The sequence below is a fragment of the Arctopsyche grandis genome, chromosome 6, assembly GCF_051622035.1.
Source record: "Arctopsyche grandis isolate Sample6627 chromosome 6, ASM5162203v2, whole genome shotgun sequence".
NCBI lineage: Eukaryota > Metazoa > Arthropoda > Insecta > Trichoptera > Hydropsychidae > Arctopsyche > Arctopsyche grandis.
The window spans coordinates 26,182,843-26,254,931 of NC_135360.1; the positions used below are offsets into that span (position 1 = coordinate 26,182,843).

A 72,089-nucleotide genomic window follows, 5' to 3' on the forward strand; every position below is an offset into this window, starting at 1 on the left:
AATACGAAATATTTATTGTTATATATTAGATACGTCAAGTCAAACAGCTGGTAAATTGCCTCGTTTGACATCGACATTGTAAGCTACCTACACAGGTAAATTTACATTTTTCCATATCTAACCTAACCTAACCTCCTTCATTGCCTACATCCATCCTGTAGTGGTTAACCCAATTAATTTTAAGAAGTTATATTTATGGAAACTTCCTTAGCGATCGAGAGCAAAGTATGACTTTTTTATTAGCTTTAAAATCTAAATGAATATTACATTATGACTTTATATATACATATGTGTGGACTGTGGACATGTACTTTTTGTGGTATCTTCCTTTTAAAAGAAGAGGAAAAAATTACATACATGTTTTTAAAGTAAGTGGTCATTTTAAGCACATTGTCGATTCATTGTTGTATTTCATTGTTTTTATTCAACAATAAGTGTGTCAAAACATACCGTCATAATTTACATAAGTCAAAGCTACTGGGAAATTATTGTCTGCCATTGACATTTGATCATTGACTACACAATGTACATATAATTCGGTTGATGAGTAACAATAATTGTTGTTTACGACGTTAATATAAATATGTATGTGTAGAAATCAGTTTGAACTTTTGACATCATATATGTATTTCTGGAGGGGAATTTTTCAAACGAACACGTCATAAATAGAGAGTTAATAAAAAATATGATCAATCATTATTATGATTAATCATATTATACCCACATATTGCTCAGAACTAAATGTAATATATGTATATTAAAAAATGATATTTTTTGCATAGATTTTATATAAAATGAGCTAATAATATTGATGTAAATATGTACATAGTAGATTTCTTTTCTCGGCGTATCAAGGCATATGTAGTCACAAAAATGGTCACAGCTTCACATTTCAATGTGAACAGGTTAATCAAGTAAAACAAGTGGTACACTTTTGCACGGTGTCGATGACCGGTTAGCGTCGGTTTTTAGCACGACAAATTTTATATACACGTGTCAGCCGATGTAACAAAAAATATTATTGAAAGTGCTGCAAAACGGTCGTAACACTTGCGTATGGAGTGGGTGCACAGGTTAAAATTTCCCATAACAAATTTACCGCAATGCACATACTATGTACTATATGCACAAATAATAAAATTATGCAGACACCTATGTATGTTATATACCACTGTTGAGAGTATCCACATTGCTGTATCTCGTGGTGGTGACCTCGTTAGTGACTACGGGTCATATCGCGACCTGGTACGTACACCACGACTTTGTTTTCCCGCGGCTCATGAACGAGACCGTTTATAAATGCTGAAGTTTTTACTGCAATTAAAACGATAATGACGATGAGAAATCATCTGTGTTATTATTATTTGTCTGAATTGAAAACGTGTGTTCTAAGTTCCCGGATTTTTCATCGCAGGCGCTCTTACCAGCGAGCTTTTGATCGTAAACTGCTTTGCTGAACGGACTTGCATATATGATCGCATAGTTTTTTTTCTTTGTTATTTAAACAAACTTTAATCATACATGCGTGACACTTGTAATCAACGCCGATACTTAAAAAAATATGGTTCGTTTACTTTTTAGATGATAAATTATTTATTCATTCGCTCGTCACACTAATGACTGAATATTATTGACATGCCTCCTTTGTTTGATAGATTAATTTGTCAACTTCACTTAATGTTGATTACAGTTGTCTACAACTCTACACGAACCAAAAGACTGCCTGGAAGTGGATCGAACCTTGTATGTATGTACTATTAGCCAGCAGTATGGCTCAATGGTAGCGTGTATGTTAAGCACCAAGTGATCAGTGGGTTCGATCCGCTATACTGCTGGTTAAATTTGGGGGTATTTGTGACCCCAAATCGATCGTTTATTATCAGTTTCCCAATTTTATTTGATCATTGTTGAAACGGTTCCTCAAAATTGGCAAAAAATCATCTTTCCTGTTGTCACAAATCCTCTGTATTTATTGTATGTACAATTTGAAAAAAATAATATGTACAAATCTAAAATCCATAGATGTCTCAATGGATTAATTCTGTAATTAATTGTTATTTCGTGTTCTTCAGCTTCTCGAAATACAGTTATTTATGTAATTATAAAATGCATTGGGGTCTTCCTGGTATATCTATAAAAAAATAAAAAATATATTACTTATTACTAGTCACCGGAGCCTGAGGGGGCCATGTATTGTTCAAAGGTTGTAAATGCATTGTTAAAGGTTTGCCGAACAATAGATAGCACTGTGACTATCCTACCTCTACTTATTACTGTCGTTTTTTAAAAAAAACGAATAACTATAATGCCATTTTTGAATACATAACTTCAATGACACTATCATCATAAGAATCATTGTTGATGTGACTCCTCCATTTTGTACAACAGTCGTTCTAACTCTGATGACTAAACTTAAAGGCGCTACAGACGCTCTGGAATATCGGGCGGTATATCTTGCGGCGACCGATGTTGACGCAGACCGTAGCGTGTGTATGAAAATTCACCGTCGGGTCGAAGCACATTCAGTACGCCGCACGTCGAATCAAATTCTGTTCGTTCGCCGCACAGTGGGTACCCCCTCTCCCAGCCCCGCCCGTGTTTTGCTCGGTGCGTGTTTTGTTTTTTATTACATACCACTTTTTTTACCATTGTTTTCGCTAACTTCGAGAAGGTTTATTAGACATCCGGCTTTCGCTGATCTGTGTGTGTCGTTCTTGGATTTCTTCGACAATTATCATGTAGTATTGGGAGAATTTATCAATATTTATCGAGATTCTCCTTGCCTTTGGCGAATTAAGGCCAAGGACTACCACAGTCGTGATAAAAGAGATGCGGCGTATAACAAATTAGTAAATAAATTAAAAGAAATAGAGCCTTCTGCTAATAAATATGTGATTAAAAAAACTGAATAATTTACGAAGCAACGCCAGAAAGGAAGCGAAAAAAGTGAACGAATCTTAAAGTATTGGAAAGGGAGCAGAAGACGTTTATGAACCTAAATTGTGGTATTTCCATCTCTTCGATTTTTTGGTGGATCAAAACATCCAACGAGCATTACACTCCACCATGAACATGAGCAGTGACAACGAATTAGAAAATGTGGCGAGTAAAAAATAATAATAAGTATCAAATTTGTGCAATATAATAAGTTTTATTGTTATAATGCCGCAACTCACACCGCACGATCACTACTGAGAATTTACGTAAAGTCGTTCCATCGCGTCATAACGGAGAGACGTACCGGAGCGTGTGTAGCCCCCTACCATTTCAGATCTACCGAAAGAAATATCTCACGGTCTACCGCAAGACATACCGCCCGATATTCCAGAGTGTCTGTAGCCCCTTTAGGCGTTGGCTTGGTGTTTTAAAATAACAATAAACCGCTCCATTAATGTACAGAACAAGAAAGCAAAAAAGCACAATTGAGAATAGTGAAACATTTTTTGTATAAAAAGTATTGACACCGATCTTTGCTGATGAGATAGTTCAGCCATCGAATTTTGGGTATTCTAATTGATTTACTACCAGATCTTCTGACTAAGATACTTCTTGACTGAGTATCGTCTATCTGAATTTTAGTAAAGGTGGTCATGCCTGTAGAGCAGTGGTTCTTAACCTGGGTTCGATCGAACCCTAGGGGTTCGGTGAGTCAGTCTTAGGGGTTTGGCGGAAGTCAAGACACGCCCAACTCATATAATTCAGGTGCCAATTAAGAAGGATTCTAATTAAGAAGGGTTCGGTGAATGCGCCTATGAAACTGGTGGGGGTGAGTACCTCCGACAAGGTTAAGAACCACTGCTGTAGAGATTGCAGACAAACTAGCAGACATATTAGCGGTCTTCTTGAGACTGCTAACTTGTTTGGACACTGGTCTTTGCTCACAACACAATACAAACTATCGGGTGATCCTAGTTGTGTTCTTCACTGACTTTCAAAGATTTAAATGTTATAAAAATATTTACTAGAAGCCATAGTTGTACAACTACAAAGTATTAGCTTGGTGCACACATTTGTGCACTTTATAAAAAGTGAACTTTTGACGTGAAAATATTGTTACGTACGCCGCGGATTAAGCGAATAGAATCCCAGAGACTATGTGACCGTTCAAGGGCTATCTGTTAACGGATTAACTAAGTGCTTGCACTTAGGATCAACGGATATCTGTTAACGGATTAACTAAGTGCATTTAGGCTAAACAATGACCGTTATTAGTCCTTTCTCAGAATCGGTACCGGGAGACCTAATGTCGTGGGAATATATATCCGAATACGTGACTATACAATAGGTAAACAGATTAGACGTCCTGAGAGATCTACCCTTTGTAAGGCGGTACGTAGGCGATATCATGTAATTCTGGACTGAGCATTGCCAGTGTGTGTATCTCCTTAATCATCAATAAATGCTGTGAAACGACTAAGGCCTTTTACTTCGATCCTCCACCCACCCCTACGCAACAACAATCATTCGATTGTTGCTGTTGACTACAGTGACGTAAAAGCGAACTCGAACTCGAACAACAAACTTTTCAATGTGGTTTTCTATATTATATATATATATATATATATATATATATATATATATATATATATATATATATATATATATATATATATATATATATATATATATCTACTGATTCATACATCCAGTGGTGTAGTCGGGCCAGGTCACCGCCCTGGCAGTTTGATTGATATAAACATTGTTTTTCGAGTACAATTAAAAAATATTTTTACTAACACTCGATCTTGTTTCTAACACTCGATGACCACAATCGAATAGTAATCTGAGCACATTCAAAATTTAAAATACGTGTAATGAAATTTATTGGCTCTTTTATCTAGAACCACCCAAAACTTCGAAAGAAAACATTCTTTAAACTATTGACCATACATACTTGAGGATAGATAAAATGAGGGAACTCAGCTTAAATGAAGTCATCTCTAAATTCACATGTTAAAATTTGATAGTTTTTTGACAGATGTATACATATGTACATGGTTTTAGCATTGCTAAAAGCAAATGTTGCTGTTGACACACAAACACAGGTTTTGCAAAATCAAAGATGTTGAAGAGGATGCATTATGGAAGTTTTTATAAAATATAAAAAAACAACATAATTTCAACAAGTAAGAATATTTCTTATTTGATTTTTTTATAAATATTTGATCTACCAATATTAGGAGGCAACTTTTTTTTAGTAAGGAAAAAAACGGGAAGGGGTAGGGGGGTTGTAAAAATTAAACACCGACCTGGTTCTTTTTACTTTATCTATGTACGTAGTAACAATAGATGAAGTTTTGTGATCATGCGAAAATTCGAACTCGTTTTTATTTAGCACTGCATCACTGCATACATCTTTTTTTCAATTATGTCGAATATAATTTCATACATTTGACAGAATTTGTTGTCGGTAATTTAATCCAACCACCTACGTCTCAATTGCGGAATCCAAGCTGGTAGGAGTACACATAACAGTTTTGTCGCCCGTTTGACCCGCTTTCGACCAGACTGAGAATGCGGACCCCTGGCTGAGGGACCGAACGAGGTCCTCCCGATCTCCGACGGTAAATATTGATAATGCTGACAACTCGGACCAAGTTAAAGCCCCCCCCGAAGCATCCACTGGCTGACCAGATCGGGGCGCATTCCTCGAAGGCAAAAACTGGTCTCGGCCAACAGTGAACCGTTGCTCGGCCGGCTTGCAGTCGGTAAAGCGGCCATGCGGCCCGACCCGGAATATACCGGCCAACCAGTAAAAGCGAGCCGACCTCCCCCCTCATCATCATCCGACTTTCCAAAGTCAACAACCGGTTGCGACCAACAAACGAAATAATACAAAAAAAAAATCTTAAAAAATAAACAGAATGAATTCAAGATGGTCGTCGCTCGAGCAGCGGGTGCGCGCGCTTTTTACCGAGAGGAAAAAATGCGAATAAAAATATCAAAAGTTTCGTAATTGTGAAAAGGCAGCCGTTCTGAAAGTTGCTTTTCGTGAACTTTGGAATTATTCGAAACCGACAATCGAGTCAAAAAAGAATAAAAATATATTGCTTTTGACGAGTATGTGTTGTAAATTGTAGAACTTCCATAGCAAGGAATTCATATATTCGATATTATCTTGACATCGAATAGTGAGCGTTAAATCATTAAAATTGAGTTTTAAAACGGTCACAGTAATATTAAAATTTCATCATAATCTTAATTCCATAAATCGAATCAAAGTACTACGGGTTGAAAACAATATTTGAAACCCCTAATATATTAGTATGAAAATAATGCGACGACGAAGAATAGTAATATTTAAGAACAAAGTTTATATACAACTAGCTGAACCCGGCATGCGTTGCAATACCAATCATTCCCGTTTATGCAGTTCCCGTTTGTGGGCGATTTTTCATTACAGAAACCATCGCGGGCACGCACACAATAACTCATGTAAGTTTCATCGCAATCGGTTGAACGGTGTAGGAACGCATCCGTGACAGACAGGCAAAAATAGTTTTTTTTTATAAATATACTTGCTGAATCCGGCATGCGTTGCAATGCCACAATAACGCGTGCAATTCCCGTTCTCGTTCCCGTTCCACAAATATAGATATATTTGTTGACGTGGGCCATCTGCTGTGTGTTTGTGGTACAGCCCTGAATCGTCAGTACATTCGTGTGCGAGGTAGGCGTGGCGCGATTATTGTCACACTCGCGTCGTGATGCGTTGAAGGCGGGATGGGATAGCTTTACTTTCGCGTCAATAAAATCGTAATTACGAATATTATTATGAAGAGGTTTTTTCCCGTTTTTTTTCACAGTAATCTTCCCGCACATGCATAAACAAATCCTGAAAGTTCCATCGTAATCGGTTCAGTGGTTAAGGAGCCTATTCGAGACACACACACACAGACATTCAATTTTATATTTATACAGATAGATTTATAGTATGTACATATGTATGTATCAGCTTGCTAGTCAGAAAGATATCACATCCGTATCTAAATAATTATGTAGTTAAAAAGAGAAGACAAAATTTAGGTAATCCGTGTGAGGTAACATGTTTCAACATCAAAATTTCAACATATCGGATGTAGCTTCTCTTATTGAAGTATTGAACAAGTAACTTGTTTTTCCTGTATTAGCACTACTACCTTTTTTCGTATTGTTGCGTGATTTCAAAGCATGTCCAGATGTTTCGAAAGTATAAAACGGATGCAAAAAAAAACTATTTGTGTTCGATGCATATGGGGGTAAATTGACAAGCACCCATTCAACTATGGCCATCCAATTCGTTTATAAGTTTATAACATCTGTACTAACTTCTTTTGGCATATTTACAATTCTTGTAACCACTAAACACAACACAATATTTAATGATTTGGGAAGCACTTAGTATGGCTGCTTCACCATTAGTTGGGTCATATTCTGACTGTAAAACGAATCTGACATTGCTTTGTATTCTTTGATTGAACAGTGATTTCCATACAAGTTTCGTTTTACGATTCACCAAGAACCTGCATTTATTTTGCATGCAAACACAAACTACTTTCTAAAAACGTACATATGTGCCACAATCTATGAACATATGAACTACTATATTCATGACTAGCAATTCGAGGAGCACTTTTTTTTATTTCAGTATTACTATTACATATTACATATCAGTTGTATGAATATCAATATGTACTTAAATCGACCGCTGAAGCTTGCGGTTATCAATACGAATGCTGCGCATATGTATTTTTTGCATCAGCGCATGATTTATTTATGGTTTCTTTTACTGTTAGCGTATTTGAAAGTAAAATGTGTGCTGGTCATTGGCGAGCACTTAGCACGTCACGTCACGTCGGACAGCAGCCAACTCAATGAAAACCATTCGAAACCAAAACCCACATGCGCAAATAAATGTGCCGGAGAGCTCGTTTTGAGATCTTTTGAGGTCGTTTGAGCTGTCAATAGATTCACTTGAGCTAAAAATTCCAATAAAAAAATACGTATGTGTGAAAAATGACGCGACGTCATGTTTACTAAGTGTTTTTTTTAATATGCAGAGCAGCAAGCAGTTGACAAACGTGCGTTTGTCAACGTCCGGTGCGGATTCGGCTCTTCCGCTAAATATTATCAGGTGCTTTTTATAATCAATCTTTATTCTGCTCGGTTGTGAATTCGTCTGTCAACCATGACGTTGAATATTTGAATTGTATAGTTCGTTTCATCCTGTGAAGTGCTACCATTATATTCTTGAAAATAGCATCCAAACTAGGACATCCAACACAGGTTAGGCCGAAACCGTCTAACCATATTGAAAACGGCTTGTATTTTACTGGTAAGTACTTATTTTCGTCTAATTTTGTCAGTATTTAAATATGAAAGGCCAGAATTTATATTGAACTAGTGTTGTGCCCGTTGATTTCAACGGCTGACTACGGAAAGGAATTGGTGTAAAATAGTACAAGGAAGGCTACAAGGGAGATTTTATTTTTTAACCATATGTGCACATGTATCTTGTCTGTTTTTTGTATGAATAAAGTACTTAGTTTTACTTTTTACAGACTTGAGGAGTACGCTACGTGACACACCATTGTTCAAAGATTGGATTGGTAAATGGATGCGTCAATTGATTATTATTGTAATTGTATTATTCAGTAAGTAGTATTTATAAAAAAACCAATGACTGAAAGACTTTTTTGCTAAAATATGTTGAAAAATTTTTTCTTGAAAGCAAGACTAAATTTAATTCTGGTAATCCAAACATATTGAAGACGATCCAAAACATGCGAAACAGATTGCAAGTCATTATTTTCAGAATGGTTGCGTATCAAAATGCAGGACATCAATATTTCTAACTAGTGTTGTAATTAGTGTTGGACAATAATATTTCTAACTACCCCGCGTCTCTTCGACACGATCGAGCGTCACGCCACACCATAGGGATGTGCTAAACGTATCCTCCTAGTATTCTAAAATTTGTTTATTTTAAATCTCCATACTAGTCGATGCACCGCACATACCTAGAAGCATACATCGCATCCGTTTTTATATATATTATGGCCAGTATTTATATTAACCGGCCAATATCCATCTTTCAGTATACAAGTGGTCGGTATAAATAATAAAATAAGAAAAACCATGTTTTTTTTACTCTCTTGCTTTGAACACTAATAGAGCGGTCTATTGTTAGCATAAAGCATCCATCCAATGCCGATCTCTGCTTATAACTAGAGGTAGGACCGGAAGCGCGCCGTCTATTGTTCCATTATTGTAAATGCTTTGTAAAAAAGGTTCGGCAAACCTTTAACAATGCATTTACAACATGTGAACAATGGACAGCGCGCTCTGGGTCCGCTCTTTACTTATAACACATCCAATGAGAAATAATGCTATTGTTAATGTATTGCCAAGTCAATCCTGATCAAAAGTACTAAGTCAGTTATTTATTGAAAGATTTAATCATTTCCACCAAATACGGCTTGAATGTTTGTGACGATTGCTACTAAGGAAAATTTGAGACGTAAGTTATTCGTCATTTCCTGTTTATTCAACAATAATTGAATCCGTATATATGTATGTGCGATGAAACTGTGGACTATGGACGCGATGAATCGTATCTGTTAACCCTTTTGGACTTACTTTGTGAGTCAATGTGGCAAGTGCCGTGCAACACGACTGACATCCCATCGCTTGTGGTACCATATATGGCAGGGTTTTACCCAATGTACATACACATATGTGTATATTCGTTCGTTGATTTTGCGTCATTTTATTTGCATCGGCGGCGACTTGTCTTTAATTAATTGGACAGCATATAAATTGTAAGCATATGGCAACAGACGCATGTTGCGAACAATTGCCTCTTTAGTTAACTGATTATAATGGATGTTCTTCATATGGCTGAATTCTTTGAGGAAAATTTCATTATTTAACCTTAAAAATGAGATAAACTTAAGAGTTTAAGTTTATCTCATTTTACTTCTACAAATATACATACATACATGTGTTTATATGGAAATTTGTATTATGGGGAAAACGAGAAGGAATTGAATGTAGAACTTGTAAGTAAGAAATTTGACTCGACATGAAAGATACAGCCAAATGATTGAAAAAAAATAGAATTGCAATAGTTAGACAAATAAAGTGCTCAAATAATCTTAAGAAGATGTATGTAAACATATACGAGAAGATGATAGGTAAACTAATGTGGAACCTAGTAGACGAAGGTAGAATATGATGAAATAGTAATAATGATAGTGGGGAGTGCAATTTTGTTTAAATCAAAACTTGTTCTAGGATGTTTATTCCAAATTTGAGTAAGTATTCAAATTTTGGATTTTAAACTCAAGATCTATTTATTATAAGTAGTTCAGTCAATTTTTGCTCTCCATTAATCCATTATGTACATACAAAAATCAATTACAATTACTATTTGGTTCAACTAATTAGTATGAAGGATGTGTGCTGATGCTGATGACAAGTATCTAGGAGCTATATGATCTAATATATTACCTTATAAAAATAAAACGACCCTAACCTACATTAAATAGATGATTATGAAATAGTTCAGATTGCTAACAGATTTTTGTAATTTTTATATATTTACTATGTATGTATGTACATATGTATATGCAGGTCCGCCGAGAGGAATCTTGGGCCCCGGGGAAAAAATAATTCCGGGCCCTATGGCAAACTAAAAGAAAGATCTTATTGATATTTTATAGAGTGTGCTAAAAAGATTAAGCAGTACAAAATGAAAAAATACAAGTTAAATAAACAAATTATATATACAAATTAAATAAAGAAAAGATAACTAAATAAAACATGACATAGAAAAAAATAATTCTTAATAAAATCATAATTAAATAAACTAACTCAACCTTTCTAAATGGTCGCGACTTCCATAACTTAGGAAGTGGTGCAGAGAATGAAGAGAGACGTGACAAATGTCAATGCCACCATCCAGTGAATTTAAGAAACGGAGGCCACGAGGAATGGGAGAATAACTAAAAGCCACAGTTCTAGCCAAAGGAGTGTGAAAAAGGGGACGATGGCGGGTCCATATCACACTCTCTGGAACATGAAGGCCCAACTCAGCCAGGATAGACGGACAGGAGATATAGCCTCTAAATATGGAAAACAAGAACTTGATGAGGGCAACACTGTGGTCAAGAGAAGTGTAGCCGACCATACCCATGACGAATTGTGAAGGAAATAAGTATGGGTAAATCCCATATTGCTCATTATAAAGCAGTCTGAGAAATCGTTTTTGGATAAGTTCAAGTTTCATAGATATATAAAGTATACGAAAGTAGTATATAAAGTATACGAAAAATCGGCCCTCGGATTTTATCCCGGCTCCCCCCCCCGCCCTCTCGTCGGCCTGTGTATATGTATGTACATATGAACTGAAACATCTATTTAGACACCCGTTGTGATATTCTTTTTATAAAACTTCATTATATACCTTGTAAAAATATACTAATTTGAATAATGTCTATTTAAGTAATGACGAGATGAATGTTGACTTAGATCGGTAGCACACCATTGCGTGACGATTCGCGCGCGCGTCACGAAATTGGCAACCAGCATAATATTTCAGAATACTGGATATATTTTTCCAAATTCGTATAAATTTAATAAATTACCATTAAAAAAATGCGGCGTGAATAATACACGAGAATCGTTTACATAATGCCATATTTTTAACTTTATATATTTTGCGCGGTAGTACGTCATTGCCGATTCAAAAATTGAGACGTTCGCACGTACGCCAACTACTTTCGATTTAAATGCGTGCAATACATATCAATGTTTCAACATCGATCTTTGGATATTTGGATAATCAAAAAGTAAATCATATCGGATTCTGTGCTTGTGAATTTGGCCAACGGTCCTAAGCAGAATTCACCAATCTTTGGGGAAAAACCATCGCTACGGTCAATTGTGTTAATGCTTTTTTAAGTGTTGAATACTACGAGAATTGGCAATTGTTCGATTGTATAATTGTTCAGATGAACTACCCAAGATGCTGAAAGATAATCACTATGTCCATCCTATGACACGAACAATAAGAGCTCGGCTACATCGAGTGACTGTTGCGCGAGCACATCAAATGTATCCAGTTGTTTGGCGTATGTCACACCAGGAAACTCACCGGTTGCCCAAGTTGTAAAATCACCCGACGGTGAGATCGGTTACCAGAGTTGGGTCTGGTCACGGTGATTTTATTTTATTACTTAAGCAAAAATCGCGATCCTTCAATATATATAGCGTTGTGTTGAAGGGTGCCACTCTTGGTGATTAGTAGAGGTAGGATAGCCAAGGTGCCGCTCATTGTTCCATTGTTGTAAATTCTTTGTAAAAAAGGTTCTGCAAACCTTTAACAATGCATTTACAACATTTGAACAATACGCGGCACCCTCTGGGTCCGAGCTTTAGTGATTACTTGCTGGCGAAAAAACTATGTGCACGTGTGACTATATCGTCACGTATTGAAATCTCTATAGTGAATAAAACTATTACCAAGCGTGGCTGCATCCACACATATTGAGCGGATTCTTGGTCGATGCACGCGACACGTGGTTCTTTTTAGATACTCTTAAACATGCGAAAAAAATGGGCCGTGCCTAGCACATTTTCATGGAACGCCCAGCCCCAAAATGACCCTCTGGAGTGTTTTCGGTAAAATTGTATCCTTGTATTTATCCTTGCTTGACAGTGATCGATAACGGTATATCCCATATTTGAAGAAATATAGGAGACCACCCACAGCGGAGAGCTATGCACACGACGTGCCGTTCTTCCTTGTGTGATTTCGCCCTAAGTTTAGGCTTGGTTCTAAAACGCGACCAGATGCGACATGACATGAAGCTTAGAATTCTCATGCTACTTCTAACAGTACCACTCCTTCTAGTTTTATGTTGAGTAGCACTGATCTAAGTAGTAGATTTATACATATATAATGTTATATGTACATTTAAAATAAATCACGTACGAATGAAACCAAGTGCTACAATTTAAAATAAATGAAATCAAAACTTTTTTCTAGCACAATCTGGTCGCTCTGTTCACTCGTGATGTCAACGACTTCTATTTAGCAAAACGTGCCTTTGGATTCTTATTTTTTTAGTACGTTAATAACATGTGTACACTTGGTTGGTTATATTATATGTACTGGCAGTAGCAGCCTTTCGCTTGCACAGTTACCTAACAACACCTGCCCAAGCATTTTTGTAGACAAACATGGCACATTCTACTATGTGTGTTTACATCGGTATGTGTATATTTAATCGCACACTCTCGCTAGCCAAAATTACGTCATGTTTTGGCGGCGTTTATCGAGTCTGGTATTTGTTTTTCAAAAGGCCAAGTTTACTTGAACGCACTACGTATCAAAATATTTGGATAATTCTCTAAAAATATTCAAATAATAGGTCCTCTCGTTTCTATAAAATTTTACGTCAAGATTGTGTGATTGCGTTCAAGTGCCCAATGCTCTCACAAACACTTTATAATGATCGATTTGTGAAATACGTAAAGAATATGGTAGATAAATCAATCCAATCTCAGATCTGTCGGTTTGGAGGACGCGGACTATTGAACTAATTTTATGTGATAAAACAATCAAATGTGATCTGATATAATCATGAAATTTCCTGAAGAGAAAAATGTGATAAGAAAAACAGATGCTTGTGCGCAAATACGTTGAGCGCTTATTTTTATTTTTTGATATGGTACTTGTTTGACATATTTTAATGTCTGTATTTAATGATTAAAAAAAAATAGAGTTACATGATTATTTTTTCATAATAATATTTTGATAATATGCATACAACATATGTACACATGTACACTTGTTCAATTGCATATTATTCATTGTTTTTTTTATTATATTGGAACATACTCGTTCGGTGGACAAAAACAATTAAGATATTAATAAAGTTCTGTCATTATAAATTGAGAATTGTGACGCTACTGTCGCCATACATACTATATATGTATACATATGTATTCTGCATATTATGAAGCGCTAGAAATATGAACATATATGTACATACTACATACATAATTCCAAAATTTGCTATTTTGCAAGATATAATAGTAAAATGTTCATATTAAAAAAAAAAATCTCCTACGGCACATGTTAGCATCATATATATTTTTAAGTCCTATTTTCTACAGAGTATCTTTATATACATACATACTAGAATTATAAATACTTATTGAAAGAAGTTTTGCGCAAGCTTCAACGAACAAAGGATGTATAGGAAGAGCAAATTCATACTAGAATATTTAAACAAAAAACTTACAGGTAATAAAAACATTAATTTCATAAAAGTAAACTTATACTTCCGGTCGGTAAAATCTTTGAGAGTTTTCAGCATGTGTTAATACGCGATATTATGACGGCGTACACAATTTAACAGGGAAAAAATGTGCAAAAACCATACATGATTATAAAGTAAACAATAATTTCCGGTTGAATTAATGTTTTAAAAGAAAAATTATTAACGCTATAAATAAATCCACCCAATAATATGATGATAAAAACATACTTATATGTTATATGCACATATAAACTTCTTATTTGGCTGTACTAGTTAGTGATGTGAGTCGAGAACGTATTCTGCAAAAGATTATTCTCGAGAATTTTACTTATTTATTGCTTACTAGCAAAAGATCAGGTGACAAATTAAAATTGTATTAATTTCTACGAGATAGGACCACTCTAACAAGAAAATAATGTATTCAAATTGCGCAAGAATAACAAAAACATTAATATTTGTTGTGTTGCCGTCGGCATTATTGCACCGCTTGCTTCCAAACCAACCCAAGTGAACCTTCACTTGGTTCTCTCTTGTACTCACTCGTATGTATGTATGTATTTATGAGCACGTTCAGGTCGTGCTTTGCCTTTCTTGCTTGCTTGGTCGTGCAAGATGCAAAAGGAATGTTGTTTGGTCACTAGCTGTTATTCCTGTTCTCCAGCTCGCTCGGTCAAACCAGTATAGCAAGAAGTGTAGTCTTGTGGCCAGCAGACGAGACGCAAAAACAACCAATCATTTATTGCGTATAAAACGACGATCGCTTCAAGATATTGAAGACCAGTGAAGTTTGCCGCCTGTGGCGACATTCAACCAGTCTGATACTTTCAGCTCATTATTCCTTCAAAAATCAACTTTCAACAACTGCTATTGTATCAGAAGTACTTAACCTTTGAGTAGGTATTTTAGAATCTAAGATAAGTACAACGAAATTTAATAATTTGGGTTTTGCCATACCCACGTTACTACAAACGAGTTATGATTGCTTCACTACAAAGCAACATTTCTCAGGAGTACGTAGGTATGTAACAATGGAACGAGTTGGTGGCGGTCGAAGATGCTGGCGGTCCACCAGAGCACATCTTACCGCCCAACCACCCACGATCAACACGTACACATTATACATTTGTATATACTGGTCTGAAAGCTGGTTTGGCCTTTTCAACTGCGCAGCACATCGCAAACGAAGGTGGGTATGCTCGAGCAAGTATCGACGCTTACAATTATCACCAGAGTAATCTTGCAACATCTTTCGTATGAATGCTTCGTTTTCTTTTTGTCTGCTTCTGTATGACCTTATAGGTTACAGCAGTCTTCGCCAGAAATTTTCAAATTATGTTGGTTGTCCATCAGCGTCAACTTAATAAGAAAATCCAAACAGCTGATTAGAGCTGTTCTTAAAATATGTACTGAACTAATTAATACTATCGTAATAAATGCTTGGCTGAATATAAAACTTTCAGCAGTTAGGTGTGGCAGAATGTGAGTGTGGGTCAAAAAGGTAAAAATTAACGTAATGAAGATATTATTTAATTTAATCAGAAGCGTCGCTAGGGGTGGTGTCATCTAAAAATTTTAATTATTAACATTTGTTAATTGTTATGACTAGAGGTAGGATAGTCACAGTTTTATCCATTGTTGTAAATCCTTTGTAAAAAAGGTTCGGCAAACCTTTAACAATGCATTTACAACCTTTGAACAATACGCGGCCCTCATACAACGAATATGTCGAATTAGCGGTTTTCAAGTTAAAAATTTTGGTGTCACTCGGTGCAAACTGCAATCCCCACACGGGCCTAGTGACGCTACTGACATTTAATGCAAACCGAGTAAAATGAGCGCATTTTTCTTTTATTGCACAATTTGAGTTTTTATTATGTTTCTGCAGAAGATTCGCTGGAGTCCTAGCTTTTCACATATTGGGGTATTTCACTACTTTGAATTCTTTTTTCACTCCACCTATCTTTTATGCAGTTATAGGCAATCTGGTGAACGCTGGATTTAGATATTTTAGAATAGGTCCCAGCCAGTCATTTGGATATTTTAGAATTTTTAATGCGTTTCAGAATATTTCTGCTTACTCTCTTGAGTAGCTCGGACTGTCGAAGAACTAGTATTATAACTGGCCTGTCTATGGAAAACCAGTATAGACTTATAGGTATATGTATACAAAGCCGACTCTTCTAAATTTAGAGCGCAGTCATAACAGCATCACGGAAGAACTATGTAGTAGTTAGTGTCGATTGTGGCAATGTATTTTGGTGCATTTGTAGCAGCCAACGTGAACAGTTGAATATCCAGAAACTGTTATGAGTACAGCAATCGAATAATAAATGGGATCGTTTTTGTTTTCATTCGGAACAAGGATTGTTAAACCAATTAACGTCAATGAACTTGATTCGTTGATGCCACTGTGTATTTATACAAATGTTTACAATGTTATATTTATATTCTTATAAATTTTGACGTCAATGTGAATCTCGTTGTAGAAGTGTTTCGCCATAACAACATTATATCTTATCAATGTGTACTTCATTTTAAATGTTTATGTTTTACCCGTACTATCGCTGTAACACTGCTAAACAAACTGATTACCCGCATATTGCTTTTTTTCCGATAGCACATACATATGACTTGTGCACCCACAAATTCATCAACAACACCAATATGTAACACGTATTGATCGATTTTTTGCATTATCTCTTACAAAATAGCATAGTTTTGTACGTATAATTATACAACTTTGTTATTCCACAACGTAACCTTTATTGCCTTGAAGCATTTTATTTTATTTATGTGTATCTCGTTCAATATCGCTTTATCGCAAAAAATTGAAATTGTCACGTATTACCTATTTATAGGTAGTGTTTAATTTGAATTGTGTTGTTTTATATAAAAATTACACAGAGCAATGCTGTAATCATATATGTACATACACACTACATAATCTAGACAGTTCGAATGACATTGTTTTTTATTATTACCAATCGAACTTAATCATCATCAACATTTTGATGCGCAAATTCATATATTGTTTTTGTGTCATACAAAAGCAAAAACATAAAATTTAATATCATCAATAACTATACTAATACACAGGTGAAGTCTCGATGATTACAAGATGTCTGAACCCTTCAGGTATGAACACAGATTATCTAAACTCAATTTGCTTTAAATCATCAACTTTGAAGAGTCTTTTAATAAAAAAGAATATAATGTACATTTATTGAAATTATATATAGGTTTTTGAGCTTTTGTGTATTTTGTGTATTATGCTGTATCATCATCATTTACAGCCTTTCACCATCCACTACTGGATGAAGGCCTCTTCAACACGCTTCTGTTTTGCGGAAATCTCATGCATCTCACTCCACACATTTTCCTAATTTCGTCTACTCATATTCCTTTTACCCTTTTACCATTCTAGCACTTTTTTGTCCACCTTCAGTCTATACTTCCAACTACGTGACCTACCAATTGCCATTTCAATCTCTTCACTCTCTCCAGTATATCCATTGCCATTGTCATGCTTCTCACCCACGTATTCCGTTTGCTATATTTTCTCGTTATGCCGAGCATGCAGCGTTCCATACTTCTTTGAGTAGCTTAGTGTAGAACTTAGTGTAGCATATTGACGTTTCACAATTATATGTCATTACTGGCAAAGCAAATTGATATGAATAAAACACGTTGATATTATACCAAAATAAAATGATACTATATAGTACTAACAAGAAAAATAGTGTTTAAAATAGATAATGATCACGTAATTAGTAGCTATTAAAATATATCTAAGATATATTGTGAATAAAATTTTTGAACAGTAAAAAGCATTAAAAAAAACATAAAATTTTATGATAATAAACAACAGTACATACATATGTACATATGTATATCGTTATTATAAAACTAGGTCTCTGGTCTATATAGACTGTAATATTCTTTACAATATTCCCACTTACCGGTGTGGGCGGTTCCATATCCTTTCAAATACATTAATATGGTAATGTCATTGTTGACTTACATTCAAAGATATACACATATGTGCAAGGGTTATATAACCAATAAGTAGTATTAGTAATAACATAGCAATAACAGTTTTAAGGCAAATAGCTATAGTAATATAATAAAGTATTTTATTTATCATTAAACAATATTACTGAATTACAGGTCTTTTTTTCCCATGTAACGCGGTGGAACGGCGTTCCGGCTCCATTTTTTCTCGGCATTTTTTATGCTTCAAACAAATATTATAATATAATATTCGTTTGATATATATGTGTAATCAGTTTATATATAATGTAATTTTTTATAGTAAAAAACTTGACACGAAGTGAGATCCGGCGCCTTATTTAAAAAAAAAGCCCTGCTGAGTTATAAAAATTCATAAGGGCGATAATACAGGAATTTAATAGATCTTTAGTTATGGTGACCATATTTTTTTGGAGAAAATAAAAGACATAAATATATATGTACATATGTATTAAGAATCGATGACATAATAAATATATGTAGGTATGTGTATGTATAAATATTGTTACGGGGACGAGTAGGAGATGGTATAGAATAGTCACAGATTTGGTCAAATGATTATATTCTTTAAATAGCAGTAAATATAAACGAGATTAATGTACAAGTTTGTATTACAAGTTACTAGTCTCGATGTCCTACCACAAGTGAAGTTCAATATAACTAACATGAGTATTTATACAATAAGAATGATAAGTTTTAACCAATCACAGAATTTTGGTAAATAACAAAGTAATTAAGATACAGAGCAACATCCGTTTGTAAGACAGTTTTAATATTTGATTTGTGTATCCTTTGAGGGTATCGAGACATTTTTGAGTAGATATACAATTAATCATACAGATAAATAGTGATAATAATATTTGAGGGTTAAACGTATCGTGATACAAAATGCACAATTAATCATAAAGATAAATAGTGATAATAATATTTGAGGGTTAAACGTGTCGTGGGACAAAATGCAGCTATAGAAATAAAGATTATTAAAAGTAAAAATTGAAATCAAATATCAAAATTAAAAATATTATTATTATATTAAAATTAAATTCAAATATCAAAATAAAATTATAATCAATATATTAAATTTAAAATAAAATATTGAAAGTTAAAACAGAACATGCCCAATTTAAATAAATTTTCGAGATTGACCTAAAATTAGATCATCAACAATCACATACAGGTAATCCTCGACTTTTGTTTGTCGAAGATGTTTTGACTTATGTACGTAGATACGCACTAAGATCGAAAAAAAAATCAAAGAATTATTATTTTTACTTCCCCGTAATGCGCAGTTACTGAGAATATATCATGTGTTAGTATGGGTGACCTCAGTGATGGTCCCAACCCGACACGTTGTCGGTTGATCAAACGAAATTTTTTTAGTCTTTGTTTCTCTCGTCGAAATAAATTAATTAATTAAATCATTTCAGAGGTAAATTTTATCGGATAATGTCTTCAATTGTTTCTCTCGTCGAAATAAATCAAATAATTAAATCCATCTCAGAGGTAAAATTTATCGGATAATGTGTGATTATTAATTTTATTTCGACGAAAGAAAAAAAAAACCCTTTGACAAATCACCGACATTTTTTTTGTTAAATATTTCATCGACGGCGAAACACATTAGTGTATCGTGACGACTTATAAGAAACAATAACAAGGTTTTTTTCGCTCGTAATTATAATATTTCTCTGGTTGTAATGCATATCGTCGTAATTCAAAACATTGTTGTAATTCAAAACATCAACGATGATCTAATTTTAGCTCAATCTCGCTCGTTAGCTTAATTTTGATATTTAATTTAAATTTTTTTATTTCGATATTTTGTACGCTACTGGTTTTAAAAGTTGGCCCAAAATCGTCGTTGGTTTGGTGCGTACGGACCATTAGAAACTCGTATAAATTATAATAGATAAGAAGTTAAGTAGATAGAGTTGAACAGAATAGTTGATTGTACAGTGTGGAAGCAATAAAGATATTGAAAGTCTCATAAATAATTAGGGATAACTTTAAGAGATAACATCATAAGTAGTTAAAAATGAAACGGATGTTCAAACTTGAGATTAAAGAGTATACATAAATCCATACAAAGGTTATAATATCATACCACATAACAATATGATTGTTTAAAATTTAGAATTTAAACAATCATATTTATTACATATCGTTGAAATTTAAAAGCCATTTACAGCTCGAATTAGTACGTTTAGATAAAGTATATTGAGATAGAAAACCAATCCTTATAAACATGGTAATGTGAAAAATTAGTACAATAAGTATTTTAAAGCATTGAAAAATTATGAACAAGAGGAAAAACATCTGACTTGATTAAAATATTCAGTTTTGCTATAGAAATACTAAATTTTGAGTTAAATACTATAAAAGTCAAAAAACTGCAAAAATCACGCATTTTTTTAAACGCCTATATCTCACAATCAAAAAAGAAACAACAAAAATCATTGTCATATTCGAATTTAATGACTCAAACTTTGTGATTAGTCTCCGCTCCGGTAATTTTTTGTTGTTGCACAGCTTGTAATCAAAACAGGTTTGATAGAATTTATGAATTGCAACTTTAAATATTTAAGCGTTAATATATTTAGCGATAGTCGATATTACAAAATAGAAGACAAAAAGGCAATTTAAGAAAATAAATAAATCTAAACGACAGAGCAGTGTAATAAAAGACTGTCTTAAATTTAAAATTATGAAACACACTTCGAAAATTGAAATTCTCCAAAGGCTCTACCAACCTGACCGCACTATGCGTCTGCGACACGAGCGGCAGCGTGCGGCCAAATATTGTTTGTATGAAATTGTATGAGATATATGTACATAAGTCTAGAGGTAGGATAGTCACAGCGCTATCCATTGTTCGGCAAACCTTTAACAATGCATTTACAACCTTTGAACAATACACGGCCCCCTCAGGCTCCGGTGACTAGGCCATATAACGCACTACGCGTCACGCGACAGAGTTGCCTTTTGTATCAAAATTGCCGTGTTGTGTCGTGCTGCAGCAGTCGACGGCCGTATAGTGCGGTCAGACCTTAAGGGCTCGCATGCACCGCATACCCCCACGTTATAGTAGTTAAGCTACTGTCTGGCACTCAAGTTCCTTGTTAGTACAATATTACGCGTGGGTTTGGGCGATTGATGGAGTTTTGGGAGCCATATATTCCGGGGTTGAGATTTTAGTGACTTGCACGAAATCACCGAACCGATCATTTATACATGTCATAAAAAAAAGGTATAGTATTTTTAATAAGAGTATTGCATGTCTCTTTTAACAGAGACTATGTGATTATTAGTTGTTATTGATGACTAGTTGAAATCAATGGGCAGTATGAACACATTTGCGAACAGCTGAGTAACATTTTTTTACACCTCAGTTTTGCCCCGGCGACCGACATTCATCAATTGATTGTTCTCTGGCAACGCAGCATTCGTACAAACATATTTTGTCTGACAGCTCAATTGAATCATGAGAGAGGGAACAGGGGGCGAGGGCAGACTGTGACGAGGAGGTGGAGAAGGGGGTTCCGGACCAGTTTCTGGTTTCCTTTTCGCAATCGGCGAGCGTGGCCTTGCATGAGTCAATGCGCGCCCCCGTGTTCGCGAATCCACCGATTAGCGATAAAAACGCACTCGAGTGACGTCACACATAATAACCGTGCAATAATTATGCACGATTGCTAGCCGAACTGTGTACAATAGCTGGCTAACTTGAGTGCAAAAATAACAACTTGTAAAAAAATACAAAACAATTGAATGCAAATTGGCAACGCATGAGTGACGAATGCGGTTTTTTTTTGTCGCTTACAATGTATTTACATATTGTATTTATACGCACATGCTTTGTTCGTAATCTACGCTTCTAATAAAAAGTGGTTTTATTTATGACGCCCAATTTTTAATCACCATACCTCAGAGAAATGTAATAATAATAGAAGGGCCCTTACGAATAAATAATTGTTGTCAATATTACGCGGTACGTCTCTATAAATACGCTACAAGGCAACGCACGGAACACAATTGGATCAATTTACTTATACAAATGTATCCCATGTTGTTTATTGTGTGTTTTTGAATGCGTTGTGCAATTTTTACCGATGCTTGTCCATCTTGCGAGTAATATAAACAAACAGAGAAGTTTTTATCGGACATACCTCGAGCACCAAGCATAAAATACGACTGATGCTAAAATTATTTAAGATTGTCTGTGGACAATCTCACTTGACAACAATATGACGCCTAAAAGCCAACCTTTATGTATAATTCTGACCTTGAAAAAATATACATGCTTATTCGTTGATTGCCGTAAAATAAGATTTTTTTTAATGAAAATAAACTTTAAATAAAATAAATTTCATGAAAATAACTTTCAACAATAAATTTTCCTATCTTTTTACACATTTTTGGTTATAAGATCAATATTATTTTTAGGGCCACCGAGAGGGGGGGGAAGCTTGGGTTAAAGTTCCAGGGCTCGGACTACTTGAAGGGCCTGTGTTGGGACGTTCGACTGATCAATATTGATATTTTATATTGTTCTATATAAAAATATATATAATTCTTTAATCCTAAATGTTCTTTATTTTTCGATCCGCAATTATTTGTGTTCATGTGAAATCGTACCTGTTATATCATAATTTTTATTCGATTATTTTAAAAAATAGCAATAGTTCCGATATATTTTTCGTATTTCAAAATATATCTAAGATTTTTTTTTGTTTGTCATGGGGTATGAAATTATTTTTCCAGGGCCCGGGATTCCTCTCGGCAACCCTGATTATTTGATATCGTTTCAGATTCATTTAAAAGATTAATTACATTTAAAATAAGCGCCGCAGACGAATTTTTCCCAGATAATATACTTTGTTGATGAGCGGTGTTTTTGGTTAGGTTTTTAATTGCTTGTCTGTAACTTTAGCAGAAAGATAACATGTATTACTAAATTGAAACAATATCGTATTTATTCAATAGTTTTTATTATCTTATTACATTATAAAAGCAGAATATACATATATATAATATATTCAATTACGGTAAAGTATGCCGTAATATATTATGAAGTAGTTTTTGAGATCACAGCTCCATTGACTGTCACGATAAAACTAGAAAGTATTTTATATAATCGTCAAGACATATTGTTTCCTTGGGAAACGGATTTTTTCGCACATTACGATCGCGCATATGAAAATCGTGAATACGGAATATCTGGCACTTGAGTTCTCGTTAGTATGATAGTTCGCGTGAATGCCAGATGTTCCGTGATCGAGATTTTAGTGGTGTGTGAGGGATCGCTTTGTGCGAAATAATCACTAAACTGTTAATTTATGATAAATCCAACAAGCTAATGGAAACTTCATTATTTGACTAGTTCCTTTACATATTTTCCGGTGAAACTTAAAGCATTTGTTTGAAAACGTCTGGCGATTCTAAGCACTGAGATTCGAGCAATGGCGATTCTTTTCTCCGTTTTGTAGGTATATTAGAATTGATACACGAATCTTCATCGTGTGGAGAGTTTTCATCTTTTTGAGAACTGGTCGAATTCGATTTTGTCGTATCGACGTTCATCTGCATTTGAGGTAAGTCTGTGTCTCTTATTTCTGATCGATTCGTCAACTGGAAGAGCAGTCCTTTGTAGAGGGCCTGATGGATTATAGTTTCAGCGTAAAAACGTTGTACTTCAAGCATCTTCTTGAGTTTGGCTTCCACCATTGTGCCCAGTGCCGTATATTCGTCATCGTCTTGAGCCGCATTGGTTTTCTGTTTCGATTCAGACTTTTTTATCGGCTCAATAGGATAATCCACATCTCTGTATTTATGGGCGAGCATTCTAGCAGTGGACCACGGCGAATCGATTTTTCGATCAGGCGGGTTCTGAAACAAAAGTAGAATTATGAAGTTCATGTAATGTACATGCAATGATAAATTAGTTTGAGGAATTGAATGGTCTCATATGTTTCTTTAGTGTTATTATTACATCTGGTGCTTTGCCGAGGGGGTCTTCTTCGTCGTCGGCCAGACCCCGTAGGAACTTGAAGTAGTTCCAGTATTTCCACTTGGGCTCGTACGTGCCGTTGGCCTCTCTCGCCTTGAGGATGAGTTTCTTCTCGCGGCGACACGAAGACAACAACGACTCCATCTTGCGTTTACACGTCTCCGGGTGAATGCCCATCTCGCGCGATATCGTCTTCCACGCCTCGGCTTTCATCTTGCGATCGTTGTAACCAATGGAAGACGGGTCGTATATAATGGGATGTTTGCGGAAGTTGGCTATCAACTGCAGGGTCTCTGAGAAAGACAGATCGATGACGGCCATGTCGTCCGAGTTGCGCACGTGACGTGAACACACAGACGCGGTTGCTCGCGCACTGTGGACAAACGAGACTGAGCTACTACGCCTATACATAAACCCTAACCTTTTCATCTGTCTTCCGGCTTCCCAAGTCTCAGTACTTTTCCAAAATGCTTTTTTTTTAACATTTTTTTTTATTTCGTCATGCAACTGTTAGATAATATTGTTAATAGTGTTAGATTTATTCTGTATTTCAATTAAGTTTTAACTAAACCGTATTATAAAATCAAATTAAACCAGGTCAGTTCTCACACCCGATGAGTATTTTATAAATTGGGTCAACTGCAGATTCTTCTACGTAACGTTATCTTCCAACGGTTTCGACCTTCTCCATTATTAATTTATCTACGGTACAAAATATGTTATATACCTGTTTCAGGTATACAGAAAATTTTAGTATATCATAATAAAACTAGTGTTGTACCCGATGACACATCATCGCATGAGTGTTGGCATATTAAGTTATTAAATATAAAAAGAAATTAAAAGAAATGTGTTCGATCCCCATACGGTCGAATTTTTTTCTAATACCTTTTAAATATATTTAATATAATATTTATATTTAATTGTTTAATATGAAAAAAATGGTAAAAACTGCCCACCTACCTACATATAAACAATATAAGACACCGATAGAAAAATTAATTAATTAATTAAACAAATTATCTGCAAAGCGGAAACATTAGTTGCGATCAGTATATATAGAAGTTTATGTTTTTTTTGTTATGGTATTCGTATATATGTATTGTTGAATGTGTTTTAGCTGTAATGTACATAAATATGTATGTCGCATCGAAACGACTATAATAGTACGGCGAGCGTTATCTCTGACAGACAGACATACAAGACACACAGACGGAATAGCGATATATAAATTTTTAATAGTTTTTACCATTTTTATTATTTTTTTATATAAGTTGTTCTAAAAAGGATCCTTTGAAATTTGATTTCAAAACCATTTTTTTTTAAATTTCAGGATTGATGAGGATAAAAAAATGTAATTAACAATATAAAATGTTTAATTATATCTTTAAAATATTTACAAGTCATATTTACAAACTAAAATCACAAGAAACTTGCGTTTATTAAAAAAAAAAACTATAAAAATTATGTAGATATAAGTAATGTACAATTTTCAGATACATCAGTATAATTATGAATGACAGATTGATTCACCATTCAGTAATTTATAGCAATTGTAGTTGGACATCGTTTTGTTGCATTCGCGGTTGCATAAATTCTGCTTCCAATTCAGGTGACAATTGAAACCGTAAACCTTTGTACATAATTTGATTCACAATATTTTCTGCCATCAATCTTTGGTTCTCATCCATTCTGCGCAGTTTGGCAGCTATTGTTATCCCGAATGCGTCATATTCGTCCTTTGGCCTTAGACGTTTATTTAAAATGCAAGTTTCACCATTTGACTTAATCGTTGTGGTCAATTTTGCTTTTTTGCGATTTCTAGGAGGTCTGCGAGCTGAAGGCGACCAATATAGTGCTTCCTCGTCTGCTTCCTGGAGGCAAAAAAAAATCTGTTATTATTTGAGATTTTAATTTTACAACATTTTAAAAATTTGGATGAAAAATACCAGCGGCAAGTCTGCGTTATCTTCGTCAGGTAAACCGCGTAAGAAATTGAACTCCTTCCAGTACACCCATTTGGGTTGATAAAGGTCGTCTGGTTCGTCGACTTTTTGGCTCTTCAATATCTTGTTTTTCTCCCTCCTGCACGAAGCGAACAATGACTCAACCCTTCGTTTGCACAGGTCCACTGGAATACCTACTTCGCATTCAATGCTTTCCCAGGCCTGAGCCTTCTTCCGTCTGTCTTTGAAATTTTTTGACGAGGAGTTCCACAATATTTCGTTTTTTTTGAGCGCCCTGATGAGTGTCACGGTGTGATGTCGCGACCATTCGAGGCCGATGTTTTTGTATGTGTTCTCCTTTTTGTAGTGCTGGCCGATGTCTTCTTTTTGTAGCTGCGCGTTCCGCTGCACGGCCATTTTGCTCGGCGAACGTGTGCGCCCTGAGCGGGGTTGCCGAACGTACTGACTCGAACACGCTCTACGTACAAGCTGGATCGATTCGACGCCGTGTTCGGACGAACTGCTTGTACATTATATGTATTGAGCGAGAACGACTATGTGCAGCAAATACGTAGTCATAAGCAGAAATCGGCGGCCAGGATTCTTTTCAGCACAAAAAATGGTTCACTATTGTCAATTACTATTTCCCTACAAAGCAAGAGAGAGAAAAAAAAAAGGTTGATAATAGTAATTGATAACACTGTTCGACAAATGACGACTTTTTTTTGGTTCAGAGACGAGATATGACTTTTCTTATAGAATTATGCACAGTGAACACGAATCTGGTAATAAAAAATGTTGATTGGCTCGAGATTCGGAGATATATGTGTTTTATAAATCGCGCGATTTTTCTATATCTTGGTGTTGTTCGGTCGATGTCTCAAAATCTGTCAATTTCCTGTTCAAAATGAATATTGGAATCTATAGTCGGGTATTTTATCTTCCATTTGTAGTACTTTTTCAGCTTTCAAATCTCTTTAAATATAATATTTTGCGTTTAACAAAATTTAAAAATATTGGTGGCCTAATACGTTTATTCTGATTTTCCGAGATTCTGGACACATCAAATTAAAATAAGTGATAATAATTTATGAATCAAGTCAAACAGAAATTTTTTTTTTGGAACTGAAAATTGGACTTCTGTGTCTTTCAAATATGACGATTCATATAGTGAAATACATAAGTTTAAATGCATTATATATGTATGTATATACATATGTAGAAATTTAAATGGCAATGGAATAGCTTGAAGAATGATCGAAAGAAGTGTTCGAATGGTACCCGAGAGAATGGAGCGCAATGAAGGTTTCAAGGGAGATAGATATTTCGTGATATTATTGCAATATAATGAATGATTTTATTTTGTAACCATATGTACATGTATCTTGTTTGTTTTTTTTATGAATAAAGTACTTAATTTTACTTTTTACAGACTTTGTTCAAAGATTGGATTGACAAATGGATGCGTCAATTGATTATTATTGTAATTGTATTATCCATAAGAAGTGTTTATAAAAAAGTCAATAACTGAAAGACTTTTTTGGTAAAATACGTTGAAACAACCTTTTCTTGAAACCAAGAAGAAATTTAGTTCTGGTAATCCAAACAAATTGAAGACGATCCGAAAAATGCAAAACACGTCAATTAATTAATTGCACGTCATTATTTTCAGAATGGGTTGCGTATCAAAATAGAGGACATCAATATTTATAACTAGTGTTGTGACTGTTGATTTCAACGGGTGGCATCGGAAAGGAATCGATAAATGAATTAAAATTAAGTTATGTGTACAAAATGGTTGTCCTTTTATTACCGATGTTCATTAGATTTTAATTGCATCATGAATAAATATCAATTGAACTAATTTTTTATCGCCCCCCCCCCTAGAAAAAAATCCAGATTTTATTTATTCTTTTATTTGACTTTTTTCACCTTTGTTCATTTTTCTTTTGTTACCATGTTTTTCGACTTTTACTTTTTTCTTTTTATTTTATGTATTTAATTTTTGTTTTTCTTCTCTTTTTCAAATGTAGGCCATTGTGGCGCTTTAGGTTCTTCCTGTAATGCCACAATGGTCCAAAACTAATAAATATATAATTGTATAAATGTAGAAAATTCGAATTCTAAATGAACACCCACTCTACTTACTCTACATTTTTAGTCCCCGATACACTTGTGAGCGCTGAGAATTCCACATTTTAATTTTAATATCCTATATTTTGAACATTCAGAACGTCAACAAAGCGACGATAATAATAGAGCGCAATTCGCACACCTTCATCGCAAAAAAAAATGCAAAGACCTTGTACACACATACATAGTCCCCCTCGCGTGCCTAATAATCCCCAACCCGTGTGCACTTTCTCGCCGCAAATAATCATTTATTCGACGCAACATTGTAAATTGGCGTCACGTGCGACCGGTGCGTTTCGAATCGCGAACGCTGAATGCGAATCTAGCGAATAGCGATGACCTAATCGAGTGAGTTGTGCGGAGTGGAGTGGAGTGGAGTGGAGTGGAGCGAGTCGCATCGCCCCGCATCACCTCGAAGCGGCCGCCATTATTATGCAAATGGCGGTGCACGACACGACGCGAGGCTATTTTTACGCGCGGCAACAGCGCTTGCACGATGCACAGCACCAGTGCCACAGCTGCAATGACGTCATTGGCCATCGCGCGCTTTCCAAACCAGACTGTTGCTCGACTCGCAGTCCGGTTTTGGCAACAAATTGCACGTTTGGCGAGGCGCGCTCATGCTCATGCTCATGCTCACGCTCACGCTCATGCTCCATACCAGTCGACTCGCAACGCGCACTCTCTCCTACGCAGTGCATACCAACCGACAGGCGACAGCTCGGAGGCCATGCTAATCGGTTCGATGAACGTTCCAAAACTACACAACACAAAATGAGGCTTTTCGCAGTATTCTGTCTTATGAGATCCATCGCTGTTTATAAATTAACTTTCATGGAGACGAATCTCCCATATTGATTTGTGGTTTTCTAGATTTGTTTTGTAGAATTAATTGATTCGTTTTATGGCTTTCGTTTTTAGACGATGAAGTTGCATTTGAAGTTTTTATTATTGTAAATGAAATCCATACAATAATTGTATTCTATCGACGGAAAAATGACGATAGATATACATACATACAGTACTATGTACATATAATATTGTACAAGAGTTGTAAACCGCACACGATAACATATCACTGATATGTGATAAGAATACCTTTTCGTTGTCGTCTACAAACGTTAACAATTTTGATAGCTTTATAATCGAAGATTATAATGTTTTAGAATATGATAATTTTTACTATGTAATGGAAATTTTCACGAATGGGAACGCTCGATAATTTTCAAAACACGATTTTGATTATTTTTACATACCTCTTTTACGTTTTTATTGAACCTATTTATGTATAAAACATTATTTTTTACTAGACATTTAGTCACCTTAGGTAAAAGGAAAAATTTGCGCCGGTGTGTAATTTTATTTTTTATTTTCCATAAGTAGAATTTTAATCAAAAATAAAATATTACCTTATTCAATATGTTGGATTATAATGAAAAATAATTCGAATGTTTGAGAAATCCCAGGGGAAGATTATGAAGTCAATGGCCCACTGTTCGAAGAAGAGTATCTTCAAAAGTAAAATATATATATATATATATATATATATATATATATATATATATATATATATATATATATATATATATATATATATATATATATATATATATATATTATCTCTAAAATTAATCATTACTGATTTACTTGATACATTCGCTAAATTCAAGTTTTCTCCAGAGAGACAAGCAAGACTGAACAATTTTTAAATTTACGAAAAGGTACGGAAATATTGGATTTTTCACGAGACGGAGAGCTACATTTCTGGATTTCACGCTACTTTGCGTCCATTTCGAGCCTTGGTGCATTGTATTTTTTTTATTTTAAGGAATTAAAGTTATAATTCTATCTTAGTACAAAATGAAAAATGTGGAAAGTAGAATGTTTGGCATTATAATTTTATGTTTTAGTTACTAATTATAGTTTTTTTTATTAATTATATTATGTTATTTGTAGTTATAATTTTATTTGTTACTTTTGTTATATATTCATTAGCAATTTGCTATAAATAAATAAATAAATAAACATGTAAATAATATCTTTAATATACGAGACACATGGTGATCAATAACGGATTCAAAAAATGGTGAAGCGGGCAGGAGCATCCAAATAGAAAACATAATATGTACATAAAAATAGATCTGGTTAAAAACACTAGACCATAAATTGTGAGGACTTATTTTTTGCAGAGAGATTTTTTTGTGAGTAATATGTATATTTATATGTGAAAAACTAAAGCATATGTACATATGTATGTATATGAAATTAAACTCGTACAGAGGGGGGGGGGGGGGGGGGCTTTGCACCCCGCTTTGGATCTGTCTATATCTCACACCTTTAAAATATTTTAACTACTTCTTACTATATTTTTTAATGGTCAATCAGTGGCGTAGCTAGAAATTATGGGCCCTCATGCAACATCGATCCAAGGCCCCCTTACCCCCTACCTTAACCTGATTTAAAAAAATATGAGATGAAATAATTCAAATTGTTCGTTGATACATATTTAAAAAAGAGTATCATTCTAATAATTCTACAAAAAAATAATTTTAATTTGGGTCACCGATTTTAAAAATGCATCTTTCTCGATTTAAGATTTGCAAAATTTTGTGAAGAGCCTTTTGGATATAATTCTAAGTAAGTCTTTTTTACGTGATTAATTATCTCACTTAAACCCAAATGGCTTCTTCTGGTTTGCAACGACTTAAGCCTAAATAGTTGCTTGTATCTTTTCACATAGGTCGTAAAATAAATGTGGAGGAAAATAATATTATATACTTCCAAGTGTATGACTCAGTCATTTTTCTTACTTTCTATATTTCGATATTTTCGACAATGTTAAATTATTACAATGTTATATTGAGTCTACCAATGAATATATAAATTTGGACCCCCATCAGGCTGGGCTCTCATGCCTTGCATGACTTTGCTATGAGGTAGCTACGTCCCCGCAGTTACTGTTTATCTCGTAAAATAAGTATTTCAATTCGTAAAAAATTTTCCCTGTATATTTTGTACTCGCCGATGAGATAAGACAAAAAAAGTCGAGAAAATAAATATCGAGACATTTCAAGTCAGTGAAACCATGTAGACCCAAGTTTGATGCTGATTATTTTCTGAATTTTCATTCATCATATAAAAAAATATCAAAACAAAATTCAAAACCGCTCGACAGTCTTCACTCCCACCCTTTCCGGTTTGGGCTACTTACACACGAGTTTTTTTTTATTTCGTTCACTCACACGAGATTTTTTTGTGTTCGACACAAAAAAAGTACTATTATTGAAAATGTGGGTCACGGTTACCGTTCTTCCATTTCATCGCGCGTCGGAGCGTGCGTCGTCGAAAATTGTACACCGCACATGCACGCGTACATACACACAACAAATTTTATACTTTCACATCGCCTCATAGTATTTTCAAAAGTGCAACGTCCGTAGATCTAAAATTAGAACGCGTTATCAGCGGCAGACGGCGGGCGCAGCAGCATAACATCGGAAAGGTAACAATAACAACAACAACAACACGGCCGAAAGTCGGCATGGGGTTATGGTGTCGCGGGCTAAAAGTGCAGATCGACCCACGGCCGCAGGGGATGAAAGCGCTAGCCTCGATCTGCTATTATCGAGGGTCGATTGATGTGGGGCGCGGCAGGGTCGGCGAACCTACTCGTACATACATCGTTACAACGTTTACTAGACGTTCGTTTGTTCTTTCGTTGTGAGCTGAAAGCGCGCCATTGATCGTGCGCTCGTCGCTTGACCGTGAACGCGTAGCCGGCAACCGCGTGAGCGTCACGGCCGAAGCGAGCGTGTATGCGTGTCGGATTCTACCCCTCCCTCCACCCATCTTTCCCCTTGTTTCTCCTTTCCTCTCCCCGCCGCTCCCCCCTCTCCTCCTCGCCCGTGCCCCCCCCCCTCTTCACCCCCTTCCCCCCGGTAACGGTACGGCGTGGTCCGGTTATGGCAGTTGGCTGCGCGCGCACCGCCTGCATTCCATTTGTCCCATGGTGGTGTTTGTATGCGTACGCCTCGGCTGTGTGGTTTGTATGAGTATGGATGTGTATGAGTTTGTATGTATGCGTCGTACGGCAACAACGTGCCGCCGGCGCGCTGACGTCCCGATGGGCGATGACGTGGCTCGTTCACAGCGTGTGGCCTCGCGAGCGCGTCAATATCGATATTTTACTTTACATGAACTATTTATTTTTCGCAGTTTTATCTCGATCGAAAGGTTTTATCCGATCTACGCTATAAATAGCCCGCCTCACACCGAAAACAATCGAATCGAACGATTCGTAGGAATTTTAAAAATGTCTGACATTTTTTTTATGTCTTATATGTTATATACGTCATTGTTTATCAAATATGTCTATCGTGCTAATCTTTCGACAAAATTAAGCGGAGATGTCGATAATGATCTTAATATTGAGATGATTTTAAGCCATTTTGATTTATACACGTTTAAGTATACTTTTCGTTGAATTTTTGATTAATGCCTTCATATAGTGACATTATTTATTATATAGATTAAAATTAAAAAAAAATTAATTTCAGATGTTCGATAGATTAGTATTAGCAATTTTAATGCAGTAAAATTTTAAATTTCATTATTTATCGATTATATGGACGCAACCGAGATTCAAGTATACACAATTAAAATAATGGTCTCTAGGTGTCGGGAAACAGTTTTAGTAAAGTGATAGTACGCAAATAGAGGACACTCCCTTCGACAACAACAATTAAATCAAATTATTTGGGAAAATCAGGGTTGGTTTTAGCGTTCATTGCAGTGTGAAAATTTTAACGAAGAGGTTATTATACTTTTGTATGAATATACAAATTTTGACTAAAAATTTTTAATTATTTAAAATGTGGAGCTGTTGGAACATAAAATAGAGAAATTTCACATCTTATTTACAGAAAATGATTTAACTGTCACCTTACTGCCGTATATTTTGTTTATGTGTGTATTCTGAATGCTCGGTTGCGCCCATATAACCTATTTTTATATAATTCAAATTAGACATAATTTTTTGAAACGTTTGAAATAAGCGAAAGTTATGAAATCCATCAAATATACAATTTGTCTCAATATTAATTGTAATATAAATCAATCAATTTAAGTGGAAAAATCCATATGATATAATACTTGTGATTGTACCCGGTTTTGCTCGGTATTTGTAATATAAACGAATTAAACACGGGAAAACAATCTAATAGTCAACATTTTATTAAATTAATTTGAATCGAAAAAAAAAATTATATTCAACGATGTTGATATCGTCGTCATAAAAACTTTCATTTGTTTTCGATGTTCCTACCAAAACTTACATACAAAGTCGGAATTATGTATTAGATTTATTTTAATTTTTAATTGTTTTTCTGTAGAGTATTGATTTTTATTTGATAACCTTCTTTCCTTTAAAATATTCTATGATTAATTTTTAATTCAGTTCGACATGAATGCAGAAACGGTCGGAAAATTTATAACATAATGAGATTTTTTCATTCCCAACGTTATACAAATGGTAATTTTATGCATTTTTTGACCGGACAGCTTGTAAACAAATGGAAACACACCCGCGAATAATATCAGTCTCGTAAATCGTATGCAGTCGACGACGACGAAAAAGTCGATCGTATTTGAAAATAGTGATTAGTGTTGGGTTTTTGTCGAAAATCGGTTATGCAAAGTTCAAAATGCAAATCGATCGGATGCGGCGAGTCGCGAAGGGAAATGAAGTAAGTGTGCGACTGTGCGTGCGCCGTCCGTTCCAGAAGCGGCACCGGCTACTAGCGGACCGCGGACCGTCTCGCTCGTGTAATTCGAGTAGCGTGACGTCGCGACAAGGTGAGCGCAGATCCGACTACGAGGGGGGTGACGTCACGAGCGCGTCCAAGTAGTCGGCGGGGGGGCAGGGGCGGGGCGGGGGTGGGAAGGAAGCGGAGTGGGAAGGCAATGGAAGGCGAGGCGGGGCGAGGGGGGAGGCGGAGGCGGAGGGGAGGGGAGGGGAGGGAAGGGGAGTGGAGCGGAGCGGAGCGTAGTGGCAGAGTCGGAGTCGGGGCATTCGCGGCGGAAGCCCGCCAGTGTGGATCGCGACGTGGTCGACGACGGCCGCGACAGTCAGACGGACAGTCAGTCAGACAGACAGACAGTCGGAAGGAGAGAGAGTAGAGCCAGTTAGCGGTCGCGTGTTATGCGGTGGCCGCCATGTCCGTGATGCAGCAGGCCAAGCGGCAGCACTGCTATTTGTGCGACTTGCCGCGGATGCCGTGGGCGATGCTGCACGACTTCTCCGAGGCGGTGTGTCGCGGCTGCGTCAACTATGAAGGCGCAGACCGCATCGAGATTGTGTTGGACACAGCTCGCCAGCTCAAGAGGGCTCATGGCTTCCAGGAAGGAAGACCTCCGCCTCCTCAGCCTCAGCAGCCGCCTCCTCAGCAGCAGGGCCAGCCCCAGCAGCAGCAGCAGCAGCAGCAACAACAACAGCAGCAGCAGCACAAACCCCACAGGCCACCCACGGACGCGCACCAGAATGGGTCGAGCGGAGTCGGAGTCGGAGTCGGGAGCGGAGGGGCGCACCACCAGCTGGTGGGAAGCGCCCTACACCATCGCTCCAGCCTCCTCTCCGAGTACAGCCGGGGCAGAGAGCCGGCCCATCCGCTGCAGCACCATCGAGTCCAGATGCCTCTGGGACTGAAGCGAGCGCCTCCCGACGACGAAGATCACGCTCCGCATCATCACTCCCATCAGCACCACCACGAGCCGAAGCGGGCGGCGCCTGGCGAAGACGCCCCCGGAGGCACCCAAGGAGTGGGTGGGGGCGGAGGCGGGGGCGGAGGCGGAGGCGGCGGAGGTCGGCCTCCCCTGACCAGAGGCGAGTCCCTTCCGGCCGTCCCTCTGGCCGCCCCCTTCTCCCAAGAGCGCACCTTCAAGCAAGACAAGCATCCCGTGAGGGCGCCGTCCTTCGACACGGCCACTGCCTTCAAACCGAACGGTAAATGCGAGTAGAGAGAAACCCACCCAAACCCACATAAAAGAACAGAGTGTAATCCGAAAGTAGTGCTTGAACTGTCCTGCGACACGTTTCAAATCGAGAGTGACGTTTCTCGGCCGTCGCAAAGGCAACACGAACCTAGATTCGAAACGAACGCAATCCCAAGCGACGGCCTCCATGATCCGTCGTATGACGTCGGTTATTCTCATTTATGAGACTTACATAAGATGCGAATTAGGCAGTCGTAAAATTTTAAAATATTGAGGTTTTTCAACACCTACAATTTTTAGATGTTTTCTTGCTATAAAGCAGCAAGTGTCACACGGTGTAATTTTATACACGCTACAATACAAAGTAGTGATTATTAAAAGAGCACTAAAATGTGCCTATTTTTTTACAAGGCTCTTATTATATTTCAGCTGAAATTCTTACATTCTTATTCAGCTGAAATTCTTACATTCTTCTAATCGTTTTGAAACTTTGCCATTTTGGGCGCGGTTTGGTCAACGATAGATATTTAAATCAATTCCGCCAATACGATGATGAAAAATATTCGTAATAGACACGTTTAAAAATGCTAATATTTTGGTCATCTTGACGTTTAGTGGTCGGTAGCCTTATATGTTTGACGTTCCGCCACCCCTCTCGTTTTGTCAGATTTGAATTGTTTAAACGCCTATAATTTTATCTTTTTGACACTATATTATAAAATTTGCATTATAGGCTCTCACATATGTTTACTTCATTAATAGGTTATATAATGAATGTTAAATTGTTTATAATTTATATATTACATTGTCAATTGTTAGAATCAATTAGTTACCAGACGTTCTCTTAAAATCGTATTTTTCTTACAGAGTACACGATATAAAATCTTGATGTTTACTTTTCATGAAAAAAATTGTACAATGCGATAAATGAAAAAATCAGTGAAACTTAAAAAAAAACTAAATATGAAATGCTCACGGATTATGGTCGCCCTTTCATCAATTCAATCTATAAAAAATATACTTCCATTTTAACGACGTGTTATTGTAACATTTCGTTCGATAATGTCGGTATCACATGTACAATAGGCATGTAATATCTACGCCTTACGTTGTTAATCGTGAATTCATTTCGCAGCGTTGCCAACGTTCGAAGATAACGAGATGAAAAAGCCTTGATAAAAAAGTTGTAAATTATATACACAGTGGATATATTCTCCTCCTCGCGTTTGGATAATAATACGTAATAATCGCAATTAAATTCGCCGCACGTAACAGTCAGATGTGTTATTGTGATGTGATGTAATTAAACGAATCGTGGAGTTTGCATTCGTCGGTTCGGACATGCACGCCGTTCGCGCTCTTTTCGCTTTCACGATTCGCAATGAATATGCAACTGTAGCGCGCGTTCGATAAAAACCTTTTGTTCCCACTGTTCATTCTCGTATAAATCAGTATGATCGATGTTAATATTGTCAATGCAATTATGAATATTTCATTCATTTCTGAATGATATATACGTACGTAGATATATTTAGTTCTACGTTGGCTCGTATACTTGCTTGAATTAGAACCGAACCAAAATGTAAGTTAAGAAATGACAAATAATCAATTTGGTGGTGTAAAATTCCATCCGGATCGTAGAAAAACCAATGAATGGTTTCGCGATGGTATCATTTTATGTTTTTATCATACTTATTATAATGTGGCGCGTTTTGTTTTCACTTTTGAAGGAATGAAAGATGAAGTATTCTTTTTGAGATGGTTTATGTATAAGATAAAAATACGATTCCAATAGAAAATATATAACGCCATTTAAGAACAAATTTTCATGTTTTATAAGTTATAAATAGTTTTCGGCGACGTTTCCATTTCCCTGGAAAAAGGAATGACTATTGTCAATTACTAAGTACGATTAATAGAAATTGACAGTTGTGAACCCTTTTTTTTGTCCAAACAGAAACCGACCGCCGTCCCTTAGTTATAAAACATGCAAATTTGTTCTTATTGGAACCATATTTTAACCATATAACCATAACCATATTTTAACCTACTCTGAATCCTTTTTATTATTATTTTTAATAAATAGTTTTACGGTATGCGTCAACCAGTCTAATTTTATTGAAGTAAATGGACTAATAAATTGAAATTTAATAATTTCTTTAAAAAAATCACGAATTTAAATCACACTATAAATAAAGTCGTTGAATTTTCTGTAAATAATTCAATGTAAATGTAAATAATTCAATAAATAGGGTTACATGTCAATTTTTAGTGATTTTTTATACTTTGAAAATCGCTATTATTTTTATTATACTAATAATTTTATACGTTGACAAGAAAAGTCCATTTTATTATAATCGTTCAAGTCGGAGTCGGTAAATTTTGATCCCGACTTCGCAGCCTTGTTTATAACTGTAAAATCTTAAAAGGTATCTCACATAAAGCTGAATAAGAAACATTAAAACTAATCGAAACAAAAGACAAAATATTATTATTTTGATTCTATGCCCAGAATGAATAATGAATAATATAGCTTATTTAAAAAAAACTCAATTGAAGCAATATGCGGTGCGAGTTTTGACTTTTTTCTTGGGAAAATAATTGTTAATTAATACCGTTACAATTTACCGCAAAATTCGTCACTAATGATTAATTTCTTCATTAGTGCATCTTTATAAATACTCGCGTAGCCAAGTTTTGTTACAGGGAAAAACGGCTTCTTTAAATTAACGTACAGTTTCAACATTCGACAAACAGCTGATCAAATAAAGTGTTACGCATACCAAACGAAACACGTAGCGTTACCGCGAATCGTGGTTCTGTTGACATAATTTAAACCGGCAGCCTGATATATCTTAAAACCGCATTTATACATATGTTTATTATTCACTTTTTATTTCGGTCGAATCTTCACGTGGCAACCGAAATGGTAGACAGTTTGAGAGTCGTTGTTCGCCCTTCGCGTCACGACGTGACGTCACGAACCCGCGTGACGTCACATAGACGCATGCACGCCGTTCAAGGTCGCCGAATTCAATTCATTTTAACCCTTTCGCAAACAGCCTGTCAGTCTATCTATCCGTCTGTTTATGCATTTGTTATGGTTGTTATTTCAGAGGGGGAAACTATACAAACATGCGTCGCACATAGACAATGACCGCTGTAAATAAATACGAGGAATACAATCTATAATCGTTATTGACAATGGAATGAACGGCGACCAAATTTTCTAATTGTACTTGTATGATGAACCAATAAGAATCGTTTTTTTATTTTTAGTTTTAATATCGCCTCTTCATATTTAGTCTTTAATTTATACCAGGTAACCCCAATGCGCTTTTCCGGCCAGAAACATTGTACATTTGACGGGTTGAAAAACAAGACTGGTACAAGTGACATTTTAAAAAAAATCTGGTTTAAGTGCTAAAATAATAGCATATATGAAATGCTATTATTTTAGCACTTTTTATAGACGTATTCATACTCCATTCGCGCATGCGCATTTACGCATTCATGCGCGTCCATATAGAATGTACCAAATAATACTATCCACACTTGCATGACACCTGCAGGATACGGGTCGTGCTGGATAGGTATGAACAGACCTTAAACCAGGTTTTTTAAAAATGTCACTTGTACCAGTCTGGTTTTCATCCCGTCATTTGATACAAATATTATTATAGTATTATACAAAGTACATAAATACATATCAATTAATATCCTCAGTGATATCTATGGTAATATTAGTAAATTTTGAGCATTTTTAACAACTCAGTAAATACATATCGATTAACATCCACAGAGACGTTTATGGTAAAATTTGTAAATTTGCAGCATTTTATACAATTCAGCGAAATTCGAGATTGCTGAAAACTCGAGATTTTGCGAGAAAATGGGGTAAGGTTGCCAATTTGTTGGAACCGTTTCAATGAAAATCAGATAAATTGGCCAACTCTGATAAGAAACAATCGACCTGCAGTCACAAATCCAAGGTCCGGCAAGCAGAAACCAATGGGATTTGAACCCGTGACCACTCTGTTCAAAGCATTGTATGCTAACCACTATTCTATTCTGCTGGTTTTCCCTCAAAAAGTATACATAGTTGCTTCATTACTTATCGGCCAAGGGATTAGTACCAATTAGGATGATCGCCACGGTATGATAATCATCGCTTTGTATTGTGTGATCTAATTGAAACTCATAAATTCGATATAAATTTCACGTAAATCGAGACAAATAACTTATATCAGATTGATTTAATTTATACTATGATGTCATTTAAAACATTGAATATGATTTATTTTCTATTTCATATATATAAAGCGTACTATATTTGAATAAATTCAATGTAACGGGCTCGTTTTTATTGGTTTTTATGTAAAATTTGGATACGTTTTGCTCGAATCTGTCTTCCTACTACGAGCTTGATACAGTTTTGGGTACTGGTTTAGTATTTAGGCTCAGGCTTTACGCTCAAAAACCAATGATTACATGCTATAACGTTATGTTTCGATGCATTGTTGACAGATGGCGTATAATTTTAAAATTTATTCCTACTTTATAGTAGAAACTATTGCGCCACAATGGTTAAAAATATAACGGATATATATCTTTAATAGTCTCAAAGGGGTTGCGTTCATCCAGCTTCGTTCGTCAGATAGAGTCCAGTAAGTCCTCGTCTCTTATTTTCTCACGTCTGTTAACATAGCCGAAACATAACGTGAAGCGCGAGCCTTACTACTAAACAAGTACCCAGTTTTGTATCAAAATTGACTTTTTTCACAGTATTTTTAATGGTGTTATTAGAATAAAAGCCCCAAATAGTTCTTTTGTGTGTTACACTCAGTTTTCAATCATAAATAGATTAATTTATTAAAACTTCACATTTAATAGCCATTTAAGTAAAGTTGATTGAATTTCCCATGTAGAATTAGTAATTATTTTTACATTACATATGTTTTGTGTAGCATTTTTTGCTTATGTATTTAATTTTTCCGTTTCAGGCTATGCAAGCACAGTAGGCAGTCTATCGAATGGTCAAGCGGGTTCACCGCTAGGACGAGCAGCCGTTTCTCCACCAGGAAGTGGCAATGTGGGGTCTGGGTCAGGGTCCAGCGTCTCCACAGGTGGACCGTCGCCGATGGCGGCCCTCATGTCCGTGGCTGACACCCTCCCTCCGGGCAGTCCAAGAAGTGCACCATCAGCATCACCTCCCGGTGCAGCGGCTCCTCCACCACCCAATGGTCCAGCTCCGCCGTCGGCGAGGTCGGCAACGCGCGCCACCCAACACTCACCCAATTCATCAGGTAAATAGGTATTTATTGTTTTATTTTTTGATTCATGCTAATTAACTATAATCAAAATAAACTTCCACACTTTTGTTTATGGTTTATTTCGTTAAAAATGGCTTGAATTCAGAAATTCAACTTTATTGTGCTGTCTTAAGATTTAGGCCTATTGTGCATTTATTGAATTTTCACTGTATGATTAATTAGTGGAGCTCGGTTATAGCAGTTTCGCAATAGTGCTCTTCAAACTAGTTGTGTTCATCATAAATCCAACCAAAATTTTACGAGTTTTCTTCATATAGCGTAGTTTTGAAGAGTGCTTCTCTAATGATTGTTAATTTTGATTTAATGGGTACCAATCAATGCTACATATTTACCAGTGGCGGCTCGTCCTCTGCAGTACTCCCAGTACAGTACAAATGCATGCTATTTTTGCCGTCAATATGGGTTGCGGGGCTGCAGACCTCAGTATAGTACATATGCATGCTATTTTTATTTCCATTTGATCACCGGTATGGTCAATGAGCTACTACAGCCCGATTAATCTTTGCAGCCCCCCCTACTATGAATTCTAACGAGCCGCTACTGATATTTACATTTGATCCGTCTAAATACTTAAAATATATTTACAAATAACTAATTTGGGCTTGATAGATGCTGGGAAAATCTACTAATTACCTAACTAATGTCCTTTGCCACGTTAAAGTTACTGGCCACATGGGTTTTCGAGTTAACAATAAGAATTTACTTAGTACCATTTTTGTCCTCAAAGGGGATCTTGTTCATGTACTACTAATTGTTAGTGATATATTAATTTACATATAAAGGAAGGATTCGTGATGAACACTTGAATATTATAAGATATGAAGTTTTTCGTTTTCTTGATGATGCTACAACCGAGTTCTAGCGTTTAAAAATACGTTTATAGTGCTAATTTCATGTAATGCATGCAGGGTCATCGAGTGGTCGTAGATCATCGGGTTCACGGCATGTGTCATCAACAACATCTGTAACTTCAACAGATGGTGTTGGTGGTGCGGAAGGAGCTGGTGCAGTTTCAATAGGTGCGGAGCCACCTCCGCCGCCTTCGGCGCCCACGCTAAAATGCACCTTATGTCAAGAGAGACTTGAAGATACGCACTTCGTGCAGTGTCCTTCGCAACCGCACCACAAATTTTGCTTCCCTTGCAGTAGAGACAGTATCAAGAGGCAGGCGGGAACTGAGGTATTAATGCCGATCTAATATCATTGCTGGTTTTGTAATTAATGTTGAAATTCGTGTTAACGTTTGGTGTGTTTTTTCTGCAGGTGTACTGCCCGAGTGGTGAGAAGTGTCCTCTGGCGAATTCGAACGTGCCGTGGGCATTTATGCAGGGAGAGATCGCTACCATTCTTGGCGAGGAGTTCAAGCCCAAAAAAGAGGCCTAGGAACAACGGCCGTGTGCTGTGCCGCGTCCTCGTTTCTTGTCTCTCTCGTTGTAAATATGATGAGGGAGTGTTTGTGCGGCAGACTCAGCCGCACATTTCTGGCCTTCAATATCGTTGTTTTACGTCTAACGCCGTTGAATCGTGCTGATGAAGACGTAACAACTAAAAACCGGCCAAAATATGTATAGAAGTATTGCAGAGTCTCCTACCTTTTTCAGCGAGGTAGCGGAAATGTTAGTTTGTGCAAAGTTATGTCGTCTTGTCATTGATTTTGGATTAAACGCATATATTTGTTGGAATTTGTTCTCTGCAGTATGTTTTCGGTGGTTGATTTTATACAATGTAACACTAGTAGGGTCTATTAATTAATATTTTTCGCCCATTTAGGGGCTGTCGAAGATCACATTGTAAATTTTGTCATACAAAGTAGATGGAAAAATGTAAAATCTTCCGGTCGCAAATTCGCCATGTTATGTTTTACCAATAAAGTTTTTATTGTAATATTTTTTTAAATGTAATATATGTCTGCTTTTCGAGTACTAGCATACTGTGTACAGGCAACGGAAAAAGAATTATATTGTATATATCTATGCGATATATAATTATATGCGTAATATTGTTTTACAGATTCTTAAATTAAATATTAATCGATTTACTTGATCTGATTACTTTTTTTTTGTTTTTTTTCGTACCGTTCTGTTTGACATGGCAGCAATCTGCCCGATATTTGTATATGTAAATATTTGTAAATATGAATTAGCGCTTTATTTAAATATAACTATTTAATTCAGTTGTACAAATTTATTATTATTTTTTATTATATAAAGATATGTAACTTGTAAGATCCCTTTTTTTTTAAAAAAAAAAACGTTTTGTTATAATTTAAATTGATTTGTAAGTTTGTAATTCGTATTGTGGTTGTAGTGTATGTAACACTGCATTGCTATTTCGTCAATTTCCGCACTGCAACCAAAAAAAAAAAAATCATTGATCAACAAAATCATGACTTTTTTATGCCGCATGAAAAATCTTAATATAAAAAAACTGACAATCATAATCGTGTCCCTATATATATATATATATATATATATATATAATACATATATCGTTTTCGTTGTGATGAATGATTGTGTGGTTAAACGGGCATCGGGCATAATTTGATTATCGATTATTTTAGTTGTCAATGTTTAGTGGGCTAGTAAAAGGGAGCGTTCCGTTCCCGAATGAAGCTTTGGTTCCGTTCCCACCAGTGCTGCACGGTGGCAGTGTCAGTGTCTAGCGGTTCAACCGCCGTATGATAAAACTTAACCTAGTCATTTGAAATATAATATCAAGCCGCTAATTTTGGAAGTGGCGTATATAGGAACTCTAAAACTCGCTGGTATATATGTAAAAAAAGAACATTATTACAATATAATGTCTACCTTTAGTGTATTATTGTTTTCTCTGGAAACGTGTCTAGTAATGTTACGAGAACGTTTCACATATGAGAATTGTAACTTTTACTTGTTTTATATTATTTTTGAGTTTAAAAAACTCGTCGATTTTTTTTCCTTTACACACAGCTTTCCTTTTCGTGTATTGGAATATATTAAAATATGTACAGTTCCAAAAAATTTTAAGTATTTATATACACACAGTGTAAATAAAATCTTTCACGTTAATGTTTCAATTATCGCCGTTTATTCCAGGAGAGCGTATTTTCTCATTGAAAGGACTAAATTATTTGTTTATTTTACAAATCTATGTTATTATTATGAATATCTGCTTGAAATTAGTTTCTAAGTATTAATGTTTATGAATAAATGTGATTGTATTGTAAACTATCTTTTATTCTGAACCTTTTTTCTTCCTATTCATACTTATTTACACATCGAAATAAAACGTCCCACAGTTGATTCACAAACAAAAAGTATTGTATTGATTTTGATTTTTTTAAATGCTTTTTATTATTACTGAATTATATATGTTGACAATGCATCATATATATATTTTAATAGCCACTGATCTACTGATCATTTTCTATTTTATAATTTTATTTTATTTTTAGTAATTGAAATATTATATTATTCTAACATGTTCAGCATAATAGGAAAAAGAGCTCAAAAACCTATTTACAATTCTTATAAATGCTCAAACTAAAGACTATCCAAAGTCGACAATCTAAAGCAGATTAGGTATTTGTGAAAAAGTGTTGTATAAAAGTAAAGCTACATTCTAAAACATGAATGTACATAGCTTTATAAGACTTGGATATAAGGATTGTAAATATGTAGGTTTTTGAGCTCTTTTTCCTATTATGCTGTAGATTAACATTAGAATAATATAATACTATGATTACTAACCAAATTAAATTAAATTGTAAAATAGAAAATGATCAGTAGATCAGTAGCTATTAAAATAGATATAAGATGTATTGTGAACATAATTTCGTAATAATAAAAAGCATTTAAAAATCAAAAATAAGACCCATTATGAAAAAAAGTGAAATTTCTAAGAGAAGTATTAATTATATACACATATGTATAATATATAACCCAGATTATTATGGTAATTGACGAAAAGTAAGGTTCCATGTATCGAAATTGAAATAAATTAATTGGAAGTGCATTGGTTTTAAAATTAAATATAATAGATTAAACTTCAGCCATGCATATACATAAATAATACACATTCAATTTTGTGTGCATGTATACTACATAGTTTTGCATTTAGTTAAATTACACTGTTCGACAAATGACGACTTTTTTTGGTTCAGAGACGAGATATAACTTTTCTTATAGATCTATGCCCAGTGAACACGAATCTGGTAATAAAAAGTGTTGATTGGCTCGAGATTCAGGGATATGTGTTTTTTAAATCGCGCGATTTTTCTATATCTTGGTGTTGTTCGGTCGATTTCTCAAAATCTGTTAATTTCCTGTTCAAAATGAATATTGGAATCTATAGTCGGGTATTTTATCTTTCATTTGTAGTACTTTTCAGCTTTCAAATCTCTCTAAGTAGTCGCCCAGTTCAAATCAAAAGTCAAAATTACGTATTTTCACTTGGGCATAGATCTATAAGAAAAGTCACCGAACACTAATCAAAAACACGAGACTTGGATACTAATACAAATTGTAAATGCGTTTTTATTGATTTGTGGTCTTCTAAGAATCAATAATGATTATATGAAGTAGTGTGGGTGTATTGCTAGAACACATACAAGTGTCATTAGTTCATATAGTTTATTATGGTCTTTTGGTTGCTAAGATACAATACAACAGATGGTGCAACTCTACATATATATAATTCATTGACTTGCACTTTCGATACATTTAAGTTTCACGCGCGTCATCCTATATAATTACTGAACTTTGTAAGGTTCAAAACTTTTCGAAATGCATCAAGAGACTTTAGAAATGATTCAACCTCAGTTAACTTCACTCGATAAATATTTGGTGAGTTTTAAAAGCATTAATAGCAAATTTGACTTATATATTATTACGCAATAACTTCATTTATACATTCTTATTGGTTAGGTATTAAAACATGCTACTCAAGTACATAGTTTCGAAAAGAATTCATCCGAGAGTAAAAAGAATTTGCTCGCACTGGACAAAATACGTGACATGATCTGCATGGCTGAGGATAAAATAAAAAGTATCACGGAGGATATGTTTGTCAATGCGGAATCAAAGTGTGTGCATTTGAACGAACCGTCATATTTCGACGATGATTTTGATCAGAAGTCTTACATTCAGCAGCTCGTTAAAGCAAAGTTATACGGTATGACCATCATTCAAGACGTCGACACGACAAATATGCTGAGGAAAAACAAAATGATGATGAAAACAATGGTTAATATGAAAAATCGATCAACATTGCAATCATCGTCCAGAAGATTATCATTAGAAACCTTTGAGCCCGTTAGAGAAATTGAAACTTCAACGGCAACTAATAGAAGTATTGTAAAAAATATTCAACTTATTGAATTAAAAGCAGACTATGATGATGATGATGATGAACCTGAACAAAAATGTAAAAGTTATAAATTGGCTGTCCAAAATTTGCCGAGTATTAGTATTAGATCTCAATTGATGGAACAAAAGTTTCCGTCGGTAGATATATATCCTTGCGATGAGAACAATTCTGTTCCGGATAAAAATTATAATATTGCTGTAGTTGAATCTAAGCATAAGGAAGATGTTATTATTAAAGAAGTGCCAGTTCAAAATGTGACTGATACTAATGTCGGTGTTGAATTAAATAGTACATGCAAAGATGAGGATAAACCGAGTATTCTTCCATCAAAGAAAGTAAAGTTTGTTAAATTAGTAGATGATCCTGCTTTGATGAAACTTGATTTTCCTGTAATTAATACTGGAAGTGATTTAAAGAATAATGTAAACCTGGGACTCAGTGAAATAGCTAATCAAAGTAATTCTTTTGTATTTCTGAACAAACACAATATAAATTTGCCAGTGAGTGATAGTCCATATAGAAGTTTGAGGAAGAAAAATATATCGACGTTGAAGAAATTCGGTCTTCCAGAAATTCAGAAGATATATAACCCTAAAAAAACGCTGCTGATCCAAAGAGGATCAAGTTTTCAATTTTCTAGTCCTTTCATAACAACAAACAAATCCCACAAGACATTTACAAGTCGTCAATATGGATCTAAAAATTCATATTCGTCGAGTAAGCCGTTGAATGTAACAAGTACTAAAAAATCGCACGTTAGTACTGAATATATTCCATATTCGAAATTCACAGTTGGTGGTGTAAAAGTTGACAGAAAACCATTGAGCCATTCGCATTCGATTACAATTGATGATCCGAGGGCAGTTAACATTCCGATGACTTACAATGATATCGACGAATCATATGATATCAACGACTTAAATATAAACAGTACAAATTCAATGAATCAAACGGAAGAAATTGATCCAAATTCACATGTTGAGCCCGAATCAACAAACTCGAAAGATATTTTAAGTAATGTATCAAAAGTCAATTCAGAACATAACAAAGCAACCCAGACAAGTTTAAAGTATATTGGAGATATTTGTAAAGATATCAGAAATGTTAATGAAGATGTAGTTGAAAATTTAGAAACTATAAAAGCAAATGGAGCAATTGTCGAGAATAACTTACAAATAGAAGATGAACCCGTTCCGAGTACTTCTAAGCTTCCGAATGAAAATGAAAATATCATTGAGATGACTGATTCTCCAAAAGCAATTAAAAAGGGTAAGGTTTCAACGTTGCCAAAGGATACACAAACACCTCATTTGAAAACGGTTGATGTGATGACATCGCCTCCAAAGATGATCAATAGAAAACTTTCACCGGCTTTTGTTGAAACTAAAAAAAGTACACTTACCAGTCCGGTAAATTTCTCTGGCGATGATCAAATATCGAATAAAGAAATGAAAGTGAACGAATCTTTATTATTATCGTCTAATGATAGTAAGCATGATCCAAATGATAGTGGAAGCAAATCAAAATATTATAAGAAACAGCAATCCAAGATCGATATTTCAACAGACGACTATATAGAGGGCTCGTATTCTGAATCGAGTGACTTGCAAAGCTTAGGAGAAATCAATTTGAGGATTTTAAAGAAAAGACTTGTGAAAATAATGGATGATACAAATTCTGTATACAGTAACAGTTCTTTTACAACAAGTATTAACAGCGATATACACTGGAATTCGACGTTATCGTCTAAAAAAAGTGATGGTGAAATAAGTGTTCAAGTAAACAATAGAAGGAAATAAACTATTGTATGAGAATTTGCTTAATACATCATTTAGATTATGCTATACATGTTCAATAATAATGTGTAATATGTATGAGAATGATATATAGTGTAGTTTTAATAATTTTTAAGAAGATTTAGTGTATTATAAATCAAATATTTGTGAACTAAAACAATAAACTAACGCTGATTGATGGCAAAATAATATATTATTTTAGGTTGATAATGCTCAGCAACACCACTGAAAGTACAAAAGGTTCCTAGTAGTGTCACAGGGATCTTATTTAAAATACAAACTATACACCGGTCAATAACTGAAACTTTTTTTTTTATATACAATATTGTGTTTATGTAAGTAAATGTTCCTTTTATTGTAATGTGATACAAAATGAATAATAAATAAATGCTGTATATATTTTTTATTTTATACATACATACATATATACCAAGAAGGCCTAACAGGTAAACCCCAATGCGCCTTCCTGGCCAGTTACAAACAATGCAGCATTTTTATTACATAAGTCGCTACATTGCGAGACACTGAAAAACTCGAAATTATGAATTTTAGACTTGTACATAAATTTTATTATAAATTAATCATATTCAAATAGTGGTGACATAGTGGGTAGAATGATTTTTAGCCAATTGAATGGAGGAACCGTTCCAACAATGAAATAAAAAAATTGGCAAATTCTGATAGAAAACGATCGATCTGGAGACACAAATACCCAAGTCTGAACAGCAGCATTACAGATATACTCAGAATAAATTATTTTCAATTAAAATTGAAGTCAACTCATGGAATCGAACCCGGCACCTCGGTGCTAGGTAAAAGCTAAACCACTGAGCCATACTGTTGGGATTTTAATTTAACTGATCATCCGATCTTCAATAAATGATATTTTTAAACAATATTTATTAAATTTATGACTATGGACGTTATTGATACTGTTACGACTGGTTTCACATAACGACGAATGGTCGCCCATTTTGACGTTTGATTTTGAGGTTACTTTTCCGCAGCAGTCCAATTATTTCAAGAGTTTTGTATACATTTGAATGGTAATTGTAATTAATTAGCTTCTTTGAATAACAGTTGAATATTTTTCTTCGATTAATCTTATTATTGGATCACAATTAGAGACGAATATTACAAATACACCATACTGAAATATTTTTTAGACGAGATGAATTTCACATCCACAATATGGAAGCTAGGCTCTCATCTGAGAAACGTCGCATCATTTCACACCACGCCTGTATGCAAAAATATCCAATTACTGACACGCTTGAGAGTAGTAGATAACTCAGAAATAGGCAAGAGAGCCATGGCTGAAGGCAAACCGCCTAAGGTTATTCACGTCTATAATAAAAGAGGTTCAATATTTCAAAACATGTATATATATATATTTTTATTTGCACAACTTTAAAGTCTATTTGTGTATTGCAGGTCTCGGCGGGATCGGAGACAAGGTAATGGTCGCTATAAAAGGTCAGAAGAAAAAAGGGATTCTCGTCGGCTTGAAGAAGGTACAAAAACCTTTGGTTCCAAAGTATGACAGCAATAATGTTGTTTTGATCGATGATACTGGAACTCCTCTGGGGACCCGAATCCACGCTCCGATACCTACCATTTTGAGGACGATACTCAAGTCGAAGACGCACGTGAAGGGCGCCGATTATACTAAAGTGTTATCCATAGCTACCAAATTTGTATGAATGTTGTTTAGAATTTAAAAATGTAGTGTATATGAATAATGAATCTTCCGAAAGCCAAATAGATTGTTTCAATTTTATATATGATTGGATTGTTGTTGATTTTTTCTTTACATATTTTATTTGGTGACCAGAAAAATGCACTCAAATGAGACAACCAAACTTTCAAATTTGCTCAAGGAGAACTAACGCAATAGAATTCCACAAAAAAGCGTCAAGGGGTTTTGTATGTATGTAATCGGAGGGTGCTAATTTTTTTTTTGTGGAATTCTATTGCATAAGTTATTTTTGAGCGCCTTTGAAAATTATGACTTCATGAAAAAACGCTACTATTCAGTGCAATTTAGTGCATCTTTCTGGGAACCATTTTTTTTTTATATATATGATCTGTTTGGTTTTTGAAAGGCTTGTCGTATATGTAAGTCGAATAAAATGATTTTCGTTTTAAATTATGAAGTCATTTATTAAGATTTTTACATGCAAAAATGGAAAATTGTACAGTAGAAGATAAAATTTAATGAAAAAAAGAATACAATTCTTTCGGTAAAATCGCTCAGTATATAATATACGTACAAAGGAAGTTCTTATATTTTTTTTTCTTAAATTCCGCAGATGCACTTTCCCGAATGATAAAATTTATAAATATAATAATATATTTAGCTAGATTTCTCCAGAAAATTGCATCTATGCGAGACGATCAAGCTGGATGATAACACCGTGACACATAGCGACTCGACACACACACTCATGCACACGAGAACTTAACACTTATTCAAAAATGGCAAAATAGTTAACGTTGGTGACCACTACGGATGGGAGATGAAAGCGTGTAGGCGTCGGCTGTTCAATTATTACATTCGCAGTCCGACAATACAATTCATTGATAAATTGGCCATCAATAAAATCTCCCTTGTTTGAGAACTTCGCCGAGATATTATCAAGGGCCAATTACGCTACATATGTATATATATGTTCATAATTTTCATTAAAACCTTGAAGTTTACATTCGCGCCCTAAAACAGTTTTCCAAATATTATAACAGTAAAAAACGTGGCTTCCCGAGCCGTTAAATATACACGTATTTTCAAAAATCACATTTATATCAGAAACGGTATATATCATTACTGAGGAGAGGCAATATTCATCGGAGCTGAGATTTTACACATTTAACAAACGGTGACAGTCTTTCTCGTTAATATATACTGTTCTAGTTAACAATACAATGACGTTAGTACGATACAATGACGAAATATACAGACACTGTTCAATTAATTAATCAATATAATGTATAGTGATGATTCTAACGTTGGCGCTCCTCAAGCTCGGTCGATAACTTCGCTCGTGAGCGTTTACCGTTTGGGATCCGCCGCGCACTAGACAATTTACAACTTTGGATCATTCACATTCACGCACACGCACACTTCCGGAGTAGGTCCCGAGACGACCAAATGGATACCGTTAACATTAAAGTTAATAAAATTTGAACATTGAAATTAACCGTTAGTGAGGATATAATATAGGGGTCTCAGTCCCGCCAGTGCAAGGTTTCTTTCGTGACTAACCGACTGGAGCTTACTTTAAATACAATAAGAGCTCTATTATTTTGATATTATAAAACCTTTTGTACAAATATACGATCAGGACTGGATCACACTGAACAAATTCATTAGTAAGGGAGGGTTTAGTAAGGTGCGGTTTTTAAATCCGGCCTTGATTTCCCCCCCTTTCTATTTTTTTTTGTGCACAGCATGCAAAAATATATCATCGAGTAGCCACAACTTACTTATCTTACAATAATGTCATTATGTATATATTATTTATTTATATTTGAAGCAAACATTAAATTCCAATTAACTAAATAGACTAAGCGATCGATGAAAAACAGGGATATTATAAACGTGATCGTCAGTTTTTTTTTTTGAACAGACTATCTACTTGTCTTTAAGTACAATATTTATCGTATATTATTAATTTCAATAAAATAGACGAAAAGAGATTTTTTTTGTTTAGTAAGATTATCAATTAATGATATAATAATCCTATTAAAATGGATAATAAAAGGGGATAAAAAAGTAGTTGCAATATTTTATAAAGAAAAAAATAAACAAGAAAAAGGATTTACTCGTAAAGAGATGGGATTGCAAATTACACGATTATATTTTAATAATGAAATCAATCTCTTAAAACACTATAAACAACTATCCGTCGCCGTGTGCCGAGTCTGCGTGACCCGACCGACTTCGGATAAATTTTCATAAAATTTAATTACAACAATATTTAGAAAAAGACATACACAATTCTCTAAAATGTACACAATGAATTTTTTTTTTTAATTTTTAAGATAATTAAACTTTAAATGATAAAACGATATTTCATATACATCACATTTTATGCAACAGATCTTTGTTTGACGATGGCATCTAACAGTGTCCATTTCGCACGGAGTTTTTTTTATTTTGAGATTAGAAATACATAGTGGATAATATAATATATATTTAATAAATTCGAGTGCAAACACATTTTTATTAGTGCGTCGTGAAAATATTTTTATATAATCGAATCGGACCGTTTGAGAGCAACTAACTGCCACTTCATACATTTGACGGATCGCCAGGACAGGACATCAAACACAACCGAGTGGTTAACACGGCAGGATGACAAATTCATACGCAAAAAATCTTTACTATTACTACTCAAACGATCGCTTCGCATGTGTATGCATAATTCATTCATATTAAATATCGAATGTACATATATGTAATTATATAAATAGAATATTTGCCATATATTATTTAATTCATAAAAAAGCGTTCATGAAAAATTGAAAATCATCAACAAATATAATTCTGATTATGACAAAAATATTAATAAAAATGTTCTCAACAACACCATTACGATCCCGTCTGAACGTTTATGTATATTCCATATTAGGATCGGCGCACTGTAGATATCGTGCCACAGTAGCTAGTTGTAAAGCTAAATATGAGAGTTAGGGTTATTCTGCCGCATTACAAATAATAGTAAAATAAAAGCCAATCGAAATACGAGGATATGTCGAGGGGATTCCGACGATCCTCAACTCGTCCCGAACTTCGCCCGGTTGAACAGCGGCGAAGATCACACGTGATCAAATGATCAAAATGATCCGTGGTGTCCAAAGATCGGTGTAGAGGTCGCCGAATCAAAACTGCAAGTGATTCTTAGGTTGGGACGATGAAATAAATTCACACAAGATATAACAGCGTCTGCGCGGTATTACTCGTTACGGGGGACAGATATACTAAGCTGAACAATCTATATACCATATTTACACCTTGGGGGGGGGAAAATCGTAAATGGCGATACATCATTATCATTACATATTGGGAATATTCACAAATTTGATGAATACAAACACTCGAACGTTTCAAAATGACCATTTTTACTTTCGTTTCAGGACTATTGCAAAGGACGTCTACCGTTTCACTTTTAAAATACTCCATTACACATATGGTTAGTATGTACAGAGGAAGGGAGTAATACATAGAACATTACACAACGCCTATATATTATGTATATGAAAAAGACTAACAAATCACTTTACATTATTATAGAGGCTATGTGTGTGTTTTTTTTTTTAATTTATTTAATTAAATTTACTTTATCATCTATATATCGAAAAACTTGTATTTGCATAAACGGAACGTAAAAGAGTGTCGTACAAGTATATTCACTACAGTAGAAAAAGTATTGCTTTATTTGCAATTATTTGTAATGTGCAGATTTCGTAATCTATAAATATATCTTAGAATATTTTTATTAGATTAATAGGTACTATTCAATTAAAAGTTATTTTTTTTTAAATTTAAACACTTGATTTAGAAATTTGCTTGATTTTATCGTAATCATGGCACAATCGATTCAATACAACCGAGACCAGGCCCACAATCATGGTACGAAGTGACAAATGCGCGAAATTTGAAGCAAAAACTCTGTTTGAATTTGTCCATCGGCTATGCAGGGTAAACAGCGAAAAGTTAAAACGACAATAATAATAAATAAGTTACAAAATAACAAAACAAAACATAAAGGCAGGCCTCGGCTCAATATATGTCTAATAAAAATTGTATTTTGTGAGGATTCAAATACTACACACAACACTATTGACCTTATTATTTGAGGTACACGTTTTGATAGGTACTGGCGATGCGGCTAAAAAGCAACGTTTGATCATTTAAGATTACTTTTATTACTTATATTATGTACAATCAAGTTTTCACGAGCGACGAAAGCCGAGAGCGTCGTGTGTACGAAATATACTTCCTGCCCCATCTTCCTTTCCTCCGATTAAAAATATAAGTATACAATAGCGAGATTACAATTATAACAAGTATAAAATTAAATATCACTAGACTAAATAAAAATATTTAACGATAATAATTTAAGTCAAAGGTATTGCAATATTTCTTTTTTTTTTGTTTACGAAGAATACAAAATCATAACGAAATGGCATTCTTTTATTAGCTATTTACCCCACAATGCCAATGACTAGATAACAACTTTATATATACTTAATTGTTAGAGATATAATTTAAAATCATAAAAAATAAAACAATTGACAGAGCAGCAGAATTTAAACGTCCACCACCATTTTCTTGTGGATGTCTGTGTTGCCAACTACAGAACAAAACTCGTCGAATGATATCTTCCCGTCTTCGTCCTTGTCAGCAAATAAGATCGTCTTATCTACAATTTGCTGTAATTGTGTATCCTTCAAGTTGTTACCAACCATCATTTTAAGTACCTGGAATTTAAACACAACAAAAATTAGCACAATAAAATCATTCATTCGCTCATTTGTGACGACATAGTCACAACCCAAAATGGACCACAAGAACAACAACTAATTACTATTGTTCATGGGTACTTATTGGTTATACACATCGAGTATATACACTTACACTAACACATACAAATACAAGGCAGTTACACGAATGACCCCTAGGTGTCGCTAACGGTTGTAGTTAAGTGACAGTATAATTATGATTAAACATTCAAAACGGGACATCTACCAATTTTTAGTTATGTATTATACATATGTATATTCAAGAAAACGCATATTTTTTATTTATTAATGAAAAGAACAGGAGTTAACACGTGAAAATAAATAATTTATGTGGTCTTATATTTTTCTGAGGAACAAATTTTCTATAGTACATACTTTTGGTTATTGATTCCAAATAATAATGAAATCCTTGGTACGATTTCTTAAAATTTGCTTTAAGAACTGCGACTTGCAACCGTGTTTCGCTTGTCCACAACTTATTCATAAAAAAAAGACCCTTTCTACGTGTGCATTAATGCCGGGTAAGCATAAAAATTGTTACCGTGGGTTGCTATCTTTTTGAAAACGGGACATTTCGACGTCCCGAAGCTGTGCTTAGCTCAGCAACACACGCTTATAGCTCATCAACACATGCAAAGTTATTTTGTAGAGTTAATATGGCGGTATATACCTAATACGAAACCAAAATCCATTTGAAGAGATTCTCTCTGCGATAAGACAATACTGACATCCATCAGTATATAGGTATGTGAAATTCATAGACATATAATACATTTTTTTTTAATTTATATTTTCCCATGATGTCATAACAGGTTGCCCCCGGGCGACATTTATGGTATTGTAACGTGGGAACATGGGAGAGTATTCACTGTCTAAGTGCATTCGTGGGGTGAACAATAGTGACCCCGGATTAGGCCAACGGGACTCAGTAAGTGCCCGAACAAAGGATACGATGGGGTTCTCACAGAATGGGGCGAGTGCGGGTAGACCTTCGTGCCTAGACAATAGACACGTAAACGGATCGGGGATGCTATGCTGGGCAACTTGTCTTTTTTAAGGAGGTACACATGGTAGACTAAGTATACTGGAGTGCGCGGCGGTTACGTGTGGACCTCCTGAATCGTTGAATAAATACTGTGAAGCGACTTTGGCCTTTCATTTGGATCCTGAACCCACCCCTACGCAACAGTATTAAACTTGTACATATGTATATAAATTTTGAAATGGTATTCAAATAGTGATAGGATGGTTTTGCTAATTTGATGGAGGAGCCGTTTTAATAATGAAATCAGAAGAATAGGCTAACTCTCATAGGAAACGATAGACTTGGAGTCACAAAAGTCTGACCAGCAGCACTACAGATTATACTCCGAACAAATTATTTTTTAATCAAATCCAACCCACGGGATCGAACCTGGCAGCCTCTGTGTTTTAGCATTAACGCAACCACCAAGCAATGCCGCCGGCTATATAACATAAGTATGTACATATAATAAAATTATTTGGGGATATTCATTTTCGATATTATATCAATCACTAGTTGCGTACTGCGTACTGTCACTTTATTAAAACTGTTTGCGCCACCTAGAGGCCATTCATGCAACTGGCGTGTAGTCAATGCTCGGATGCGCCCATATAGCCAATAAGTACATGTAAATGATAGTACTATATTTCCAAGCCTTCATTGTATCAACTTTTCTATTGAAATATCATAAATTTTGAGTCATAATAATGCTGTTAGCAAATAAGTGTGATGGATCGTACATACATGCATATTTTTTAATAGTTTCATAATTCAAAACATTTATAAAAAAAAATAATATAGTAATGCTCATTTGTTTGAAAAATTATTTATGTAAAAAGATATTTTAATGGAATTAATTCATCATTTTATTCAAAAAGAGGCAAGATTTGTTTGAATCAATCCAATGCGTGCACCTTAAAACTTAATTTACAATAAAAATAAATGCCTAAATACTTAATATTATCTACTACTTCTACCACTCTCCCATCATAATCACATCACTCACAACGTTTTTATTATTCATCCACATCATCGTAGTCTTACTTAAGTTCACTTTCAGTTTATTCTCACATAACCAATCGCTTAAATACTGTAACTCGCTACATAAAATATCATTCATAACTTGCACATCATCACCTACAATATAAACTAACGTATCATCCGCAAACATATGAACTTTACATATATCAAATACTTTCACCAAATCATTAATATATAAAATAAACAACAGAGGTCCTAATTTAGATCCCTGTGGTACTCCAAATGGAACAATCAAACTTTTGGAAAAAAACTTTCATTATTTTTTTTACATTCTGTCTTCTATTATTCAGATAACATTCAAACCAACTTAATTAACCAAATAAAGGGTTGGCCCTATTCATTTAGGGTTAGGGTTGGTATTTTCTTCACTGCTGACGATATTTTGATAGAAATGCATCGAAAACATTATGGGGCTGCAGGAAAAAACAAAAATTATAATAAACAGGTCGTTGCTATGATACAAATTAAAAAAGTAATAGCCGATTGCAATTCAAAGGCAGATCGCATGTTAAGGTAGACCGCATACTAAAGTAGCACCGAAATTTTAAAAATTGAATAGAACAAACAATGAATATAAAATAAAAAATGATCATTCCTTATAAATTGGACTTCAGTTAACTTTTCAATTATGAGTTCTTTCTGGGTTTTAAATTTTACTAATATTTTGACCTGTCAACATTTCAATGGGTCGTTTTGGAAAGGAATTGAATTAAAAACTCAATTTAGTGTATGTGTAGTTAAAGAAAAAAGTACAATACATATAAAGTAAGTGAAAATCACCTGAAAAAGTTCACCGTTTGATATGAAACCATCATTATCCATATCGTAGATACGAAAGGCAAATCTCAGCTTGGATAATTTGTCTCCTTTGACGCTGAACTGCGATACGCCCTGGATGAATTCCTTGAAATCCACCTCGCCGTTTCCGTCGGCGTCGAATATGTCGATGACGCGTTGCACCAGAGGGTTCTGTTGCAACTCGGGTAGTGACATAAACTCATCGATCGACAGAGCTCCGGAATTGTCCAGGTCCAACTTGCGAAAGCGTTTGCCAAGACGTCGAATCTCATCCGCATCGACTGCATTAAAACATCAGTACAATTCTAGTTCTATGTTTATTATCAAGCGTTTTCATGCATGCAATATATGTATATAATATATGTGTGGTAGTTTTTTTTCCTCTTTTAAATATACATGGATATATATTTTTTATTAGATACGATTAATACTAATGATCAATGTGTTTTATTACAATGATGATGATGCATTATATTATATATTATGCGTATGCAAACATGAGCATCTATTTGATCTAGAATCATCCACGGTGTGTTCATTCAACGCTGTGAATTAGTTTTTGTTATGTGAGAACGTTCCGATGCGGTGTGCAATATTTCCGAGACTCGGGTCTCGTGATGTACTCCATCGGTGATTGAGGTCATTAGAATAGTAATAAGGGATGAATTACATTTTAAGTAATGAATTGACTACTCTGTTATGACAGGAAAATACCCCATAATAAATAATAAATTTATTATACGGTTATTTGAGTCTATCGGTTTGATTGTTTGTGGACGAAGACACTTGAAGTAGTCCAAAAGCAACATCACAGAACCAAAGTTGTAGCAATGATTACAATTTAATGTTTCTTCGTAACTTATTTAGTATTATGTATCCTTTTTATTACATTATATATAACAACCTCAAGTATGAAATACATTCTGTAATGTTTTATGTAGCCATTGCACATCGCTTCAGAACATAAAACTATAATCTAAAATACTTAGAAAGTGGAAATAATCGAACTTTATTGTCTCCCGAATAAATCATTCCATAATATTATTACACATTAAAAGCAGTTTCTAATGACAATATATTCGGGAGCCTACTATCGTTACTTACACAACATCAATGATATATTAATATATGTATATTGTATTGTGATCTAAAACATTCAGGTTTCTAAACGATAACTCTGGTCATTGAATCTTACTATTTTTACATGCGATAAAAAACCTCCTTCAACTGATAATAAAATAAGCCAGGTGAAGAACAAACAGAACAATTTTCTTTTATCTAATATCAACTTTGCATACCAACGATTGTTTATTCGAGCGGAACAAATACACATTAAACCATTTCATTTGCATAATACTATAAGTGCGTTTCAGATAAACCCATGTAAATCGACTCGACGAAAACACTCGTTACCAGTTGAATCGAAATCGATTATCGCTTAATAAGGATTAGGAGATAGAAGGCAACGGCACCATCCCCCGTCACAATCCAATTCTAGTCAATTTTTACACTTAAATGTGAATGAAAACATTTATTTTAACATTTATATCAACTTTTATTTTAAATGCCAAAGCTTTAGCTCTTGGAATTTGTCTTTAAATTAGTTAAATTGTATTGTGAAAGCCAGGCCCGATGGGTGGGGGGTTTCGGGGTAAAGGCCAGTGTCGGGACTTCTGACTGATTCATTCCGGAGAAAATCATAACAATAATATATTTATAATTTATAATATACTGTTGTAGAGTTATGCCCGAAATTCGAAGAATTCATTCGATGCATAGTTATGTATATGTTGCGACGCCCCGGGCATCTGATTCGAGGGAGACATCCAACCAAAGAATTGAATAATGTATAGAATGTGTAGGTTTTCTGACAGATTCTGCATATATAAATTAGAAGACATTTCAATCAATGAAAAAATTAATAAATTCTAAATTCGATTAATTCAATTTTCTTCCCACAATTTCTGTATTTTATAAGAAGAATCTATTTCAATATAATATATATTATTTTTTGCCCAGGGTATCACTAGCCCTCTGCCCGCCATTGGTCTCTAAATAAATTTTCTGAAGTATAACTTATTGCAATATTTATTTATCTAGATTTGATATAATTCAATGTCTAAATTAATTATTAAATATTTTAACAACGTATACAAATTAAAAGTTGAAGTTAAATCTATTAGATGTTTTTTTTAGTTTGTTATATGCAGGGGCGTCATTTCAGCTTTTCTCAAGGGGGGGGGGGGGGGGCAAAATTTTTGACCAGTAAGAACTTTCTAGGGGGGGAGGGGTGTGTATTTTATTAAAAAAAATTAATATATGAATATTATTTTTGGGATTTTAACTATTTCATTTCGAGTTTATACCTGGCAGTGTTCTGAAGAATTTTAATATTATATTTTTGCTGGTTTAGTATTTTAATTCAAATTCATAATAATACATTAAGCAACGTGGATAATCCTGTTCAAATATGGGGGGGGGGCGGCAGCCCACCCTAGCCCCCTGGTCATAGGGCCCGGGATTCATCTCGTTGGCCCTGCTGAAAGCATTCAGCATTTAATGTTGCAGAAATGTAGACTATTCCTATTATATATTTCAATGCAATCAGTCTAGAAATGAAGCTTTGATATTTTAGATAAAAGTTGAAAACAAATTAGCATTGTATTTAAAAAAAAAATTTACAAGGATTGGGTCGTGATACCATAGCCTTACATTGGAATCTGAATTGAAGCACCTGGATATCTTCTTATTATTCATGTACGCAGTAGACATGCATTTTTACATATTTCAACTTACGACGATCAACTAATAAATACAGCCAAGTGATATATGTACATACATCTTGAACATTTGATATACATACATGTACATCTGTGACAACCGTGCATTATGTAAGCGTTAATATTATGATTCGATAATGTACATATGTATTAAAATGATACGTAACATCCTTAAATGCGTTTTTTTTATTATTATTTATTTATTCGATAATGATATTGTATACATAATGATATATCCAAGGCTGTCGAGTTAACAACCTTGCATTCGACGTTCAAATATTTACGACTGTAAATATGCAATAATTGCCAACGTAAATCTGAAAAATTGAAACGTCGTTATATATATTCATTATATAAATCTGAAAAAAAATCATTCGTCGTTATATAAATCTGAAAAATATCGTTATATATATTCAGCTGGGTGTTGTGTGTGTGTGTGTGTGTTCTATTTATTTTTTCTGCGGCTTTATTTTGATTTCCAGAGAGACCGAGGTTTATTTTAAAATCAACAAAGGATAAAAGTGGAATTCTAATTTGTATGAATTTTTTTTTACGAATAAACAACGTTTCACTTTTCAGAAATATCCTGTAAAAAAATATATAAAGAAAGTAAAAACATACAAAAATCACAGAACAGATCTAAATAGCTTTAGATCTGTTTAACAAAAGATTAATAGTTACAATTATCTTATTAGAGTAGATGTTACAAATGGTGTTGTCGATCAAATTCCAATGATATCGATTGATATCATTGTGAGTGATTTTGATAGACGCCACAATGTGAGTCCTCTGCTATATATACATATATATGTACGCTATATGCAAAAAATGCTAATTATCAACAACTGCCAGCATTTCAACAATTTCATTGCAGAGTAAAAACATTTGTTTTTATCGATTAATTCAATGGCGGCTCGAAATCTGTATGGAAAAGTTTACATGCTTCGTAAGAACTAGTATTTTTTTTTTGTTTTTAAATTTTATATTAATATTCAGAAGCTTCGTGACGGCCAGAGCTCATCCAACAATGCAATTGCGAGTTCAGTCCACATGCATCAATTTTGTTAGAATTGTCAATAACATTGTCATATTTTTTACACCATTCATTTGACAGCCAATTTTAAACATGTCCGTTTCCGTATGTTACCCGAAATATATGTATATCCCTGCCTAATTAACAAACCAGCATAATTTAAGAAGCAAAAAATGACACAATAGTATCAGACACCATATGTTAAGTTTGCATCCAGGCCCGGCTCGAGGTTATATGGCACCGCTAGATCAATTCGGTTTTTGGCGACCCCATTTCTTTTAAACAATGAATTTTATAAAATAAACACGTAGAAGTGCATATTAGGAAAAAAAAATACAACAAGCTTACGTTGCTGTTAATATTAAATATTTCACGTTTCAGCAATATTTTATTAACTCACTATGGGCCGTAAACATATATGCTGTGTTTGTAATAAAACTTCATTCAAATGCTGTCAACACAGTGTACTTTTAAATCTTCCAAAATTCATACAAAAAAAAATATTTTTTCAGATTTAATTTCAAACTTTATAGATATCATTACCAACATTTCTTTATCCAAAATATCGATAAATAAATAGTAAAACAATTTCAATGGTTTTCAACTTGATTTTATTCAAGGATAATATTTCAAAATAATATTATTCAGATTTCAAATCTCCGTATATTAAAATTGACCGATGTTTTCTCACGTAGCTTACATATTTCTCAAACTGAATCTTTCGTTTATTACGTGAAAATATATAAATTTTATGCAAAATTGAATACAGCAATCACCACAGTTTGGAAAATACTGATCTGATAATTCACGCGGTCGAATACAAATGTAAAACAGCTGTATTCCAATCTTTACAAGCCTCATATTATTAATTGAATTGATAGAAAGGTTTAGGAGTTAGGTTTAATTTAAAAAAAACCTATTATTAGTTACCGTTACTTTGCGAAAAATACGCACTCTCCATACAGTTTTTTAGAAAAATTCAGGCGGTCCATAATGAGTTAACATTTGACGTGTTTTATTCGTGAGTAGTTGATATTTGATAGTGAACTTCCTGCGTTCCTCGTAAAATATGATATTTTCTAGTCAGTATTTTTCTTCAAGTTGAATATAAATGTTTGAAAGTTCAAAGAGAATCAAACAGATGCTTTTTTTTCAATTTTATAATAAAAAAAAAAAGTAAAAAAACGAGAGTGACTCGTGGCGCCTGGACCTAGTGTGTTACCTTGTAGAGCCAGACCCGTTTGCATCATACTTTTAACTACTTATGAAAAAAAATAATTCTTTCGTACAATATCTACACACGTACGTATCTGAGTTTAGTCTTCATGAATATAAATAACTTGTTTTTATTTTTCCATTTTTTTAAAGCATATGTGATCTGTCGGGAATATCTTTTTTTGTGTCCGATATACTAATGAGACATTCAGATTGAATATGTGCATAAATTTGAATACAGTTGAAAATTAGCGTTGCAGACGATCTCCGATCGAACAATAAAAATATTCTCATACGCCGCCGTCGTCGTCGTCGTCAGATAAGTAAAAAACAATAGTGATTCTGCCGGCATTCGGTGTCGTTCAGACAGTAGTACAAAATTAGATAATAGTGAGGGTGTAATGGCTGAGTCAAATCTAAAATTACATGACAAAGAACGTTTGCCAACTTTTCACCCATACGGAACATGTGTGTGTGTGTGTGTGTGTTGTTGTGTGTGAGAGTTAGTTTGTTTTGCTATAATTACAACCGATAGATGACCTCCTATTAATTTCACTCTAGAGTTTTTAATAAAGTGGTGTCATAAAACCATGCGATGAAACGAGCTGAAAAATTAACAGAAAAAAAAATCAATCGATCCATATTACATGGCAATAATGTAAAATTAATAAATATATACGCCGTCAAAAGACTCGTCTAAAGCAGAGCTAAGTGGATGCACATAGCACTGAAAAATGCAAAAAGCTAAATTCAAAAAGAAGAACATTATGTGAATGTAATAGTTACATTTCGTCCACTCTGTGAAGTCTCTCAGATTCGTATACGTTAATGAATTTTTTCCATCTATATTGGAACAAGGAAAAAATCAAATTAAAACCCATCTTTAATTCGATCTTGCACACAAATCAGCGTGCGAAAACTTATACATAGAAGCGTTGATCTTCAATATGTGAAATCGACAATTTGACACGCCGAATCATTACCATGTGAATAACATAAACACACCGTGTAACTCTTTTCCACACTTTAATATATGTATGTAAGATATGTTCAACTACCAAACACCTGTATGATGAAAATAACAATAACACTATCTACATCTATGACATTTACCTGTAACAATGTTATAATCGTTATTATATAAAAAAAATACACCTCTAGCATATATTATTATATACACATAAAAAAGCTCACTATTTGCTTTTTGAAACTGTTAATAACACTGAGCAATAAAAAAAAAATCACGTTTTTTTACTTAAGTTTGACCCACTGAATTTGAATATGACAATGATTCTTCTCGTGCAATTTTTACAGATTTTTTGGCTTTTGCAGTCTGTAACTCAAAATCTACATAGTATTGCTGTGATAAAAGTTAGAATTGGAATCAATACTGAGATGTTTTTCCTATTGATTGTGATTTTTTATTGCTTTATAATACTTATAATAAACAACCTAGCGAATTATTAAAGTCAAAAATGTATATATTTGCCGTACTATTATGCATTACTTAGGCCAGTTTTATTTTATTATATTTTTTAACATATTAGCCACAGTGGCGTTACAGAGTACTCGAACGCGTCACTGTGGCCAGCCACACAATCATAATAATAATAACTACCTGTTATATGTTGATGGAAACATCATTGACATTTATAATTGATAAAATCAACCACGGGCGTTGCTCCACAACCACTCAACCAGTTCAGCACAGCTTACATTAAACAGGTCAATTTCACCAGCAACCCGGTTGAGCAGATATATAGTTTTAGATACTGGAGACGTTGCCAACATATTTGTGCAAGCCACAGGAGAAAAAAAATCACGATTCCTCAGGTCCTTGAACTTACTAGGTGTATAAAACTTTAATTCATTAGAGACCTGAGGATTGTGTACTAACCCATTTAATAGCTTAAAAAAGTGCTTTATTATATTTCACTACGATTACAAAATTCGCTAGATAATTAATTACAAGTATTTTAAAGCAATAAAAAATCACAATCAATAGGAAAAACGTCTAACTATCGATTTCAATGCTCACCTTTGGCACAATAATACTAGATTTTGCAAAAACCTAAAAATTGCGCAATTTTTAAACGATCATATTCAGTGGATCACATTTAATATCATCGACGTCATATTCGAATTCAGTGGATCACATTTAGTAATAAAAATTGACTAGTCTCGCTCCGGTAATTTTTTCCGTTGCTCAGCGTAATCAATTCTATATGTTTGTAAACATTTATGGTTAACGTCAACTATATACACAGTGTTCCGACAAATCAGGCGTTGATTTTAGTTACAAATTACCTATTATATAAACTATTTGCTGGTATTATTGACGCCGTGTTAACACGTAAATTTATTACCAAAAATTTGCAGACGGTTCACCGTCCAATTGAAAAACTCACACACTCCGAAAGCTTTGCAAACAGACGCAAACAACCGAATTTACGGCATTACGACTCGGCAGATAATTTCGCATTGCAGTATTGGTTGTAACACTAGATGAGCAATAAATAGATGAAATGCAGAAACTCACACAGTCTCTCTCGAACATCCAGTCCCGTAAGAATTTCATTTAAATAAAATATAATAACAATACGCCATGCTTTATGTGAGTGTGTGTGTGTGTGTGTGTGTGGCTGAACAATATATTGCTAAATTGAAAAGTATAAGAAAATAAATAAAAAAAACCATAATTTTCTACATATTTCTGGTAAAAAGCGTCTACCTACTACAACTGCGACAGTTTTTCACACGCACTACACAAATGATATAAATTGTAGATTTTATATTATAATAAAATATATATACATATATATCATCATTAATATATTGCTTAATTGACAATGTATAACACATCTACATTATAACATTTATTTATATTTATATATATGTATATATTATGTACATTCACACATGGAAAGTGGGTTAAGTGAGACATCTAATGTTGCAATGCACCAATATGCAAACTAATACTAATTTAGAAAGAACCATATTTATGCAATTTATTATATTTATATACACGTATATATGATACGAGTCGTTACGAAGGAAAATCAATCCATACAAGAGTGTGTAATATATATATATTAGTCTATTTGATTCAATGAGGTGTCGTCGATGAGAAACGAGGCTAGATTCTCGTCGATACTCTCTACACAACGGTGCAGTCTACGCTTGTGCTTTCTCTCTCTCTCTTTCTCACGAAGACGGATTTGACCGTTCGTAACGACGTGTCTTTCTGTCACTTCTAAAACATAGTTCTTTCTAAGCGTAATAATAGGCCATAAACATCTAACATTCAGGTATATGTATTGTGAGCAGTCACTGTCACTTACAGTTCTCCGCTTTCAAATCAATGCAATTCAGTCTCGCTGAAAAACAAATGACAAAAAACAACAGGATAACATTTGTTTTTCAGTGAATGGAACCACGGTGACGACTTCCGTACCTCACGGTTCCAGGGTTGAGGGTTGAGGGGGGGGGGGGGGGCAAAGGTCGGGGTACATATTGAACAAATGCATAATAAATCAGCAAAAAAATGACTCACCTATGTATATATGAGAGGATATGATTGATTTGAAACTTGCATAAAGAAATCGACACAGTGTTAATAACGGAATTGATAATTATATACGAATTTTTTTCTTCAATATGGCAAAAAAACATGCATGAAAATTAGGCAAAGGTGAATTTCAAAGTTCACACACGGTAATGACTGATAACCGAAACTATTAATAGAGACTATAATAATAAAAAAAGGCAATCTTTAGATTGTATTCCAATTGTTTGATGATTATGAAATTTGTGCAAATAATACAAAACAACACGTTTGAAACGAAATTGTGCAATCGATTGAAGGTAGTTTTTATTTCCCCAACCATTTTTTGAATCATACAAAATCAAACTCGTACAATTTAATGGTGATCAGTTTGCTTTTAAAGACATGTGAATTAGTTATGTCGGGTTTAACTACTTCTAAATAGGAAAATGTAGATATTTTTGAAACGGGGTCGATTGATTGGTCAGATACCATCACTTACAGCCATTCACTATCCATTGCAGATGAAGGTCTCTTAGACCTTCATCTGCATTGCTTACTTTCGTCTCTATTTTGAGTAACTTTCATCCACAAATTCTTCAAAATTTGTCCTTGTGGCCCTCCCTTTCACCCTATTACATTCTCTCAGGTACTATTCCGGCAATTCCTCTGTCCAACTTTCTTTTAACTACGTGACCTGATCATTGCCATTTCGATCTCTACACACTTTTCACTATATCAATCAGTGGCGGCTTGTCTATATGGGTTGTAGTCCTCCCAGTATAGTAAATATGCATGATATTTTTGTCGTTAATATGGTGTGGGGCTGCAGCCCTACTAGTTTAGTACATATACATGCTATATTTGTTTGTATTTGCTACTACAGCCCAATTCATCTCTGCAGTCTCCCCACTGGGAATTCTCACGAGCTGCCACTGATATTATACTACTCTTGTCATACTTCTCGCACACATATTCTTACCAAGCATAAAGTTTCATATTTTGTCATCGGTTCAATGTCCAAGTTTCACATCCATACATTATCACTGGTAAAATATATCGATTGAAGACCTTTTTCTTCATTCAAAGTGATATTTTTGATTTAAAAACGACATCTATTCGTCCAAATGCACTTAATTACAATTTCATACGACCTTTTATTTCCATTCTTTTACTACTGGATGTTTGTTATAATGATAATGTAATAAATGTATGTATGAATAGTAGAAATGATAATTAAAATTGAAATAAAATTAATCGAGAGTAGTCGCCATAGCGTGATGAGTATTGCGCGATTTAGGATCGTGTAGTTTAACGACACATTTGAAAATGTGACATTTGTACCGTGATGAAAATCGACATTTATAGCGATTTTTCTGGAAAGTCGTCGACGATTTGGACCGGTATCGACAAACATGGAACCAAAACAGCAACAAGATGAGGTAACACACGCGAAAAATCGTACAATATGTAACGGTCGGAATTGCACAATTCGACCGGGGCAACACTTAAAAATTTGCATACTGCGCCAAAATCGGTCGCGTTTGACGTCTCGTCGGCGAAGGGAAGACACCTCCTGTCACACGCGAAATTGAAACGGTGTCATATTATGGATTTTTCATTAGCGAGAACCGTATTATTTGACATTTGTGTCATTTTGAGCGTGTTTCTTTGTGTCGCACGCGTTTGACACACACTCGAGCGCGAGATTAATTAGCCTTTGTTTAATCGGCGTAATTAACGATAAAATTTAATATACACATGTATATATGTATATATATATATACATGTGTCGAATTTCTTTCTTGCATAATATATCGTAGTATGTAGGCACGTATATACTATGTATGCGATTATAATTGGTGGTGTGTATGGAAAGAAAAAGAAAAAAAGAAAAAAGTATCGATGATAATGTACGAGAATAAAGAATGTGGGATGAATGAAATCGGGGGCAGAGTGGGTGGGGTGGGGTGGGGTGGTGTGGGGTGGGGCGGGGCGGGCGGGGTGGGGGCGGCGGTGGTGGGGCGCAGCGCCCGCACGCCGCCCGCCCTCCCCGCGGGGCGAGTGGGGGCCGGGGGCCGGGGGCGGAGGCGCATACGTACAGTTGGAGCATAACTCCATAGGAATCGACGTCTCATTGCCCTGAAACAGAGAAGGCGCGCGTTAGTGTTAGTGTGCGAGTGAGCGAGAGCGGGTGGGGAGTGGGTGGGGGAGCGCGTGCGGCGGAGGGAGACGGGGGAGGGGGCGCGTGGGGAAGGGAGAGGGGAGAGAGGGTCGAGGGGAGGGGAGTGCACTCACCATGGCTGCGGTGGCGCGGGTGGCGGGTGGCGGTCGCGCTGCGCCGCCAGCGCCTCTCCGCCTACTGACTACTGACTACTGACTACTGACGCACACGACGGCCGCCTCTACGCTCGCTACGACACACACACTCTCGCACTCGCGGGCCGAGCACCGAGCGCAGCCCCCAACACGTTCCCAATAGCGTCCATGCGCGATTCCCACAATCGCCGCCTTTCATTTCGCGTCTTCGTTTATTTATTTATTTATATATATTTTAGCTATCAAGCTAATTTAAAAATACATCTTAATTATTATACTTAACTCTAAAATTTATAATTAACTTATATGTACTGTCCCTCACAGAGGTGTCTCTTCGCACCTCGCAGGAATGCATCCATATTTTTAGCAGACCTGACGCACTCAGGGAGGGCATTATACATGAGCACACCCCTGTGAAAAACACCCCCAGCCGTCTTATTCTTTCTTACTCTACTTACAACTAGTTTGTCCTTATTTCTAGTATAAAAAATATGTTTATCTCTATTCCTTATTATATAATCATCAAAATACTTAGGTAATAACTTATGATCTAACTTATAAACAAAAGACAATGTACTAATATTTAGACTAATTCTAATACTCATCCATCCTAATTCATCTAACATACTTCCAATACTCTTAAATGGCAGTAATACTTTTATGGCAGATGCGGGGGCGCACAGTGCACCAGGTGTCACCATTCAAGGGGTGATACTGTAGGAATGGGTCTACCCCACGGAATCGAATTAGAAATGCACGAAAAACCAAATATCGGAAGGAAAAGATCGAAAATCAAAAGATCTTAAGTCGAAACATCAAAAAAAAAGGGTGCACGGTAAACGGTACATACTCACTTAATTTGCGCGAGCAGGATACAACAGGAACAAGAGGAACAGACTTTTCCTCCCGTATTAATGTGCGCGCGCAGAATCTATGCCAATAGGGCTAGAAGACTGCCGTCTTTTTCCATCTTTTGAACGTCGGTGCCACTTCAACCTATTTGCTGAGAATTCTCTTATTCTTGTATATATTTTTTCAAATTGTAAACAATAAAACAAAATTATATGATTAAAACCAATAAAATTTATAAATTTTTCTCTGTCACCATTTATAGGTTTTTAAGGAAAATTCACCATCAGTTACTTTAAACAGATTGTGCACTGCTTGCTAGTCGTCCAGATTAAACTATCAATGCACTTCGATATATATGTAGGTACATATACCGATACGTAAAAAAGGTATAAATTATTAATTTGGAAATTTATTTTGCTGTAAGTAAATAATACGAATATATGAGGGGGGGGGGGGGGAGGGGCGTCTTAAAATATTTTGCAGGGAGGCATCAAGAATTCACGCTACGCCACTGGGGATATAGCACAACTTGTACCATACGAAACTAGGTCGATGATATCACCTATTTCCCTCATCGAACTTAATCTGTACAAACGACATCATCGCGTCCTGTTCTTGTACACGAAAGTTAGTCGTGATTGAAATACTTCGTCCAGCTTACCCATAGAGGCAATTCGACTTGCTCCAGATACGCAATCACGAGTACACGGGAAATCCCAAAGAGCTAGGCAACTACGCATCAAACATAGAACACAAAGGAAGACCTCGACCCCGCTGAAATCTTCCAGAACGATATCTCACCAGCCCAGCTACACGCCCCCAGAGCCTTTGCCTTTTTAGGCTTTGCCCTCGGCACCCCCCAGAACCTTTGCCCTGTGGGGATTCGCCCTCGACGCCCATCAGAGCCTTTTCCCTGTAGGGCTTCGCCCTCGGCGCCACCAGAGCCTTTGCCATTTTAGACTTCGCCCTTGGCCCCCCTGAACCTTTGTTCTGTAAGGCTTCGCCCTCGACGCCCCCAAAGCCTTTGCCCTGTAGGGCTTCACCATCGACGCCACCTGAACCTTTGCCCTGTAGGGCTTCGCCCTCGACGCCCCCTGAGTCTTTGCCCTGTAGGGCTTCGCCCCCTGAGCCTTTGCCCTGTAGGGCTTCACCATCAGCGCCACCTGAGCCTTTGCCCTGTAGGGCTTCGCCCTTGGCGCCACCTGAGCCTTTGCCCTGTAGGGCTTCGCCCTCGGCGCCCTCCTGAGCCTTTGCCCTGTAGGGCTTCGCCCTTGGCGCCACCTGAGCCTTTGCCCTGTAGGGCTTCGCCCTCGGCGCCCTCCTGAGCCTTTGCCCTGTAGGGCTTCACCATCGGCGCCACCTGAGCCTTTGTTCTGTAGGGCTTCGCCCTCGACATCCCCAAAGCCTTTGCCCTTTAGAGCTTCGCCCCCTGAGCCTTTGCCCTGTAGGGATTCCCCCCTTGAGCCTTTGCCCTGTAGGGCTTCGCCCCCTGAGCCTTTGCCCTGTAGGGCTTCACCATCAGCGCCACCTGAGCCTTTGCCCTGTAGGGCTTCGCCCTTGGCGCCCCCTGAGCCTTTGCCCTGTAGGGCTTCGCCCTTGGCGCCCCCTGAGCCTTTGCCCTGTAGGGCTTCGCCCTCAGCGCCCCCCCAAAGCCTTTGCCTTGTAGGGCTTCGCCCTCGGCGCCACCAGAGCCTTTGCCTTTTTAGGCTTCGCCCTTAGCCCCCCTGAACCTCTGTTCTGTAGGGCTTCGCCCTCGGGGCCCCCCAAAGACTTTGCCCTGTAGGGCTTTGTCCTCGGCGCCCTCCTGAGCCTTTGCCCTGTAGGGCTTCGCCATCGACACTCCCTGAGCCTTTGCCCTGTAGGGCTTTGCCCTCAGCGCCCCCTGAGCCTTTGCCCTGTAGGGCTTCACCCACGGCGCCCCCCAGAGCCTTTGCCCTGTAGGGAATCGCCCTCGGCGCCCCTAGAGCCTTCGCTCTCGACACCCCCTAAGCCTTTGCCTTGTAGGGCTTCGACCTCGGCGCCCCCATAATTTTATTAATGTAAATATTTCAAAACACGAAAAACGAACGCAAAACTAACACAAAATAAAAGTTAAATTCTACCGACCAAAATGCAATGCAAAACTGAAACGAAATGTAATTTTTTTTTTTTTTTTTTTTTGGTGCCATCTTATCGATTCCCGATAAATCATCACCAGCGATATCGTTGCTCTTCAGATCATGTACGGGCACTACGGAATCATCACTCCGTCCCCAATTTTGTGAATTGGGCTTCTGAATCTCTCACATTCAGAACACCAATTCGTGAGGCTTTTTTCGCTTTAAACGCCTCTGCTGGTGAGTTGTGTCCAATAGCTGCAACGCTTCTATGTTAGGGTGACGGTGCAGTCTCAACTCGTGCCTCCCGGCGCATTCTCGGATGACTTCTTTTACTTTTTTGATTTTAAGGTCCTTGTGGATCTCTTCATTTGTGACGAAGCGATATGCATCGGTGATAATCCTCAAAAACTGGTTTTGACATCTTTGCATTTTTTCGATATTGGATGGCTTACTGCATCCCCACAGTTGTATGCCATATGTCCATATTGGCTTCACGATTGCCTGGTATATCAGTTTTTTGCATTGTAGGTCTAATTTGGAGTGTCTTCCTATTAGCCAATGCATTTCTCTTTGTTTAATTCGAATCTGTTCTATTTTTTTTTTAATGTGATGCCTCCACGTAAGCCTTGAGTCAAGATGCAGTCCTAAATATTTAGCTGACAAAGCTTGTGGAACTTGGATTCCGTTTATGAAAGTCTGAGTGCTGACACTATTTCGTCGCAGTGCAAATGTGACCTGCATTGATTTTAGCTCGTTGAGTTTCATTTTCCAGTCCTTGGTCCATTTGCTGATCTTGTCCAGTGCACGCTGCAGGCGTTCAAATGCTTCCTCCTGTGACTCGCTCGATGACATAATGACTGTGTCATCTGCAAATGTTCCAATGAATGTCTCTTCGCTTGTCGGGATGTCAGCAGTGTATATCAGGTACAGTATAGGCCCTATTACGCTTCCCTGTGGTACTCCAGCAGAG

General features: G+C 35.6%; 6 protein-coding genes and 1 long non-coding RNA gene across 15 annotated transcripts; 3 read left to right on the forward strand and 4 right to left on the reverse strand.

The window, feature by feature from the left end:
* Nucleotides 1-23,315: 23,315 nt before the first annotated feature.
* On the reverse strand, nucleotides 23,316-24,716 carry LOC143913681 (uncharacterized). The gene is made up of 2 exons (XM_077433642.1): nucleotides 24,328-24,716; nucleotides 23,316-24,224 (listed from the first exon to the last, which is right to left on the reverse strand). The coding sequence occupies exons 1-2, from the start codon at nucleotides 24,664-24,666 to the stop codon at nucleotides 23,745-23,747; spliced, it is 819 nt and encodes a 272-aa protein (XP_077289768.1). The 5' UTR covers nucleotides 24,667-24,716; the 3' UTR covers nucleotides 23,316-23,744.
* Nucleotides 24,717-25,612: 896 nt separating this feature from the next.
* On the reverse strand, nucleotides 25,613-34,297 carry LOC143913201 (uncharacterized). Of its 6 annotated transcripts, none has more exons than XM_077432862.1 (3): nucleotides 34,182-34,297; nucleotides 26,295-26,939; nucleotides 25,613-26,219 (listed from the first exon to the last, which is right to left on the reverse strand). In XM_077432862.1, exons 2-3 carry the CDS (start codon nucleotides 26,706-26,708, stop codon nucleotides 25,890-25,892), a joined length of 744 nt encoding a protein of 247 aa, XP_077288988.1. In that variant the 5' UTR covers nucleotides 26,709-26,939; nucleotides 34,182-34,297; the 3' UTR covers nucleotides 25,613-25,889. The 6 variants fall into 6 exon arrangements, with proteins under 6 accessions (XP_077288988.1, XP_077288984.1, XP_077288986.1 ...); XM_077432858.1 differs by having other exon boundaries at nucleotides 34,007-34,295; XM_077432860.1 differs by lacking the exon at nucleotides 34,182-34,297 and adding an exon at nucleotides 32,104-32,255.
* On the reverse strand, nucleotides 27,631-29,505 carry LOC143913202 (uncharacterized). The gene is made up of 2 exons (XR_013260695.1): nucleotides 28,440-29,505; nucleotides 27,631-28,349 (listed from the first exon to the last, which is right to left on the reverse strand). It is a non-coding gene; the product is annotated as an uncharacterized LOC143913202 (long non-coding RNA).
* Nucleotides 34,298-34,475: 178 nt separating the features above from the next.
* Nucleotides 34,476-43,944, forward strand: Pits (Protein interacting with Ttk69 and Sin3A). Of its 2 annotated transcripts, none has more exons than XM_077432863.1 (4): nucleotides 34,476-35,424; nucleotides 40,418-40,720; nucleotides 41,656-41,927; nucleotides 42,011-43,944. In XM_077432863.1, the coding sequence occupies exons 1-4, from the start codon at nucleotides 34,638-34,640 to the stop codon at nucleotides 42,128-42,130; spliced, it is 1,482 nt and encodes a 493-aa protein (XP_077288989.1). In that variant the 5' UTR covers nucleotides 34,476-34,637; the 3' UTR covers nucleotides 42,131-43,944. The 2 variants fall into 2 exon arrangements, with proteins under 2 accessions (XP_077288989.1, XP_077288990.1); XM_077432864.1 differs by having other exon boundaries at nucleotides 34,513-35,424; nucleotides 41,725-41,927.
* A 1,490-nt stretch (nucleotides 43,945-45,434) lies between these two features.
* On the forward strand, nucleotides 45,435-48,285 carry LOC143913205 (uncharacterized). The gene is made up of 2 exons (XM_077432865.1): nucleotides 45,435-45,570; nucleotides 45,652-48,285. Exons 1-2 carry the CDS (start codon nucleotides 45,511-45,513, stop codon nucleotides 47,890-47,892), a joined length of 2,301 nt encoding a protein of 766 aa, XP_077288991.1. The 5' UTR covers nucleotides 45,435-45,510; the 3' UTR covers nucleotides 47,893-48,285.
* Nucleotides 48,286-48,808: 523 nt separating this feature from the next.
* mRpL14 (mitochondrial ribosomal protein L14) lies at nucleotides 48,809-50,076 on the forward strand. Its single transcript, XM_077432870.1, has 3 exons — nucleotides 48,809-48,935; nucleotides 49,056-49,250; nucleotides 49,324-50,076. Exons 2-3 carry the CDS (start codon nucleotides 49,061-49,063, stop codon nucleotides 49,590-49,592), a joined length of 459 nt encoding a protein of 152 aa, XP_077288996.1. The 5' UTR covers nucleotides 48,809-48,935; nucleotides 49,056-49,060; the 3' UTR covers nucleotides 49,593-50,076.
* A 1,433-nt stretch (nucleotides 50,077-51,509) lies between these two features.
* Nucleotides 51,510-68,345, reverse strand: LOC143913206 (calcineurin subunit B type 2). Of its 3 annotated transcripts, none has more exons than XM_077432866.1 (5): nucleotides 68,148-68,308; nucleotides 67,952-67,991; nucleotides 63,092-63,148; nucleotides 57,260-57,558; nucleotides 51,671-54,372 (listed from the first exon to the last, which is right to left on the reverse strand). In XM_077432866.1, the coding sequence occupies exons 1-5, from the start codon at nucleotides 68,148-68,150 to the stop codon at nucleotides 54,202-54,204; spliced, it is 570 nt and encodes a 189-aa protein (XP_077288992.1). In that variant the 5' UTR covers nucleotides 68,151-68,308; the 3' UTR covers nucleotides 51,671-54,201. The 3 variants fall into 3 exon arrangements, with proteins under 3 accessions (XP_077288995.1, XP_077288992.1, XP_077288993.1); XM_077432867.1 differs by lacking the exon at nucleotides 63,092-63,148 and adding an exon at nucleotides 65,647-65,682; XM_077432869.1 differs by lacking the exon at nucleotides 63,092-63,148 and having other exon boundaries at nucleotides 51,510-54,372; nucleotides 68,148-68,345.
* Between the last annotated feature and the right edge of the window lie 3,744 nt (nucleotides 68,346-72,089).

Excerpts from the sequence above, each read along its gene's own strand:
- LOC143913206 (XM_077432866.1), bottom strand. Across the intron at positions 63,149-67,951 it reads TATGGAGTTATGCTCCAACT|ATGGAAAAAATTCATTAACG; the intron begins GTACGTATGCGC and ends GTTCCAATATAG. Across the intron at positions 57,559-63,091 it reads CTTCACAGAGTGGACGAAAT|TCGATGCGGATGAGATTCGA; the intron begins GTAACTATTACA and ends GTTTTAATGCAG.
- Pits (XM_077432863.1), top strand. The coding sequence starts at position 34,638 with ATGTCCGTGATGCAGCAGGCCAAGCGGCAGCACTGCTATTTGTGCGAC. Across the intron at positions 35,425-40,417 it reads CACTGCCTTCAAACCGAACG|GCTATGCAAGCACAGTAGGC; the intron begins GTAAATGCGAGT and ends TTTCCGTTTCAG. Across the intron at positions 40,721-41,655 it reads ACACTCACCCAATTCATCAG|GGTCATCGAGTGGTCGTAGA; the intron begins GTAAATAGGTAT and ends TAATGCATGCAG.
- LOC143913205 (XM_077432865.1), top strand. The coding sequence starts at position 45,511 with ATGCATCAAGAGACTTTAGAAATGATTCAACCTCAGTTAACTTCACTC. Across the intron at positions 45,571-45,651 it reads CTTCACTCGATAAATATTTG|GTATTAAAACATGCTACTCA; the intron begins GTGAGTTTTAAA and ends CTTATTGGTTAG.
- LOC143913681 (XM_077433642.1), bottom strand. The coding sequence starts at position 24,666 with ATGGCCGTCATCGATCTGTCTTTCTCAGAGACCCTGCAGTTGATAGCC. Across the intron at positions 24,225-24,327 it reads CCCTCGGCAAAGCACCAGAT|AACCCGCCTGATCGAAAAAT; the intron begins GTAATAATAACA and ends CTTTTGTTTCAG.
- LOC143913201 (XM_077432862.1), bottom strand. The coding sequence starts at position 26,708 with ATGGCCGTGCAGCGGAACGCGCAGCTACAAAAAGAAGACATCGGCCAG. Across the intron at positions 26,220-26,294 it reads ATAACGCAGACTTGCCGCTG|GAAGCAGACGAGGAAGCACT; the intron begins GTATTTTTCATC and ends TTTTGCCTCCAG.
- mRpL14 (XM_077432870.1), top strand. The coding sequence starts at position 49,061 with ATGAATTTCACATCCACAATATGGAAGCTAGGCTCTCATCTGAGAAAC. Across the intron at positions 49,251-49,323 it reads TCACGTCTATAATAAAAGAG|GTCTCGGCGGGATCGGAGAC; the intron begins GTTCAATATTTC and ends TGTGTATTGCAG.